At 42.6% G+C, this 72,089-nt stretch overlaps 1 protein-coding gene across 2 annotated transcripts; it reads left to right on the forward strand.

Annotated features, from left to right (window-relative positions):
* Positions 1–12,801: 12,801 nt before the first annotated feature.
* Ankrd50 (ankyrin repeat domain containing 50) lies at positions 12,802–57,036 on the forward strand. 2 transcript variants are annotated; one of them, XM_076864366.2, is made up of 6 exons: positions 12,802–13,010; positions 13,797–13,906; positions 14,037–15,278; positions 43,136–43,365; positions 49,198–52,748; positions 54,093–57,036. In XM_076864366.2, the coding sequence occupies exons 3-5, from the start codon at positions 14,767–14,769 to the stop codon at positions 52,743–52,745; spliced, it is 4,290 nt and encodes a 1,429-aa protein (XP_076720481.2). In that variant the 5' UTR covers positions 12,802–13,010; positions 13,797–13,906; positions 14,037–14,766; the 3' UTR covers positions 52,746–52,748; positions 54,093–57,036. The 2 variants fall into 2 exon arrangements, with proteins under 2 accessions (XP_076720481.2, XP_076720482.2); XM_076864367.2 differs by lacking the exon at positions 12,802–13,010 and adding an exon at positions 13,463–13,522.
* The last annotated feature ends 15,053 nt before the right edge of the window (positions 57,037–72,089 follow it).

The following is a 72,089-nucleotide window of genomic DNA, read 5'->3' on the forward strand; positions in this document are numbered from 1 at the left end:
AGCTTCCGGCCACTGTGGAACAAGGGTCTCCCTTCCTGCAGTTCCAATAACATGAGGTTTCTTTCTTCTGAGCACTCCCTTGCAGTCCTTTTAGGGTCCATAGTTATAGCAGTCTTTCAAAGCAATCTAGGCTTTTAAAATTATTATTATTCTCCTCAAAATTCCAGCAACCTTAGTTTACCACCAGATTCCAAAACACTTTGTACATATTTGAGGTTTTGTTATGGTAGCATAGCTGGTACCAAAATTTATTTCAGTGTTCTGTTGGTACCATACCTATGATCAGCAAACTTAGAAACCTAAAAGGGACCCACTCATTATCTCCCAGTTTCTGTGCACAGACGTCTAGCAGGACTCAACTGGGTTCCCAGCTCAAGGAGTCACAGCAGGACCAACTGAGGTCCCGCGGGCCTGTTTCCTTCAGGAACATCAGGTCCTCTTCCAGGCCCACGCTTGTGACTGGCGGAACACAGTTCCTTGCAGTTGCAGACTAAGGTTCCCGTGTCCTCCTGGGTATTTGGGCAGCGGTCACTCTTGGCTCCTTGCAGCCACTCTCCAATCCCAGCTTATGGTCCTCTCCATCTTCAAAGGCCAGCAACAGCATGGCAAAATACAGTTGAACAAAGATTCTCCTGGACAGTCACCCCCAAGGTGGGGTTTAATTCTATAACCTTGCTTGAACTGGGACTTTTCTTCATTTACTTTAGTGTATGATAAGTGAGCTCCTGATATAACCCCCTACCATGAACTTTACCATGACTGTCTGAGCATACTTTGATTATGCTTCTTCTCTCTCTACAGGTTCCCTTGTGGCATCCAATGGCAGCACCTTGGTTCTCCTGAAGTTCAGGAACTGTGCCAGGGTTTCTTTTATGTAACTTGTGTAAATATCCGAAAGTCCTGCTTTTATCTTATCCATCACAAATTATACACTGAAGTGCTAGACACTTATGTAATTGGCATTTCTAAATTCTTCCGGAAGCAAATAATGAATGCACATAAAAAATAAAAGTAATAAGATATTCTTCATTGATTTCACTTTAAATTTAGCCCAATTAAATTACCATGGATTATAAAATCAGTTCACTACAAAAATTTAATCAAATAAGAAATATATCTTGAGAAGATTTAACTGATGCCAATTATTAAGTTACAGTAATTATTAAATTATTTTTGAAAAATGCTCATATGCTTCAACATATTTTTATAGCACATTAATCAAGCAAAAATAATATCTGCTTTCTTCTTTGAGGGAAGCTCCTTCTACCCATGATTGCAGAAGATTAAAAACTATTTGTTTTTTACCTCCTCCAATTAAAAGAATGTAATCAGAGACAGAATGACAAATTGATTAATATAAAAAGCTTTTTATAAAACTTGAAAAGTACTATCATCTTGTTGTGTATTCATTCATATGAGTAATGTTCCATTTGAGGTCAAACAAAATATTTTCCAAAAGTTATAAGTTTCTGTTGAACTACTATATTTCAAGTTTCTCAGCCTTAACTTCTGTAAGAATCATGTTATATTGAATAAAAATGCAATTTTTAATAAATACAGAATCCAACGCTGAAAAAAGTACAGATGGACAAATGTTTTTATCTTGTGGTTTTCCTGTTTATTCGTGTTAAACAGTACGTAGAATTAAACCCATAAAAATGGAAGCTGTTTGAATCAGACCATCCTGATTCTAAGGTAACACAGAAGATTAGCTTTCTTTAAAATGGACAGAGAACTGGTATGTGTGCTTTTGGTTTTTCTCTGGTGGGGAATTAATATGAAATAGCAAGTTTTCAAAGGTTTCTTTCCATTTGTGGTCTTTAAAAAAACATAGCTGTAATTTTGTGAACCTTATGCCAACAGCAGTAGGATGAGCCCCCACCTCTGATGCTGAGCTGTCCTGGTCAACTGCCTTGACTTTTATAAGATGTGACAGGAAGCTATGTGGGGGGTTTCAGAATCTAGACCTCACCAGCTTTCACAGCTTTTCACAACCTCCTCCCCCACTGCCCCCAGCCCTTGAGGAACTCTGGACCCCCAGGAAGAGAAGAAGACCCAGTACCGGATTTTAGGGTCTCTCAGCTGCTAAACTATACATGCAGTGACCTCCCCCCGCCCAGGGCAGCTGCCTGAGGGGGACACAGCATGGTGAGAAGTATAGGTAAGGGTTGTTTTCAGCCACTAAGCTTCAGGTTAAGGGATTCAGTGCAGCCACAGAGTCCAAAAATCTAATCCTCCACCAAAAGCTAGTACAAAAAATGAGTCCTCTTTCAAAAGCTCCACTTTACCACAGCCTTCTTTAGCAAACTGCTATATACAAACAGATTCTGTACCAACATTTTAATGATCTTTTTCTATTCAATGAGTCAAAAGGAGGTAATATCACATTCATCATTTTCAGAAAAATGCATTAGAGAATAGTATTAATAGAAAAGATTATTTTTATACTTTGAAAATTTGTAATTAATTTCTCCTATTCAAAAATTACACTTAGTGTATTTTTATCTTTAAATAAATTAAAATTTACAGTATCGTTTTATCAGTGTAAGAGCTTGCAGGCTTCAACCCATCTTCAATTTCTCAGGGACAGGCAGCCAATTCTGCTGGTAATATTTCCTCCATTGTATTGTTATCTGATTTTTCCTTTTTCTTGAGATTTTTTTTTCTCCTTGGCTTAGAGGAGTGAGAAAATCTATTGGGGTAAAATTCACCTAGACCAATGTGAGAAATGGAGCCCACAAGTGGAAATCTAGGCTCTAGCTTGAGACACAAAAGCCTCCTGCCTCAGCGGAGCGCAAACCAGAGCGGGGCTGCTGCAGGGGCCCCACAGCTCTTCTGCTGTCCACTCTGTGGGCCTGGTTCTTCTTTATTCCAGAGGGTTCCATTGTCAGTGGAATGTCTTGGCCTTCCTTAGTCAAGTATACAGAATCTTCAGGTTGGAGTTTTAAAAGCTCTCATGAGGAAGGATTCCCCCTCTGAGAAATGCGTCATTTTACGTTCACCAGGTCTGGACTCAAACAATTATAAATCTGTATCCTCTACTCCAAACGATGAACACCCACAGTGAGGATGAAAGAAACAATTACTATTTAATTTAATAGTTAGTATTAAATGAAATGAGGTCCACACATGGAAAATCAAATTTCTGTTACTGGCTCCTAGAGCATTGTCTTATGTTCCACCACTGCAGCTGGGATGCTGGTCTGTAAGTCTGTTATGTCATTTTTATTTTCTTATTTGTAATATCTGAATAACAAATGACTTGTTTTACCAATTCCTCAAAGTGTATTTACATAAATAGCAGTAGCTCTGGATTTCATTTATTTAATCCCTTCAATTATTAGTAGGGGAAATTGAGATATGCAATAAATACTACTTCCCCTAGAGGGATTGTTATGGCTCTTGCTATCCCCAGTCTGATAAGGGCAAATATTCCTAAATGTGCCCCAACTTAAGTAGGAGGTGGTGCTTCCAACTCAGCTGTCACTTCCGACAAACTGTCAGTATTCATTTCAGACAAATTGGTTTCCGTTTTCAATCAGTGAGCTATCCTAATTGTCATATGCACTAAAATATTTAGCTTGAATTTACACACACATTTTCATTAAAATACATTTTTAAAAAAATTCTTCAGTCATCAAATCACCATCTGTTTTTCTACTAGATTTTGCTTTTATCGTTAAGATGTCTTTATTGATTTATTGTTATCTGATTTCTCCTTTTTCTTGAGAATTTTTTTTTTCTCCTTGGCTTAGAGGAGTGAGAAGATCTATTGGGGTAAAATTAACCTAGACCAATGTGAAAAATGGAGCCCACATGTGGAAATCTAGGCTCTAGCTTGAGACGCAACATTATTGTAACAGAAATAGTTTCATTTTAGCACAAAAATTTCATCCTTAAAGTTTAGATTTTTTTTTCACTTTATTTTATTTGTGTATATATATATATGCATATATATGTGTGTGTGTACATACACACACACACACACATACACATATATATATTTTAATGAGGTGCAGAGGATCAAACCCAATACTTCACATGTGCTAGGCAAATGCTCTACCACTGAGCTGCCACTGCAACCCCTAAAGTTTAGAATTTTTCAATGAGCAAAGCAGAATTACTTGACAAATCTCAAATTAAAGGCAAACATTCTTGTCATGGGCCCAAAAGAAGTAACATTCATTTACCTCTTTGAGATCATTGATTTTCTCAGTTAGAATTCTCCCCCAGTATCTGAAAGTCCAAAAGAAACCTTGCTACCTGTCCTACCACCTGTCTCACTAGCAGAGCCCCGCCTGGCTGTCTGGCACTCCTTCCCCAGGATGCACTTCAGGATGGACAATTTGGGTGCCGCAGCCCGGCTGGCTGGGCAAAATAGCCGGGGGGTGACGAGCAACTTGTGTACATTGATACAGCAGGAGTGGGAGCCCTTTATTGTAGGACAGGAGGGGTATATATACATTCCACACAGCTTATCTTAATTAACATAAACTAGATACAGCAGTCAACCAATAAGGAATCTCCACACTTAATGGCTCGCTGGCGTTACTTCACAAACCACTCCCTCTGGCAAAATGCCAGGCGCCATCCTGACTTGTTTACAGACCCTAACATTTGGGGAATCATATGCATGCACCACAATCCTGTTCCTCGGCCTCCTGCTGTCCTTCCTTGGGCTGTCCCCAGCCTGGCTTCCTCTGGCTCTCCCTTCCCTATTTCTGCTCCACCATGCTGAGCAGTTTGGGGAGAGTCACACTTCCTAATTGCCTTCCTAAGAAGCTTCTTTTGCTTCTTACCATCAGGACCCTGATTTTTTTCAAAGCGACGTGTCCAGAATATGCAATCTACTTCCCTGCCTACATCGCATAGTTCTGGTGAATTTGACGCAAGTGGAAATGTGCTGAGAGTCCAGGGACAGGTTTCTCTTTGCTGAATTCAGTGTCTCTGCCAGTCACCTTCTACTGTTCCCTGTCTCCATCCTGCTTCTAGTGGGTAAGAAATGCTTTGAGACCAACTCTCCTGTTGAACCGAGGACATTCCCCAGATTTAGGACTTCTACGTGAAACGGGCAGCAGCCACAGACAACCTGGCAGAAGAGAGACATCGAGGGTGGTTTCTGATGGCTTTGTACACCATATAAACTAGTCCTCCCTAACTTCTTGTTGCCCAAGAGAAACACCCCCTCAGGATCAAACCATTGTTTGGGGGCTTTGTTACCCATACTCAACATAACCTCTACTATGTTCCCAACCTGATGCCCTCTAGTCCCTGAGAAGTGCATCACAGTCATTTGAATAATGTCACCTGAAGTTGTGCAGTACCCAGCCTGTACAGTTATCTGTGGTGACCCTACACTGTCCTCAAACCATGAAGCTCCTAACATTCAAATATGACTTCACCTTAAAGTAAATTCAAAGACATACTCCCTCCTGAAGTATGTACAACATAGCTCCTTTTTTATTACTATTATTTCATGTGTTCTCTTAGACAAAAGGATTTCTTTCTTTCCTTCCTTCCTTCCTTCCTTCCTTCCTTCCTTTCTTTCTTTCTTTCTTGGTACTGGGGATCTCACTGAGTTTCTTAGGGATTCACTAAGTTGTTGAGGCTGGCTTTGAACTCATAATCCTCCTGCCTCAGCCTCCTGAGCCACTGGGATTACAGGCCTGTGCCCTGTACCTGGCTTCCTTCTTTATTTTAGATTGTAGGTTTCTAAGCGTAAACTTGATTCCCTCCCTTTCGTTTACTCTAGGCTTTTAATGTACCTGATTTGATTGAAAAAAAAATGTTTTATTATCTTTTTGAGATTGCACCAATAAATGTGGTGGAAGTCTTGTGTGACCATTCCGTAAGGCTGGGCATGGAAGTTTACAGTTGTAGTGTCATGGGAACACTAAAAAATTTCAGATGTGGAACATTTTGGATTTCAGATTTCTGGATTCAGGATGCTCAGCCTATGTGTGGACCGTGAAGCTGTTTATTGTTTCCATCTGACAGTGTTTAACTTACTTACTACTATTTCACAAGCCCTGCCCCCAGAGCCTCAAAACACCACTGGCCTTGTCAGCCCCTATGTTTCTGGGGTTCCCAGGGGCTCAGCTGGACAGTTTTTCCCTGGTCTCTCTTGGGGTTCTTCATAAAGTTGCTGCTCATGGTGGTGGAGGCTGGAATCATCCCAGGACCCCCTGCCCCCTGGGATGTGGGCTGGCTGGGCCTCTCCCTGTCCCTGGGATGGCCTTTTGGGGCCACTCTGCACTGCTTCTGGAGGGGGCGGGGCAGACCTTTGGTTGATGGTTCTAAGAGGGAGCAGCCCAAGGCAGGGCCTGAAGCTGCTGTCCTCCTCTCCTGGAAGCCTGAGTTGATGCCCTGGCACAGGCCCACAAGATACAGCAGGAGGGGACCACTTGGGGACATAAACTGCAGGAGGCACAGTTCACTGGAAGCACTTTGGAATCTAGCTACCACATGTAGCTGGGGGAGGGGGGTGTGGAAATACTGCTTCCTTTTTCAAGAGTGTAGGAATCTACACGTGTGCTACTCAGAGAATAATTGCAGGGTGGCATTTCCAGTGTTCCTGGCACAGCGATCAATTCTGCCAAGGCACTGTGCTGTTCAGTTAAGGCACCGGGCGTAGAGTACAGTGAGCTCTTCAACCAACTTGGTCCAGACTTGTGATTTTGCTTACACCCTTCTGTCAGAATAACCTTCTCCCTCCCTCCCTCCCTCCCTCCCTCCCTTCCTTCCTTCCTTCCTTCCTCTCTCTCCCCCTCTCTCTCTCTTTCTTTCTCTCTTTCTTTCTTTCCAGAAAGGGCTTAGTCAAAATTAAATAAAAAGAAAAAGACATTTTAACTACCCAAAGGAAGGAGTATGAATTAGGCCAACTGACAGTGCTAAGAAATATGGGAACCTAGAATAAATTGACCAGTAAAAAATGTACACGTTACACCAGGGGGCCATGTAACGTCCAGCCTAACTCAGACAAGGTGAAAGGAAACATTCAGAGAAACCAAGGACCCTGCATGCGAGTCTTGGTGCTGCTGGGTCCTAGGCCCCATCGGAGCCATCGCCACAGGGAAATGTGACAGTACCCTGCCACCTCTGTGGGATGGAAAACATGGTCTCCCAGGAGCCTCTGTGACTTTAGGAAAATGTCTCACCCCACAGACGCTGCCTTCCAATTTATTTTTGTGTTTTCCAGAACATTTTAATAATTTCCAAATGAATCTGATGTACCTTCCCGAGGTCACCAGTGCTCAGGCATGCCTGTTGAGCAAGTGACGGAGACTTGGGAAAAGGAAAGAAGGAGGTATGGTTTTAGAAGAGCAGAGACTGAGGACAAGAAATAATCCCTTTTATTTTCTTGGGAACTTGTCAAGTTAATGATAAATTATGCACAACAAGTGAGTAATTTATCTGATTCACAGAAACCTCATGAGAGAATGTATAGTGGACATAATAAATTATGAATGTCACCTTAACAAATGACATTTACCATTAGGTTCAAAGTAGTATAATTATATGCAATTATTGCTATTATTATATATGACCACATGACACGGGAGTCAGGAAAACAACTTGTTACTAAGTCCGTTTCTGCTAGTCTCAGATACTTCAAATATACTTCAGAGAATACTCATGAGTGACATTTATCAGTATGAGGCACCTGATGACAGGCTGAGGGAGACGGCTGGCATTAAGAGGTCATTTAAGCTACACAGAAACCTGTAGTAGAAGAGGTGGGAAAATCAGTTCTGAGAATCCAGTGAATAGACATACATTAGTGCCGCAGCCTGGCTGGGCACAAATCACCGAGCCGCCACAAAGCACTTGGATGTTCAAACAGGAAACTTTATTGCCCGAACTCCACCAGCACTCCACGCACCCTTCCCGGGAACCCTCTCAGCTCTCCACCTGGCTCCGCCCCAACTCTCTCCGAGGCAGCAAGAGCTGCCCTGTTGCTGGACAGCAAAGGTCTAATAGACAACTGAATACACAGCTTAACCAACCAACATCATCTCAATGGCTCCCTGGCCTCACCTTTCAACCATTTCCTCTGGCAAAATGCCAGGCGTCATTCCGATTGGAATGTGGCCCTCAACACATTAGAGTATTCTAATTTCCTTTTTAAAATTCCTTGCTGTATAAAGGAATGGACAAGAATGTGAATTCATGTTATCATGTGTACTATAGGTGTAATTTGGGGGTTTGACTGAGTTTTTGCTCTAGCTTAAGGGTCTAAGGAACACAGGTAAAGCGTTGTAATCAGCTACCTGATAATCATCGCTAGCCAAGTCTTCATCTTGCTTAGCTGTAATTCTGCAAAATGAATCATATTTGGGGGTTCTTTTAATTTTTGAAGGAGATGCTTTTTTCTTTCACATTTTATAAGTAAAGACTATTTTAAGACAGGCTTTCAAGAACAGCACTGAATAAAGCTGGCACCTAATTTTTTTAAAAATGTGAAATTTAAGTAAGGATTCTTTTAAAAGAGTATTTAAGAGAGCAACACAGCTGGCTGTCCCTATCAATACACTTGTCATGCCAATCAAATCTTTTGCATGGTCTAGGTCTCCCTCAAGACCAATCAACATAACTAACATAAGACTCTTATTAATATTGGCATTAAAATCATCTGGTTTGAGTTTGATAGACCTTCCTTGTCTTAGTTCCAGCGTCTGCCATGTTTAATAGTGTGTGAGAGGACAGAATTTAAATTTGTGGGGAAATATGAAAGAGGGCCAGTGATAACTTTTTTCCGGAACCTTTCTAGATTCAAAGTAACTAGAATACTGTGCAGGGTGCTATCTGAAAATAAGTAAGTAAATATGGCTTGATATGGGAGGTAGTACATTTGCACCTCCAAGCAGTCCTGGGCCTGGTCATAATCAGGGAAGCTTGGGAGGCTGCTGACGCTGCTGGGACTCTGTGTGTCAGCCTAGTGCCTAGCATGCTGTGGCCTGCTGCTGCCACTTTCCACACACATGAGCCCCACTGGGCTGCTACTTCTGAGACCCACTGGTACATGTGGAAAATCACGTGAGGTTTATCTGGAACATGTGAAATAGAGATGGTTTTGCCTACAGTGGAGCAGGAAGCAAGTATGCTGAATGCTTTTGTACCATGAACAGAGTTCTTCACACTGTAGCCCAGTCAGAAAGCCTGCTGGGAAGGCTCCTTAAAGCACTCTGTTGTGAGTAAACCTACTAGTTAAACTGGAGGAGTGACACAAAGCCTCTACATTTTCATGCATTTCATTCAAAATCATTGGCACTCTAAAATCAGAATATTCACCTTCAGAAGATTTAAAGTATTATAATGATCGAAAAATGAGCTTACAAATAAATTGAAATTTATCTCTGCCAAAAAAAAAAAAAAAAAGAAAGAAAATCAATGTACTCTATGAAAAGAGCATAAACTTTATAAAAGACCTAATTTTGAAATGTATAATTGTGCTTTGGGATACTTGAACTTGTGGGAAGAATCTTTTGATAGAGCTGCTGCTTCTAATTGGATAAAACTATATTTGGGGCTGGGGATGTGGCTTAGTGGTAGGATGAGTACTAGCACACAGGAGGCCACAGCTTCCATCCCTAGCACCGCAACAACAACAACAAACTATATTTTGTACACAAATGTGCTAAAATTGAGATGTCAATCTGTGCAGTCTACAAATTTGCTTAAGATCATCAAAGCAAACGAATTTAAAATATATGTTGAGCTTCCTCTTGTAAAAATATATGTTGACGTATAAGAGGATTTTAAAAAGACAATTTCTAGGGAAAGATTTAAGCTGAAAATTTTGTTCTTCTTAGTATAAAGAAACCAGAATTGAGAATATATTAAGCAGAGTTTGCTTTGAACGTAGTAGATACCTTCTTACAAACAGGGACAATTTTTGATTTAATATTCTATAGACAAGCAGTAATTGAAGGTGTCAGTAACTTCAAATTTATGCAGTTGAGAAGATAATTTCAGGAAATCTTATAAAGAAAAATAAGGAAAGCCATATGAAAAAAAAGGCATTTTTCAGAAAATGCCAGTACCTACTATTGGAGAAAATGATGGCTAAGAAACTGATTAAACAATGTGAATAGTAGCAGGAGTAAGAACTCTGCTCATGCTATTTTTAGCATGCAGGTAATTAACAAAAAGAAGTATTATAAAATTGTTATTATTAAAGCTTTTCTATTGAGGAAAGCAAAAAGCAATAAAAAATGAAATAAACTTTATTTATTTATTTAAAAAAATATTTATTTTTTAGGTATAGATGGACACAACACAATGCCTTTATTTTTATGTGGTGCTGAGGATCAAACCCAGGTCCCGCCCATGCGAGGCGAGCACTCTACCGCTGAGCCACAATCCCAGCCCCTATTTTTTGATGTATACATTTTTTTTAGCTGTAGATGGTCAGGATACCTTTATTTATTTATTTATTTTTATGTGGTGCTGAGGATCGAACCCAGGGCTTCACACATGCGAGGTGAGTGCTCTACCACTGAGCCACAACCCCAGCCCTGAAATAAAATTTATTTAAAGTAAAAAATTAAAATTCTAGATGGGCTGAAGATTATTAACTGCTTAGATGTATCTGATGTTACTATAAACTGTATTCCTTGCTGGGGGATAGTTATCATTAGAAAGGTCCACCAAACCAAGTTTCTGGAATTTCCCTGTCAGGTAGAAACTATTTTAATTATCACACTAGCAAGTGGCTTAATGGAAATGAAATGTGATATACGTGTTTCTCATTTAAATTTTTCAGTAAACATATAAAGTGACAACTGTGAAACTGGAGTCAATCAGTGTTGCATGGCAAACTAAGTCATGATTAAAACTGTTCCATTTACGTATGAGGTGCCAAAATGCATACTGCTATCATGTATAACTAATTAGAACAAATAATATATTTTTTAAAACTGCTTAAGCAAGCAAAATTACACTGAAATTCCACTTTACTCCAGTTAGAACATCAGCCATTAAGAATAAAAACAATAATAAATGGTGGACAGGATGTGGAGGAAAAGGAACACTTTTATACTGTTGACGGGATTGTAATTTAGTACAACCAGTTTGGAAAATTAGTATGGAGGTTCCTCAAAAGACTTGGCATGGAACCACCATATGACCCAGCTAAATCACTGCATAGTATTTATCCTTAAGAATTAGTCATACTACAGCTACAGATGCATACCCATATTTATACTGCTAGATTCACAATTGCCAAACCATGGAACCAGCCAAGGTGTCCATCAGTGAATGAATGGATAAAGAAAATGTGGTATGTATACCCAAAGGAGTTTTATTCAGCCAGGAAGAAAAATGAAATTATGGCATTTATAAGAAAATGAATGGAACTTGAGAACTTGGGTTAAGTGAAATAAGCCAAACTCAGAAGGTCAAAGGTGGTATGTTTTCTCAGATATGTGAAAGCTAGAGAGGAAAAAGGAAAATAAAGGTGCGTGTGGGGGGCGGATCTCATGTAAATCTATAAATCGAGATATCAGTTGAGGGGAGGGACCAGGGGGAGGGAGCAAGCGATAAAAAGGACAAATACTGGTTAATGCTACTGGCCAAATTGTTACATTGTGTTCATGTACGAATATGTTACAACAAATCCCCCGTTATGTACAACTATAATGTGCCAGTAAAACTATTAAAACAAATAAGCTGTTTAAATCATAATTTATAGTTTCATAAAATCAACTTTCATCTAATTATGTAAAAATTAAACTTTACTGTCATTTTGGTTGTGTTCTGGAAAAAGAACCACCAAATTAAGGGTACATAAGTTAAAGCTAAAAATTAAGCCTCATGCCATGAATAAGCAATGTGGGAGAGTAAGCACAAGCAGGTCTATTTGGTAGTGTTTCTACTTACGTAGGCTTGTTATACTTTGAAATTCCTAAAACCAGGGAGATTGGCTTGGTATTTTGGGAAACATACCGGAAAATAGGAGAACTTTTCATTTTTGCAAACACAATAAAAATAATAAATGAGCTACGTTTCCCACTCCGTCGGTTGACTCACACCTATTTTCCTAGCAGAAGCCCGGGATCTAGACCTCGGGCGCAGGGCGAGGGAACAGCGGGCGCCTCCTGCACGCAGCGAGGTGGCAGGCGGCGCTGCAGCGGAGCGTCCCGAACGGGCGGGCGGCGGCGGCCCGGCAGCGTCCCCCCTGTCCATCCCTCGTGGAGTTCTGGGCTGGGAAAGCATCCCCGCAACTCAGTGGACGGAAAGGCGACCAGGTCCGCGCGGGGCTGCGAGCCCAGTGGCCTCGGAGGCGCGCAGCGAGGGAGGGACGCGGCCCGCAGGACAAAGGCAGGCTCGCGGCCGAGGGAGGCGGCGACTGCCGAGAGCTCCGGTCGCGAGAACGCACCACCGCTCTGTCCTCCGCCCCCCGTGGAAAGGTGGAGCCCCGACTCCCGCCCCGAAAGGCGCCCCCGCCGAGCAGCAGCGGGTCCCCAGCGGCCGCGCACGCCCGGGCACGGGCCGCCAGGGAAGCGGGGAAAGGCCTCAGGGGCGGGGCCTGCGCATCCGAAGGGGACCTGCCCGGGCGAGCGAAGCTAGCAGGGCCCCGGGGGCGGGGCGCTCGCCGGCGAGTTAAGAAGGGCGGACGCCGGGGGCGTGGCCTGGTCGGGCGGGTGAGGCAGGTCGGACGGCGGAGGCGGGGCCTCGAAAGCGGGCGGGGCCTGGGCGGGCGAAGAAAGGGCGGGGCGGGGCCTAGGGGCGGAGCTTTGGCGGCGGGGCGGAGCCGGCGGGTCCCGGCTGCCCGAGACAGTCACTGCCCTGACGGCGGCGGTGGCGGCCGCTGGCCGGTGGGGGTGGGGAGCGGCACGGCCCGGGCTGCTGGGGCAGCTGGAGCTGGCCGTCGCCGAGAGCCAAGAGGCGGATCTGCAGCTGGGAGCGCACCCCAGGCCGGCAGAGGAGGCGGCTGCAGCCGGATCCGGGAGCGCTGCTGGTGGCGGCGTCTCGCGCAGCCAGTGCCTGAGGCGGCGGCGGGGCCCGAGGTACCGAGGGGCGGCGGCGGCAGGGCCGCGGTGCCCAGGGGCGGCGGCGGCGGGAGCGAGGCCCTCCTTCGGTCGGCAGCGCGCGGCTGCGGCTGGGCTGGCGGAGACCCGCCTCCCCGCCGCGCCACCCCCGCTCCGGCGCGCCCGGCGCCGCGGGCCAGGAGGGTTGGGGGCGCCGCGCTGGACGCCGGCCGCGGCCCTCGCGGGGACTCCGAAGACCCCGCACCCTCCCGCGGACACACCCCAGGGGCGGGGCGGGCGCCGGCGGGCGTGCCGGGCCGGGGGACCGCGGTGTGGGGCGCGGCCTCTGCCAGGCGGCCAGCCGCGGCGGCCCGAGCGCCGGACCCGGACCCTTTTGTCTCCCGGCCGAGCTGGACTCGGGCTGCCCCGCCGGCGCCGCTGCCCCGCGCCCGTGCTCGGGAGGAGTTCGCCGCTGCGCGGAGCGGGAGGTGGCGTCCGACCCCGTCCTGCGCGTCGCCCTTGGTGCAGCGCGGGGAAGGAGTCACGCTGTAGTGTGTTTAATTTATCATTCGTGGAAGGGACCGTCGCCTTCCCTTTTCTGTTAACCAGTTCCCATCCCGCCGCAACCCTGGTGTTCTTTTCCTTGATTTTGCAAACTACCAACAAAGAAGTGAGGGAGTCAGTCGACAGCCCCTGACGGCCTTGCAGGGCCAGCTGAGAGCGCTTCCTTGGAGGCGCTGTTCCACCAAGCTAGCCTCAGAGCCTTCTGGCCAAAATGAAGGGTGTCGCTCCATGTGCATCAAGTCTCTTTCTCTCCCTTTCTAGGATGAAAAGGTTTCAAAAATCGATATTAAATTATTAAAATCGGCTGATTGGGAATTACAACCATAGAAGAAAATAATGCAAAAGGGAAATAGAAGGAGTATCTTTGAGGGGTAAGTGTCCCAACTTCTTGAAAGTGCCAGAGATGAGGTGTTTGGATTTTTGAGATTAATGGGTGAATTGTAAATAAGCTTTTAATATACGGTATTTTGCACTAAGATATTTTTGTTTGTTTCGTTTTAGTTACTTATGGAAATTGTGGATTACCTGGACATCTTAAGACCCAGGAACCTGTTTATTAAGAATCTGCTGTCTTGAAAAATGCATTTTATGAATGCTTTGAATTAAGAAGGTGTAAACAGTGGTTTGTCATTTCTGCCACATAAGAGATAATCTGAATCAGTTCCCTCACAGTTGCCCAGATGCCTAAAACTGGCAAGAACTAGTACTTGGAGTGATCATCCTTCAATAAGAAATACAGAGCTACCTATGTACTATATAAATGTTATCTCTTTGATAACATTTAAGATAATGGACAGCTTTTCTACATCTAATTTTCATACACACAATTAACACTTGGAGTCTGGAGAAGCATTTGTTATATATTGAAAGACTGAGTTTTCTCTATTTGAGTTTTCCAGATTTATTATTTCATCTGTATGCTTGAAATCTCCACAGTCACATAAACTCCAGACATAACGATGGAGCTATATAACCCATCAAGATATACAAAAACTATTGGCAAGCTTTGGAACCAGTTGTTTTTGCGTCTGTTCAACAATTAATATAGTCTCTGCTAATCAAGAATATGGAAGCAAATATAGTCATGCACATTGTATTGATAAATTGTGACTGTTGAATTTTTCTGTAACTGGTTACTTTTGTCATTCAAATGCAAGTTATGTCCAAATGGATATAAAGACTATACTGGTGTACCTAGCTCCTAGCCAGTGTTGAAGATAGAAAACCTATTATGACTAATCCTTGGGAAGAAAAAGTCTGCAAAATGGCCCAAACGAGTTTACTGCAAGGGAAGCAGTTTTACTGTAGGGAGTGGGTTTTCCACAAGCTTCAGCATTGCCTCCAGGAGAAATCCAGCTGCTGCAGTAGTGCTGTCAACACACCATCCCTTGTGATGAATTCTGGGAATAATGCTGGTGCTGTCTCAGGAAAGGCAGCTGCCTGGGGTGTGTTGTTGGTAGGAGGGCCTGGTAGTGGCAAGACAGCCCTGTGTACTGAACTCTTATGGCCAAGTTCACCTACAAGCTTGCAGAGAGGTTTACATCGCCAGGCTTTGGCCTTTCATTTCTGCAAAGCCCAGGACTCTGATACTTTGTGTGTTGGAGGGTTCATTAGAGGTCTGGTTGCCCAGATATGCCGCAGTGGACTACTCCAAGGATATGAGGACAAGCTACGAGATCCAGCCGTTCAAAGTCTCTTACAGCCTGGGGAATGTGAGAGGAACCCAGCAGAAGCATTCAAAAGGTAACAACAAAGAATGTCATAGTATTTAGGTTTCTGTGCAACAATTAGTTATTTTTAGCTAGGTTTTTTTTTTTTTGTTTTGTTTTGTTTTGAGGTACTTTTACTAGTGCTGTGCAGTTGGGCTTAATCGGTGGTTGTGAGTACAACTGTTTATTTTAGTATGGGAAGAAACAGAACTTTGTATTGCACAGTATATAGATTAAAAGTAAGTCTTAACTGTTCTTGTTTAGTAACAGAATGTTCCGTTTCTAACAGTAACTGTCAGTGGTAAGGGGAGTCTGTTCTTACGATAAAGAAGAACAGTTAGCTGCCTGGAAACCAGGCCTCATTTTCAGGGAGGATGAACTATCTATACTACGAGCTGAAGTAGAAGGACTCTCAGTGTAGAAGCCAGTACCTTTTTGTTTATAGCATATTATTTTTTACATGAAAATTTTTCCTTAAAAGGCATCATAGGCATTGAGAGTCTGAAGAAAATTTGCTAATGTGGTTTTGGGATTATTCCCATATTAACTTATTGAAAAGTTGAATTATAAGTTTATGTGATATTTATAAAATAGTGAAAATTTAGGATTATTTTAGTGCTTTTAGTGAGTGGTGCAGAGAACATTTTTCCCCCTAATTTTAGTTAAGCATTTGTTCATGGTGAGTGGACTGATCTAAGCAAGTTGCTTTTTGAAGTGGCTGCAGATTCAAAATTTGCTCAAGAAAACATAATTTCTTGAAAATATGATTTTTGCCTGACACTTCCTTGGTCATTGTGAAAGTGGCAATTGGTTATTGTGTGCTGGCTGTTGCCTCCCTTCTACTTGAGTGACTCATTTTGCCACACACCTTTTTCTCCCCATATTAACTATGCTTTAGCAGGTAAAAGTTTGTGCCCCAAGGATTATGGAACACTGTGCACTGGAGGTTTGTATGAGTGTGTCTCCAGGAGGACTTGGAACAGTTTTGAGTAGCTCTGAAAAGGGGGATGCTTGTTTTTATGGTCTCCTCAAATCTAGTGTCATGAAATCTATAAAGTTTGAAGGCATATTGATAATATTTAGTAATTATAGCAAACAGTATGTTAGTCATTGTTCTAAGAGTTTTATAAATATTAAACCATTTCATCTTCATAATATTCTGTGAGATCATCCCCATTTACATATGAGGAAACTGAGGGATAGAAAGGGAAGTAAACTGTCCAAGCTAGTTATGTGGCATTTGAAGTTTATCTCTCCATATTTGTAATAATAGGTTTCTTTTAAGGACTTGATGAAAAGGGGAGTGATGTAGAAATTGGTGTGCAGTGAAGTTGGAGAGTGAGGGCTGGTTCACGGTGTGGCTAAGAGTTAGGAATGATAGTGTAGAACTTAAACTTGGGAGGGGTTATTAAACTCACAGAGTCTTGCTTTTGAGAAGTATAGGACTCTTGGCCTTTTAATCTGTCAGTGCAGTCCAGTGGAAGTAGGGTGCGTCTTTTGGTCATCAGAATCAGGCTTAAAACTGTTACATCACTCACCAGTCTATGAGGATGTCTGAGTTAATGCTTGTGGCACGGACGGGAGATGGCAGGTGTGATGGAGCGGGTCCACTGTGCAGTCACTATGATTGAGCCAGTGAGGGGGTCTTGAAAATGAAACTTTCCCTTTTAGGACACTATGGTCTCTACACAAAAACATCTTTTATTACTTTTTCTCAAGATAACCATCAATAGTGAAGACCTGAGTTTTAATCTCTTTGTCATCAGTAAGTTCATAAACTATTTGGATGACACCTAAAATAATTACTTTCAAAGAATTCAAGAAAACCCTAATTAATTAAAATTATATAATTTTGTAATTTATTGGAACGCATATATAAATTTTTAATACCTAAATGTTTAAAATCCTGATAACTATATACTTTTGATGTCCTAATACTTAAGCACACCTCTCACTATAGTATCATTGATTTTTCTAAAAGAAATTTTTCTCTTACTCAGTTGTTCCTCATATTTTCTTTTTCTTGTGTAATTTACAGTTATTAAATTTAGAGCTGTGTGTGAAAACTGCACCAACACTGTTTTTCTGATTGACAGTAGGTGCTATTCTTGATAGTGCGTGCTAATCACTTTGTCTTTCCATCCTATATTTTCTGTGTCTACACTTGCTTGCCTTTTTACCACATTAACCAGTAAGAAATCCCTCACCGGATGCTGGGTTTCTCACCCTCCAGAATGGAGGACTGAATAAACCTCTCTTGTTTATAAATTCCCCATTCTCTGGTATTTTGTTGCAGAAGCAAAAAATTGACTAAGTCAACTGACTTCTTAAATAGGTCCTTCAAGGAATTTTAATAGGAACATATTGTATCAGGGCATGTATAGTTGTAATTTAATAGCCAGACAGTGGGACAGAGGACCATTGTTTTCAAGGAGTTATGGTATTTTGAGGGAGATAGAAGTAGCTATGTGATGAGATGAAATATAAATGTAAGCAAAGATATGCAAAATCTATTTTTCACTTTAAACAAAAACAAAATCCAAAACCAGCTTTTATATTGTTATTTTCTTAACATTTAAAATTTGATAATGTTGATAGTTCCACATAGTCATGTGAAACAATTTATTAGTAGTGAGAAATTGATAAAGAAAAAACCCTTATTCTCAGATCCACTAAGCTGGGGAACTTTCAGAGAAGTGATTTAGTAATAGATGCTTTTTTTACCACTTGATTTTTCTTCAGTTTTTCTTTCTATTTTTCCCTATATTTTACTCTTAATACTAGGTGAAACACATAATATTGTATGCTGATTTCTTACATGCAATGATATTACTGAGTTCCATTTTCCTGAATAACAAAGAGAGGTAGAAGGAATTTCATATTAATCTAGTTCCATACTGTCATGTTCCCTTCAGACTTGGCACAGTATGTCATTTCTTAGATTTAGTTGTCATGAAATTTTTTTAATATCAATTATTATTTTTTAAAATATTTTTTAGATGTAGATGGACACAATACTTTTATTTTATTTATTTACCATTTTGTGGTGCTGTGGATCAAACCCAGTCCCTCCTATGTGCTTGGTGAGTGCTCTACCACTGAGCCCCAGCCCAAATATTCTTTTAGTTGTTGATGGACTTTTATTTATTTATATGCAATGCTGAGAATTGAACCCAGGGCCTCATACATGCTAGGCACATGCTCTACCACTGAGCCACAACTCTAGCCCTAACATCATTAATTCTTAACCGCAAATATCGAGAGCAAACACTGTGTGTTTTTGAGAACAATTCATAAAAAAAAAATTTCATGACAACTAAATCTAAGAAATGACATACTGTGCCAAGTCAGAAGGGAACATGACAGTATGGAACTAGATTAATATGAAATTCCTTCTGCCTCTCTTTGTTATTCAGGAAAATGGAACTCAGTAATATCATTGCATGTAAGAAGTCAGCATACAATATTATGTGTTTCACCTAGTATTAAGAGTGAAATATAGGGAAAAATAGAAAGAAAAACTGAAGAAAAAGTAAGTGGCTAAAAAAGCATCTATTACTAAATCTGGCGAGCTGTGTTAGGTTGATTTCTGTGGGAGATAAAGTAGTGAGCAGAGCAGGCAGAGTCCTGCCTTCATGGAGTTTGAATTCGAGAATAACTGAGGTAAATAAGACACATTAATTTCTGTTGTTGCTTTTTCATTGTATTTTTAACTAATTTTGGAGTTTTATGATTTTTACAGGTCTGTTATTAGTGGAACTAAGTTGAAACCATCACATTCTTAGACTGGTTTCTCCATTCCTGCCCCTTCCACTTCTGTTAGGGCTTTGTGTGTCTTGTTGGACGGCTCCTTGTCTAGAGTTGGCTTAGAGTGGAGTTCCCTGGCAGACCTGGGACTGCAAGATGCCTTCCAGGATCCAGGACCTGGGGAGCGGCTGGAGGGTGGCTGAAGGTTGGGCCTGGTTGGAGCTCCAAGTAAACCTACTCTTGGGCCTTGAACCCTGGGTCTTTGTGGGACGTGGCTGGCACAGAGCTGGAACTCCCGACCCTCGTCCTGGTCTTGTCAGAGCCTGTGTTTATTTCAGGCCAACATCTGCAGGACCAGGAGTGAGTCTTCTGTGTGGCATGGCTTCCTGTGTCGCCCTGTGGAGTAGGAGGAAAGAGTGTCTTCAGGGCACCCCAGATGAAGCATAGACAGAATGAAACGGTGATGAAAATTTAAGATTAGTTGTCTAGATTTTGAGGGTTCAGCAGGAAACTCGAGTCCATGGTGGAAGGCAGCGTGGCTTGGTAGGACAAGATGGCGAACTGGGAGACCACCCTGACACTTGTTGTGTCAAATAAGAGTCCCTCAATGATGGACTATTCTTTCCCAGCTTTTTATCTGTTTCTGTAGCATTGATGGTTCTTCATTTTACTCTCTCTCGACTTCTACCTTGAGTTCTCCTTGTACCTCTTCTGTTAGGCATATGCTTCTTTATGACATCATTTCTGAAGAACTTTTTTATATTGACCCTAGTGCTTTCTGTGGCACTTTACATACCATAATGCTAGCTGTCCTCTGAAGGACAGCAGCACACAAAGCTGCTGCCCATCTAGACTGTCACAGCCTAGCTGAAAGAACGCCCAAGCTCTTCATAAGAGAAAACTGTCAGATCAGGCGAGGCAGGCTGCGACCAAAGGAGGCAGATTTAAAAGGGCCGCTGAACAGGCTTTATTGGGATATCACTTCCGGGCCGAACTCCATCAGGCCCACAGAGGGGACAGGGGAAGGGTCTGAGGAGAAACCGCGTGGAAGCTCAACCAGACTGGACTTTTATGGGGCTTACAGCAGGAAGGGAAGGGCTTGGGACAGGAAAAGGTGTCTCTAGGGTCCCTTGCCGCCTTGGAGTTGGTCAGGGGAGTTGGCTGAACTCCAGGATTGGCCAGAGGGTCCTGCTGATTGACGGTGTTAGTCAGGAGATCTGGCTGATTGACAGGCATTTCCGCCAGCACCTGATTGATGTTCTTTTCCAGCGCGGGCTGCTTTGTTCTAAGTTGCCACTAAGTCACCACAAAGTCACCACCACCAACCTAATATTCCAGCCTTTTTGGTGATATAGGGCAGCAAATTTCGGTCTAGCTACTACCTGCTTGTTTAGGGGTGTCGTGGGGGGGGGGGGGAGTGGCTTGGGTGTAGGTTCGGTGGGGAGGCGACTGTAGAGGTGTAGGAGCATCTGGTTGTAGGTCACTCTGGCAATTTCACTCACGTGCTTTCGAGCGAACCTGAGGAGGCAGGGAGCAATCATTAATAGAAGTCCTGTTACTAATATAGGAGTGAGAATGGGAGTCAGCCACACAATGAGGGTTGAGTTTAGCCAGCCTGGCCAGGGGTCATTTGATGGTTGCTGTTTAAGCCTTTCACCCAAACGATGGAGGGTGTCAACATTCTCTTCGACCAATCCAGTTTGGTTGATATAATAGCAGCATTCTTCTTTCAGGAACAGACAGGTTCCTCCTTTATCTGCGTCAAAAGATCTGGAGCTCCACAGTTCTGCAATGAGACTTGGACAAGAGATGTTATTTGCCTTTGTAGGGAAGCGAGAGAGGTGGCTGATGCCTTTACTGCTTCCTGAAGTTATTGTTCAAGCTTCTGAGTAGCGGTTACTGCATAACCAAGTCCTCCTGCCCCGTGTCCAGTGCGGGAGGAGGCCAGGGAGAGGTCAACTACTACTGGTAGAAAGACGGCCCTTCTTGTCCTGGAAAGGGAGGTGGTGACAAGCCATGTTAATTCAGTCTCACTGTACAGAGTTAATTGGGGGACCAAGGTGGAAGGAACACAAAAAGAAAACGGCATGTTGAGGCTTAGATTTTTTGTCAGGGTACCATTGCACCAGAAAAAGAACCCAGGCGTAGCAAAGGTTAAGGAAGAAATTCGAACAATCTGGTCACAGGGTGCAGAACCTGAGGAAATGTAGCAGCAAGAGAAGTTCCCTGATAAGTTACGAAAAAGAGGTACTTCCTCAAAGGCTGGAGAAGGGGGTCCTTGGGGTCTAGTTGAGGTATTGAGCAGAAAATCAATGGGACTCACAGTTAATGGAGTATGATCCAAACCTGCGCAGAGGAAACACTCTGAAATGTTATTCACTTTGGACAAATTGGGAAGCTGAAGGCCCTGACGTATTAGGGCCACCCATGAGAAAGGTCAGCTTCAGAATGGGCAATTGCATCCAGCTGGTGTTGGAGTTCCCTCTCTTGCTCCTGGATGGTTATGTGAATTTGAGGGAGCACTTGTATATAAGTTCTCCATATTCTGATAGAGGCTGAGGGATGCCTGGCAAAACCCCATGAATAAAATTTACCATCAACCCCAGAAGCCATCTTGGGTTCCATGGGTCCCAAATAGTCAATTTAGTGTATGCTTGAGTCTCATAGCAAGGCTTATCTAGGAAGCGTTTTTTTTCATGAATTATAAGGGCACCCGCCATAGGTGTCAGGCCAGCGCTTACAAGATTCCTCAGTTTGGTCTGATATGAAGTGTAGCATTGCTGAACATAGTGGGATGAGGTGGCCCGGTTGAATCCAGTAACATTAAGGGTGACGGCCTGATTACAGCCAATGAAAGGGCAATCGCCTTGGCCCATAAACTGAGAGCGGGTGGTGCCATCCTGTTGCCATGTCGCTTGGATGTAGAAGCGCCATCTGTGGGTTAGGATAGAAGCTTGAGAGAGATTAATGATTAGTAAAAGAAGGAGAGGGTTGGCGAGAAATCTTGAGTTTGGTGGGCCCCAGCATGGAAGTATGACTGTATGGGGTCGTTGGGGATGGAAGCCTCCAAATGATGTTGAGGCCTTTGGAGACTAGTTGAGCAGCCTGAGAAGTGAAGGCCAGACTGTTGTCTGACTGGATGAAGACAGGAAGTCCAAATCTGGAAATGATCTGCTCAATGAGAATGGAGGTGACGGGGTCAGCAGTTTCCCTGGAGGTAGGGAAGGCTTCTATCCAACTGTAAGAGAGTGCTATCCCCAAATCACAAACAGTTAAATCCTGTGTCAAGGCCTGACCAAAGAGGTAGGGACTGTCCCTGAAGCCTTGGGGTAGGCCTGTCATGTCAGCTCTTGAGACCTAAAGGATGTAGGGTCTTCCCATGTGAAGGCAAAGAAGTCAGGATGGAGGGGCACAGTAAGGAAGGCAGCTTTAAGATCCAGGACAGTAAAGTGAGTGGTCAAAAGGGGGATATGAGAAAGAAAAGCATGAGGGTTGGAAACCACCGAGTGGATGGGAATAATGGCCTCGTTAATTAGGCGAAGGTCCTGGACTAAGTGATAGGCTCCTGAGGGTTTGCGTACCAGAAATATGGGAGTGTTGCAGGGGGAGTCAGTAAGGATTAGGAGTCCCTGGGCCAGTAACCCGTCTATAATGGGTTTAAGTCCCTCCCTGTGGGTTTTGGAGATGGGAAATTGGGGACACGAAGGAAATTTAGTTTGGGGTTTCAGCTGGATACGGACTAGCTTGTGGTGGGAGGCTACGGAGATGTCCCAGATCTGGGGATTGACTAGGTCAGGGGGCAGTGGCACAGTAGGTACTGTCAGGTTATTAGAGAGGGTAAGAATTAGAGGAAGAAGGAAGTGGGGGGTAGTATTTTTGGGGTGTAGTTGGAGAGTGGCTCTTAGTAGTTGGAGAACATCTCTGCCTAGGAGAGGAACTGGACAGGATGGAATGTCCAAAAATGAGTGAGTGAATGGGTATCCCTCCAGGGCACAGGCCAGCTTAGCAGTTCAGTTTGGGGAGGAGGGTTTGTCATCAATCCCCATAACTGAGACCTGGGAAGGAAACAGAGGCCTAGCATGGGCAGGCAAGACAGAATAGGTAGCCCCCATGTCCACAAATAAGGTTATGGACTTACCCTCTGCCAGGAGCGTTACCCTGGGCTCGGCGGGGGTGATGGGGGTCTTCGAGTCTGGGCTTCTTCAGTCTTCTGCAAACCCCAAAAGTTCAGGAGAAGGGACTGCCTGACTGGTCATACCCCTGCGTAGAGGTGCTGAGGAAGGGCATGGGGCAGTCAATCTTCCAATGTCCTGTCTGCTTACAGGTGGGGCATGGCCTGGAAGGAGGCTGTGGGTTTAGGAATTGGCGAGCCCAATGACCTTCGAATCCACATTTGAGGCAAGCCTCTGGTGGAGAGGAATGCTGGTTCCCCTCTGAAACTTTTGCTGGAGATGTGGACCTCAGGGCCGCTGCCAAGGCCTGGGTTTGGGGTGGTACCTTTTTCTGCAATGGAGCCTGCTTCAAAGACCATTTTCACCAGATCTCAGATAGGGGTCCAAGGGTCCTCCTCAGCTCATTTGAGCTTTTTCTAATATCATGAGCCGATTGAGTAATGAAATGGGTTGCTCACACTGTAGCCCTGATGGAAGACTCAAGATCCAGATTAGTGTGTTTGGTTAGGTCCTCTGTAAGGTGGTTGAGAAATAAGGATGGATTTTCATCAGGATTCTGGGTAATTTCCCTCAGTTTATCAAAGTTAACTACCTTATTAGAAACTGCTTGCATGCCTGCTATAAGATATTGGACCATGTGAGCACAGTGACGGCGACCTTGTTGGCTATCTTGATAGTCCCAGTTAGGTTCAGTTAGGGGAACAGCTGCTTCACCTGTGGGGAGAGTCATATCTGTTAAACGAATTTGGTCAGCATGATCTCCAGCAGCCTGCTGAATGCGGGCTCGCTCATCTGGGGTCAGACTAGAGGACAGAACAACATAGAGTCATGCCAGGTAAGATCATAGGTCTGGGAGAGATATCGGAATTCCTTAATATAAGCAGAAGAGTCAGCAGAGAAGGACCCAAGAGGTTTTTCAATCTGGGAAAGATCTTGAAGTGGCTACTTCCCTGAGAGGACAAAGGAACTGTGGGTAATCTGATAAGAAGGATCAGTGGGACTGGGTGTGGGCACTGACGGGAGAAGAGAGGGGTGAGTGGGTGGAGGTGATCATGGCTGTAGGAGAGGGGGAAGAGGAGAGGGGGGGAGGGGGAGGGGGAGGGGTGGTATCAGTGGAAGAGGTGGGCAGAGAAATCAAGGTAGCAGGAGAGGAAGAAGAGAGTGGGGGAGGTGGAGGGGGAGGGTCTTATCAGTAGAAGAGGTGAGCAGAGTGGGGGAGGAGGCTCGGAGGGATCAGGAGATCCCACCCACTGCAGCCAGGTGGGACCCATTCTGCCTGCTTGTCAGAACCCGGGTGGCAAAGGGAGGCATGCGTGGGGAGCCAGAGAGGGAGGGAGGAAGAGCGCACGTGTCTGGTGGCCAGGCAGACTGGAAGCGTGCAGACTGGGCCACGGGCAGTGGCTGCAGCGGGGAGGGAGAGCAGACAGGACAGGAGCAAAGAACAGAGAGAAGGTCGAGAGCAGAGGGCAGAGGGCAGGATGGGAGTGATTCTCAAAAAGCCTGAGCGTTGTTTCCCACTTCCCTGTCCGGCGACAGAAATTGTCCAATTCAGTGAGGGTTTAAAATCAACAGTTCCTTCTGGGGGCCATTGTGACCCATTGTCTAATTGCAGTAAAATACCAGGCAGTTCCTGAATGAGCCCTAACTTGGCAGAATTTGAATATAGACACCCAAAGGACTCTGGGGTCTAAGGAGAGGACTCTGAGTTTCCCATGAGCTTCTGGGTGAGTGGGAGCAGAAAAAGGCGTCCCAAATTCTGTCTGCACTCACCTACGGCAGATACGGGCCAGGGTGGAGGTTGAGGCGTCCCTACAGCCTCCGCGGGCCCCAGCGGTTGGCCATCCTGGTTGGCAGGGGGCTCTCAGGAGGACTGGGACGTCTCCACAGTCTCCAGAGCCCTGAACAGAACCGGCAGGGCCTATGGCACGTGCGTGACTTACGGATGGACCCCGCGGACAGACAGAAAGGGTCTGGAAGGTCAGAGGAAAGGATGAACTTACCCCACTCCTGTTGGCCTGGATCAAGGGGGAAGGGATGGGCTTCAATCTCCTAGGGAGAAGCCCAAAGATCCCTTCCAGGGTTTCGGCCAACATGTCAGATCAGGAGGGGCAGGCTGCGACCAACAGGCTTTATTGCGATATCACTCCCAGGCGGAACTCGATCAGACCCACAGAGGGGACAGGGGAAGGATCTGAGGAGAAACCTCGTGGAAGCTCCACTGGACTGGACTTTTATGGGGCTTACAGCAGGAAGGGAAGGGCTTGGGACAGGAAAAGGTGTTTCTAGGGTCCCTTGCCCCCTTGGAGTTGGTCAGGGGAGTTGGCTGAACTCCAGGATTGGCCAGAGGGTCCTGCTGATTGACAGGAGTTAGTCAGGAGATCTGGCTGATTGACAGGCATTTCCGCCGGCACCTGATTGATGTTCTAAGTTGCCACTAAGTCACCACCAAGTCACCACCACCGACCTAACAAAAACAGAGATAGTTGATTATTTAGGTCAGTTTTAATTGCAGACCAGGCTGGTATGGTGATTAATTTATTAACCTGCTGTCTGCTGTTGAGCGTGTGTGAATATGGCATCAGTCCAGGTAGTTTTAAGTGGTCAGATAACTATCTCCTGTCTCAACTGGCTCCAAATGTTTTTGGCACACTCAACAAAGGGGCTCAGAGCAGGAGAGCTGCTGCCTTCTTGCCCTCGCTTGTGGAGTGTTTTCTCCACAGAATATTCTACTTCCATAATCCATCTGGTACACCTAGTACCATTTCAGATAGCCATCGCTGTCCATGCTCAAATATTGTCAGATGAAAGATCACTGAAAAGTGCTGGGATTGTCCAAATTTAAAATAAAACAAATCTGTCAGTGTATTTTCAAAAACAGTTTTCTCAGTCTGAGGCCATTTTCCATTGTGGTCCTCTTGCTTTTGACTTGGAGCTGTGTTGGGTGGACTTCAGGGTGGCCTTCCATTCATTCCAAGCCTCCCACCCCCTCCTCCAGCCCTGTCTCTCCATGCTGGGTTGGCTTCCTGGGCCTCACAGAGAAGCACCTCCTGCTTTGTTGTGGTGCTCTGGGCCACTTGCTGAGCCTGCTGTCCACCTGTGCTTTGGTGGCTCAACATGTCGGCCCCGTTTGCATGTTGGTCTGCTCAAAGCCAGCCACACTCTCCATTCTGCTCTGCAGTCTTGTAGTTTTATTCACTTTGGATAAATTGGGTTTTTTGCTTGTTTGTGTAGGTCAGAGAGAATACAGTGGTACACTTCAAATTCAATATATTCTCTGCCCAATTCAGGAAATTTCACACATATATTCCGATTTTTGTGTGTTCCTGTGCCAAAAAATAAAAATGTCCATTTTGACAGTATTGGATTCTTACTCCCCTGAAGTGGGTCAGCTGCTGTTTGTGTGGGGGAGGGGGCGCATGCTGCATGCTCTGATCTGAGCCAAGCCCCGTCCCTGCTTTATAAGAGACCATTTCATTTATTTCATTTATTTCTGTAAGTCAGCCTGGCTCTTGGAGGCATTTTCAAACACACCAGGCTGTGTCTTCCTTCAGATGGGCAGCAGATAGCCTTGGGGGTGAACAGGGAGTGCCGTCTGCTCCCTTCCTCCCTGCCTCCTGCTCCTCCTGAACCTCCTAGAATCTCCCATTTCTGCAGGAGGCGTAGCCTGTTGCTCTGCTCAGTGCTCCATCTGCCTTGGCCCAGAGGCTGTGTTTTAAACTTTTTTTTTTTATTATTTGAGTGTTCTTCCTTTGAGAACCTCCTGCTGACTGTATTCCTTGCTGTCCCCTCCTCTAGGTTCTCCCAAGAGTACCCTGAGAGCTTCATTAGATGTTCTTTCTTTGTGTGTACCCCTACATTATTTTCTTTCATGGCTCCAAAGTTCACATTAATACAGCCATCAGATCTGCACCCAGAGCCTCTGTCTGTTCTCAGGAGCATCTCTTTGCACACAGCTGCCCTTTCTAACCCTGGTGTGTTCAGACCTGCTTCTTTAGCAGTGTTTCTGTTCATTCATTTCTTAAATCCTTGGTGCAGGCCATGTGCCAGATGCATGCTAAGTTAAGCCTCAGGGCTAAAGTGGTGCGCCAAGTAAGGCACCGAGTTAAGTGGGAGGAGGTACACTGAACAGAACATCAGAACTGGACACACAAGTCGTGTATGGTGCGCGCCATGAAGGAGGCCATGGCATGGTGGGAGAGCGTGTGATGAGATGCTCCTGCAGTGTCTGGAGTGCTGGGAAAGCTGCTGCCTAGGAAGTTCTCCATAATGGCTCCATTCTCTGGGCCCTTTCTACTCAGAAGTGATCTGAAGATAGCAGTGCTGGCCCCACCTTGGAGGTCGAGGAAGAGGCAGAATCTCTGGTTCCTGACTTAGAATCTGCCTTGTAACTGGACCCTAGTGTCCTTGAGATTGAGAAGCACTGCCCTAGGCTGGATTCTAGCATTTTCTTTGACTCTCTCCTATTATATTACTCCTGTCTAAGAAATGTCATCTGTTTTTTGGATTGGTTCTTGTATTCTTTTACTAATTTAGAATTTGTATTCATCTGTTCCTGGTCAGTCTGTTGGATTCCTTTGTGCACAGTTTCCCAATGCCTTCTGCAGGTCCTTCCTCTTGCCTGTGGTAAGCTGCATAACCAATGAAAATTTCTCTGCCTAGCGTTGAAAACTCTTCATGACTCAGTTCTGCCTCCTCTCAGGTGCACAGCATGTTTCTATGACCTCAGCAGAGCATATTTAGCACATTCATTCTTTTAAGAAATATTTTCTAAGCATAGCAAACAGTGGTAAAGCTTTTAGCGATACGGACAAGTAAGCGTATTCTTATTTTTCTTAATGTTTAGTAAGGGTATTATATACTTGGTGAAACTATGAAACTTTTTTAAAGTTTATTTAGCCTCTTACTTTGTTGAGTGATTTTGCTATTTTTTAATTTTATGAAATAAAATTGCTTAATTTTATGAATTAAAATAAGTGAATACTTATTGTCTTTTCTTACAAATCTCTTTGGACTGTGTCCTGGTTGTTTGTGATCTTTAGTCTCTATTGATCTCATTGGTGTCTTCAGACTTTATCATTTTCTTTTAAATTTCAAACCTATTTCTCTATCCCGTTATCCTAATCTCATAAAGATCTTAAATGTCATTGCCTTTCTAGTGCACCATGTCTTGATTTGACCACACTGACACTGTGTTGGGCTGAGTTACTACCTGTGTTCTTTGTCCCTCTGAGTACCCATGGTCTTCATCATATGGAGAAGTGGGTATCTCCCACCATGTGATTTTGGCTCAGCCCTGAGGTTTACTGTGGTCAGTGGGACATTAGCAAAAGTGACCTGTCAAACAGAGGCTTAAAGTGGGATTTGTCCTCCTGTGTTTCTACCATCATTTCCACAAGAACCTACCCAGGACTTGGAGATGGTCCAGGGTTGAGGACAGAGGTGAGGAGGGACAGACCCGTCTGCATCTTTTGTCCAGGAGAGAGCAGATCAAAACATGCAGGCAGAACAAAAGAGAAATCATCGTTATTTTGAGTTTTGGTATTTTGCTGTACCATTGTAAGAAAATAGCTAAAACACAGACTGAGAACATAATATTCCAAAGGGGAAGTCATTGTTTTTGTTAAAATCTGGGCATCGCTGTTGATTGCTAACCTGTACTCAGCCCTTTCCTGAGCCCAGGGCTCCTTCTGTCCTCCTCCTCCTGCCTCCCCTCATGGTTGCCCCTCGGCCACTGTTTCTTGGCAGAAGGACCACAGTAGAGGCAGGCCTCCTTGCCTGCCTTCCTGATGCTGGGTCCCTCTGTTTTCAGACAGTCCAAGCCTCAGATCATGTGGCTGCCCTGCTGAAACCCCCGAGTTCCTCCTGGTCTGCTCCCTGCCCGCCCTTCAGCTTGCCATCCCTCTCTTGTGCCCCTGCTCCAAGCTCCTCCCTCATGGCCCTGTACCTTCTGAAGGAGGTGAGACCAGCCAGCAGAGGTCTGGCTGGCTGCCAGCCTGTCATGGCTGGAATGCCCTCTTCAGGGCTGCCTCTGCCCTCTCCCTCTCCACTGAGCCCTGTGGAGTCTCCCTGTCCAGTCAAAACCACATCACCCTACTTCGTTTTCTTTCTGAAGTTTAGTATCTGTCATGATCTGGAGTATTTCTGTGTGCATTCTCTTTTCCTTGACGTCCTGCCTGCCTGTTGGAATGAAGAGAGTGAATGCCTGTTTTATCCTCCTGTGTTCTTAGGCCTTAGGGACTCAGTAACTATTGCTTGCATTAATGGATAGCTACTTATTCTAACTTAAAACATTGTCATTTTGGTCAGTTGGTAAGTTGTATTGCTTTAACCATGTCAGCCTTTTTCATCTGTGGTTGTGTGTGTGTGTGTGTGTGTGTGTGTGTCTATGTGTAGAGAAATTTAAATATACATGAAAGATAGTTATAGATGAAAAGGATCTGTTTTAAACCAGTACTTTTGATTATTTTATTTCTATCTTTTCAAATACTGTTGACATTCCCTTTTATTGACTCTTTTTTTTTTTAAGGACATTGCATCAGATTATGTCATGTGATGGAGTCTCTGAGGTCCCTTTTACCTCTCCATAAATCTATAATTTCATCTGTGGGGTTCCTATTTCTGAAAGATTATCAGTAAAAAATTCATATTCATTTGGAAAAGTGGGGAAAACTTTTTAGGTCTACTCTTAGTGTGTGTGTGAAGTTGCTGAGAGAAATAGATGTCACCCAGTGGACCTAGTGGGATTCACAGGGAAAATTAATGGCACCAAAGGAAATATACAGTTGGAGAAAAGGAATTTGTGGGGCAAGTGATAGATTCCCTACCTGCAAGTGTTCAGTTATATAGTGAAATAGGTAGAAAAGCAAATACACGTACCCACCCACTTTTTGCCATATTTGCTTCGAATCTGTATTTGATTTTGTTTTAAAGAACAATCTACACTTTTAAAAACCCTGTGTGTCCCTCCTAAATCCGGCCAGCCATAGGTGAGTACCCTGTGAATCTGCTCTTCAGCCCCGTGGCTTGAGCACAGAGGAGGTGTGCAGATCGGCTTGTAAGGTTTTGTTCTGTAGCCATGCTTTTCAAGCACCTTCATTCTAGATACCCTTTAAACTCAATATTTATTGAGGGTCCAAAGAGCTGGTTTTTTATGTAGGTTATATCTATCAGCATTAGCTGTATTTGAAACTTAAATTGATAATTTTATATAATGTTTTAGTGTAATGATAATGATAATAATAAAACTATACATGCAAACAAATAAAATTTTGATGAAAGAATACCTATATTATCCAAGCCAGAAATAAGCGGGAATGAAAAACCAAAACCAGCACTTAAAACAGTGGCTTTTTCATTCTTTGCAAATGGTTTTAAATATTGAACTTAAAGGCCAGCTGCATCTCCAGCTCTGCTTCTGCATGTGGCCTCTGGAAAACCCCACCTCGACCTTGGGAGAGAGCGACTTTTCTGAAATGATCTGAGACCTAGGGTCTCCCAGGCCTATCCAGCTTACACCTAGCAAACTGCCCTTGTGTGTGGATGGTGCCGCACCCCTGGTGTCATCCTGCAGCACCTTCTGTGTAACACTGCCCTTTAGGTGTGTCCTGTTGCATGGGGCTGATGATTCACCAGTGTATGGGCAGAATTCTATTCCGTGAGCCATCATTCAGTTCTCTGTCGTCTTGTTGTTTCTCATTTGGAAATGTGCGCAGCTGTCTTACTTCATGAAGCAGTGCTGTGCTGCTGAGAACATTCTCAAGCATCCTTTTGAACCTGTACTAGGAGTAAAGGAGGAGAGGTGCTGCAGCCCGCTTGCTGGGGGCCAGGGTGCTGGGCCGAGGGGTGTGCGTTTTCATCTTCCACTCTGCGACATGCCTCCAACTGCCCTTGGAACTTCTGTCCATTTATGGTCTTGTAGAAGTGTGTATTGAATTTTCATTTTCCCACTAGGCCACCAGCTTTTGCTTTGTTGTCAGGTTCTGTATGTTGTGAATTTCTGTTATGTCTGTGTTGTAATCAGATAGTAGTGAATGCATCCAGAATCCCTAATATCTAATAATTATGTGTTTTAGTTCTCTTATGGAATTTTCATTGCTGATTTTTATAGCTTCCATTTGTTGTTGGAATTCTCCATGTTTCACCCATTTATATGCATCTATTTTCTCCAATATTTTAATCACAGTTATTTTTAACCTCTGAGTAATTTCTCAGCCTATATTAATTATCTTTTTTCTATAGATTACTAATCTCCTATTCTTTGCCTTTTCCTATCTAACAGTTTTTTAGTTGTATGTCAGATGGTGATAGGTGATCATGGTGGCAGAGAAGGCTTTCCCCCTCCCTGCTTGGCCAGGCTGGTGAGGAACTGGTGCAGTGAGAGCAAGCTGGGCTGGGTCCTTGCTGACCTTGGGAAGGCCTCTGCCTCCTGTCTGTGCTTGGCGTGGTTGGGCTGGTCAGCTCTCCTCAGCTCTGACCACTTGCTAATTCCCTTCCCTGGGAGATGTTAATGTGTGGTGCTTTTGGCCTTGATTCCTTACACATCCTGGAGTTTTGTGTTTAAAGCAAGCATTCTGGCTTAGCAGAATTCTTCTCTCACATGCTGGTGGCTTTAGACACACCTGGCCTGGTCTCTCAGGCTTCTAAGCACAGCCCACAGTTTAGCAAAGTCCCTTAGGGAAACTGAACCTTGTGTTCAGGACCCATCACACATGCACTCTTCTCTTTAAAAGGGACACACTGACTCCTACAAACCTTGCTGGCTTTGCTCCCTTGGTAAAGTCCCTTAAGGCAGCCCAGTCCCAATTCTTAGTCTGCACCTGTAGAATTAGCCTGTGTCCCCAAATCAACAAATGACCCCTGAGAAGAAATCAGCAATCACTTTGTTCCTCACTTTGAAAGAGCTCCTGTTCTGGAGTTCCAATTCATCTCATTTTCTTGCTTTAGCAGCCCCCTCGTGTCTGTAAAAATACAGTTGTCATTTTTCTCTCTCAGCTGCCAGTTGCTACAGGGGAGGTTGGTGCTGGGGCCTACTGTGCTTCATCCTGCAGAAGGCCCTTGACTTTTCTTGTTTTACTGGATTTATGCCTTTGCTCATTAAGTTATTTCCATTTTAAAAAGTCAATTTTGCCCCTGCCCTTATTTCTCTGAACAATACAAATGCATTTTTTAAGCCCTTAGCAATTTGGTGAGTTACTTTAGCTTAGACGCGAGTACACACTCCTCTTCTAGGTTTGCTGCCTTCTTGCTGAGCGCTGAGTTTTATTCCACCCTCTTTGGAACTCTGTTATTCTTACTCCAGGGGTTATTGATCACCTTACCATTCTGTCCCCAGTGTGACCGACTATGAGGGCTGCAAATGGAAAGTTCCTCCTGCAAGCTGCTGACTTTTTCGATTCAATATTGACTTGAAGTGGTCAGTTGCTGTCTCCACTGCGGCTAGCTCTGTGTGCTCCAGTGAGCATACGCCCCCACGTTTTTAATTTCATCTTTCTTTTATTGTTGTATTGGCCAAGCCCCTGTCCCAGCTCTGGTTTCAGACAGTGAGTCCTGGTGCTGGAGGCAGGGGACTCCTAGTCCCTTCACTCCCACCAGCAAGTACCCAGGCTGCCACCGCACACACTGGGGCAAGGAAGGCTCAAACAGTGTGGCTTTTCTGTTTCTGACTCTTCAAAATGCTTCTTCTCTTTGGTTATATTTTTCTTTTTGTTTTCATGTTCCATATCTCTGGGCTATGTTTTAGCAAGGGCTAGACAGTTCATAAAAATGTGAAAGTATTATAGTCACTAGGCAAAAATTCAGGGACACATATTATCCCACATTTTGGGCAAACTTTTTCCTGATTTTAATTTTCAAGTAATTTACTAGGTTCTTTTGGTTTTTCTTTTAAACTAATAGGTAATATTCCATCCCAAACTGGTTGAAAGTACTAATGATACTTCTTTTTCTTCTTCTTTTTCCACATGCTTTAGATAATGATTGGGCTAATTTTGTTTCTAAGAAAAGAAGATAGAATCTAAGTTTGTTTTCCAAGAGAATACATGATATATTGATTAAAAATGACTAGTACTTTAATTTTTCTGCTTGACTCTCATCTTCTGTAGGAACTTAATTTTTAAAGTCTGGGTTTTTTAGAGAATTTAACAATTTGTTAATGAAGAGATGGTCAGCATGCACTCTCAATGATTTCAGAAAGTGCTCGGTGCTCAGAACTGCTCTTTAGAGCAAGCAAACCTCATGCTCTGGGCAAATACTGTGCCACTGAGCCACCTGCACAGCCCCTAGATTTTATACTGTTTTGATGTTAAATTTCACCAGATGGTAATGACATTTCAGGCTCCAATATTCAAAATAGATAATCTGATAATGCTACTTGGTGTCAGTCAACTGTCACTATAACAAATGTCTGAGCTAATCAACTTTGAAAAGATTTATTTTAGCTCACAGTTAGAGGCTCCAGTCCCTGATGAGGTGAACCCATTGCCTTTAGGCCTCGGGTGGGACTGGTGGCAAAGTAGAAGGACTCTCCTCATGGCCTGGTGGTGAAAGAGGACGAGGAAGGGCAAGGGTCCCACTGTCTCCTTCAAAGGCCCCCTTCGTGACCTGAAGACCTCCAAGTAGGTCCCGCCTTTTAAGGTTCTGTTACTTCCCAGTAACAACAAGTTGGGGACCTGACCTTTATCACATGGGCCTTTATGGGACATTTATCCCAAACATAGCCTAAGTGTCATCTGATTTTTAAAACTTCTTAAAATCAAGGTAATTGATGATGAATGTAGAAAAAAGTATAGATACTTTAAACAGTGTCTTATCTGAGGGTACTTTGGGTGGGTGCACCTTGGTGACTTTGCGGTAGCTAGCATGTATCATGCAGCAACAAGATGGAACCTGCAACAGCAGTCTTTGTGTATTGAAGGCACATTCTGATAAATCACAGAAGATCATTGCTGACACCTTCTTGCTCTGTTCTCGCAAGGTAGCAAAAGGATGAGCCAGCTTCTGAGGTCTCCTTTACAAGGGCACTAATACCCCATTCCTGAGGGCTCTGCCCCTCTACCCACTCACTGCCTAGAGGCACCCCTGACACGTTGGAGGCTAGGATGTTATCTGTGAATCTTGGGGGGAATGCAGACATTTGGACCATAGCTAGATGATTGTTTATGTTCAATTTTTAGGTGTGTTTGAAGGAGAAAATGAATTAGCATGAACACCACATATATTTGATTTATGAGACAAATACCTTACATCCCTGTAACCATCACATCCAAGGAGAAAGCCACTGATTAAAAACAGCTACCAGTTATATCACTCCTTAGACATACTTTTCAGGGTTTACATATGATTCCCTGTGTTTATTACTTGAGAATTTTGGTTCTTTATCCACTTTTGGAAGTAGAGCAGCTTGAATTAATACACTGCTTTCAAGTAGATCAGTAATTTTGGTTTGCTATTATTGTATTCAAAATTTTCTCTTCTGACCCCATTTTATTTCACCAGATACACACAGTTTTTCAGAGAAAAACTATTTTTCCTTCTTACTGCACTATTTAGGAGACTTAGGAAGGGGTAAACAATTGCATGACAAATCAAAATCTTTGTATATTTAGAGCAGAATGAGAAATCGCTCCTAAAAACTGTGTTTCAGGAACATTCCATGATTATTGCAGCAATATTGCATTGCTCATAGGCCAGGGAAATAACTGGAATTTTAGCATTCAGGGAGTTAAAGATTTAAGTATTCTTCTCACTTTTAGAATCACTGGAAAGCACAATGCTTGCGTGAGTGCGTGCGTGCAGGAAACTTGAGGATGTTCTGAGTCCCAAGTGCAGTGCAGTGGGAGAGTTGCCTTCCTGTTCAGAGTGTGAGTCCCAGAACCTTTCTCTGCTCCTTTCCACCTGGCTTGTCCTCCTATCTGAGTCCTGTGTGGTTGCTCCTCCTCGCATTCCTACACCGTGTTCTCCTAAGTCCGTAACAAAGAGATGCCTTGTGTTGAGTCAGTGCATGTTGGTGCTATTTAATAACAAACATGATTGAACAGTTTATCTCAGAAAACATGCTGGAGACATACATTTGCTTAGGGTGTGTGGTCGGTCTGCAGTGAATTCTTTCTATCCTTGTTTCTTTATTGCTTTCACATTCTCTCTCACAGATCAATGAATTTAATGAAATATAACTTTGCCTCCGATTGAAAATGAGTTCTCTGGTACTATTATTTGAACAAAAATAGTGGACCTAACAGCATTCGAGGATTGGGGAAGTGTTGGGAGCCTATGGCGGTTAGTTGGAGTAAACCATGACCTTCAATTGAAAAAGTGTTTAAAGAAGTAATGCTGTTTATTTCAAATAGCTGCAAGTATTTTATTTTAGTTTTTTTTTTTTTTTTGTATTGTCCAACTTTTTAAAAATTTTTAAATTATTTACTTTGTGTTGTTGGGGAACAAACCCAGGGCCTCACATGGTAGACCAGGGCTGTACTGAGCCACATTTTGTTCAAGTTTTAGTTATCAATATATATTATTTTTAACTTTTTAGTTGGAAATACATGGTTTGGGAAAATGCTCTTGCTGGCATGAAATAGAACTATTATGAATATTAAAAAACCAGACTTTTCTCAGAAAGTGCACTTCCCTCGACATTACAGTGGGCCAGAGCCAGTGGCGGTGAGGTGGTGTGTGGAGGGAGCTTTGCCTTTGAGCTTTGTGTGGTGACACGCTGACGTACTCACCAGGAGCATGGCAGCTAAGGAACTGTGTGACCCCTGCACTCGGAATTGGAATACCGGGTGGGTATAGGGTTGTTTCTCTAGAGCACCTCTGAAGTCTAAAGAAAATATTGAGTCCTCACTATTCCTCTGAAGTGACCACACTAGGTTTTGCCATATTTGAAAGTACCCTTTTCCTAATGATGTCAAATTTTTTGTTTTGTTTGTTTTTGTGTAGGTTTAACAGGTCCCTGGAGAGCAGTTTAGTTTGTTTCTTCCTAGAACCCAAACCAAAAAGTCACACAGTGGGCCATATTCAGTACTTGGACACAGTGAAGTGGGGGCAACACTGCAAAGATGGTAGCAAGGCAAATGGATGTGTTGTGGGTACAAGATACAGAGTGTGCCTAAAAAAGTCCAAGTATGTCAGGAATTTAAGAAGTAACTAATGTAAGGGAAAAAATTTATAGGAAGTCCTATATTAGAGTTCTCCTGAGAAACCACTAACAAACAGATTTATTATAAGGAATTAGCTGACAGTATGGAGGGTTAGAAGTTCCAGCTTCTGTAATTAGCAGGCTACAGACCTGAAAACCGACAGATAGTTCCAATCTGGATTCAGAGGCCTGAGAATCAACAGAGCTGGTAGTTGAAGTGTTAGTCTGAAAGTCGGCATTCTCTAAACCCAAGAAGGACTGAGTTTTTTGAGTCTGAAGACAGGAAAGGCTGGTATCCCATCTCAGGCAGTCAGGTGGCCACATCAGCTCTCTCTTCTAGTCAGGCCTTCAACTCCCCCTCCACAGGAGGGGAGCAGTCTGCTCACTGGTCCACTGATTCAGAACCACCCTCACTGACATGCCCAGAGCAATGTTTGACCAGTGCCTGAGCACCTCCTGGCCCAGCCAGTTTAACACATGAAATTAACCAAAACAGCTCCCTTGGAGCTGAGTGTGAGCCAGCAATGAACTGTTGGATTTACTTTTAAAGATGTGACACTAGAATGAATGAACACTGTTCTAAGTATCATCATCACTAAAATAAACCTACTTGTTCATTCATTCAGTAAATAAGTATTTATAGATCATCACTTTTTGCAGGGTCCTTTACTAACTGCTAAAAATCTAATGATGAATGATATGTAGGTGGTTCCTTCTTCCCCAGTTCCTTGGTTCCTCTGTTAATTACAGTTGTGATGGACTCTGATGGCTGTTCTAGCAGTATAGATGTTGAGATCCTTACCTGGTAGCTTTAGAGCAGTGTATCGCAAAGACTTGCCTGCCTAAGTGAAGCCTGGGCTGAGCTCCAGGTAGTGCGAGAGGAGGGGTGAACACTGGAGCAAGAGAGCAGACAGCTGAGCAGGTCCTACATGTGAAGGGCTCTGTGCCCAGAGCCAGGAGCTCTCCAAAGAGGTTAGTGCGCTCACCAAGAGCCGATGGCTGGTCCTGTCCTAGAAGACAGAAACGCATGGTTTTGACTCAGTATGCTACTAGGAGCAGATGGCACCTTCCATGGAAATGAGCTGGTCTAAGAGCATTGGAGCCTCCAGGTACCAGCTGGGAAGAAGATATCCCATTAACAAGTTTCTTTTTTTCGGGTTGGGGATGGGCTCAAGCGGTAGCGCGCTCGCCTGGCATGCGTGCAACCCGGGTTGGATCCTCAGCACCACATACAGAGATGTTGTGTCCGCCAAGAACTAAAAAATAAAAATATTTTAAAAAATTCTCTCTCTCTCTCACTCTCTCTTTAAAAAAAAAAAAAAAAAAACTTTTCTAAATGAATTGCTCAGTGTTATACAAATTAAGGATAGTGTCAGCCCCTGAGTTCTGACTAGGCTGACTTCTTGCTGCTCCGCAGTAAGCTGCAGGTTTTGTTTTTTCAGAGACAGATTAACAGTAGAAATTTATTAGTTTTATTTGCATTCAGTGAAATTGACTCTCTGTGGAATACACTTCTGTAAGTTTGACAGATACACAGTCATGAATCCTCCCCAGTGATGATACAGAGCAGCTGTCACCCCCATATTCCCATTTGCTTCTCTTTTGTAGAACCCTGCCCTCATGCCAACCTTTGTAACCACTGACCTGTCCTTATAATTTTGTTGGTCTAAGTGTCATATACATGCAGTCTTCTGAATCTGGGTCCTTTCATTTACAGAATGCATTTAAGATTCATCCATGTTGTATGAGGCATTGAGTTTTTTCCTTTAATGGCAGAGTGGCCTTCTCTTGTATGGATACTTAGTTTGTTTACCCATTCACCAGCAGAAAAAAAAGTCTGGGTTGTTCCTAGTTTGGAGGATTATAAATAAAGCTACTATTAACATTTATGTACATTTGTATGTGTGTGGCTGCGAGTTTCAGTTAGTAATCCCAGGAAGGGGGATTGCTGAGCACTTATAGGTGCATGTTAGGAAGTTCCAACCTCACAAGTGATTGTGCATGTGGAGGTGGCTGTGTGCATGCTCTGTAGTGGCCCAGACCCTTGTTGTTTTCAGGATTCATTCAGTTCAGAGATTCTACTAAGTGTCTGTTGGTATCTCCTGGTAGTTTTGATTTGAATTTCCCTAATTATAAATTTCCCTAATTAATTAATAATGTTGAGCATTTTTATGTTTAAAGATGTAACACTGGAATGAATGAGCACTGTTCTGGATATCAAGTATAAAGTAAACCTAGTCTGCCTCTGAAAAACAAAACCTTCAGCTTACTGTGTAGCAAGGAGTCAGCCTAGTTAGAACTCAGGGGAGTGACACTGTCCTTAATTTGTGTAACACTGAGCGTTTTATGACACCCCTGTATCTTTTCTGAAGTGTCTGTTTCAGTCTTCTTCCTATTAAAAAAGTAGGTTTTTTTAATTATTGTTTGAGGGTTCTTCATGTATTCTGAATATAAGTCTTCAATCTGAAATATATTCTGTCAGTCTTTTGTTTGATTTTTTATTCTTGTATCAGTGTCTGAAAGTTAATTTTGATACAGATAAAAGTTTTCAGTATATTTTTCTTTTGTGGATCTTACTTTTGGGGTAGGGTCTAAAAACTGTTTACCTAACTCAAAATCACAAAAAGATTTTCCTAGGTGCTTTATAGTTCAACACTGAAGCCTGTGATCCATTTTGAGCTTATTTTTGTATGAAGGGTGAGATATGGATCCAGGTTCATCTTTTTTTTGCATCTGGACATCCAGTTGTTATCATTTGTTCAGCATCATTTGTAGAAAAAAACTTCTCCTTACTCAGTTGACTACCTTTGCAGCTTCGTATAACATTAGCTTCCTGTGTTAATGCTGACCTGTTTTTACATCTCTGTGTGTGTCTATAGCAAATACCAGGCTGTCTTAATTACACTAGCTTTATCGTAAACCTCAAAAATGGGTAGTATACATTCGTCAACTTTGGTCCTCTTTCGCAATAATTTTTATCATTTTAGATTTTTATGATTGCTTGTTGAAAGCAGAATATCTTATGGAAACGTTCTTGTACCTGCAGGTGAGCCCCTAGTGTTTTCCTGTGGGGCCTTCAGTGTGGGAAGGAAGGGGGAGGTAGGCGATTTGAGGGTTGGTATGGTTGCCGGCTGCCCCCTCTGGTGATACCTTATGCTTGGCGTGGGGTGGATTTCCAGGTGGTTTTACTCCTTCTCTGTCTCCTAGCTGCTCTCAAACACTTCTTTCCTCAAACCTCCCCTCAGTGGGGTGGTGGAGAGGGTGGGGGCTTCTTTCCCAGTAAGCCAACATTGTACCATTTGCTCTTGGGGGTGGGTGGTCTTGGCAGTCCTGCCCACTCCCTTGCTGTGGCGGCCCCCTATTTGATGGTTCCCTGGGGCGGTAGTGTTTTCTTCCCCCATCCCCCCAAGGCTTTTCCATGGGGTGTGGGTGGGGAAGAGTCTGAGGAAGAAACTCATTCCCAGAGCTTCCCAGCCAGGACTGCTGCTGTTTAACCAGTGAAGACATCAATGAAGCCCGCGGGGTCAGTGGAGAAGGTCAGATGGAGGATCCGAGGCCCCCTGGGCTCCACTCTGCTCTTCCTCCTCAGTCTGCATCTCCCCAGGATCTCTGTGGTCTCTGCCCCAAGGACAAGTGCTGGCTTCTCTGCAGTTGTGTTTTTCTCCCTGGGTTTTGGGCTTCATGGTGGCCCTGTGACCACAGCTCTCTGATAGATTCGAAGAAGTCTTGAACTTGTGACTTGTCTAGCTTGCTTTGCTGTGAAGCCAGGAGGAATGTCTTTCTAGTTCCCCATACCTGAGGAGGTGACCCAGAGTGTGTGTGGAAACCTGCAGTTCCACAGTGACAGTTTGAACTCCGAGAAGATCATTGTCCTGTCAACCTGAATATGTATCATCTATTAGTACATTCCTTATAATTTATTTCCAGCAGCTTTTAAAAAGCTAATGAGCCTCTTTTTAAAAGGCAGTAAGTAAATTCATCATATCAAGAAAAAAAGAGCAGTGAATGTATTTCCTTTCAGAATCTCCCTCTGTGCTTTTGCTGCCTCGGTCTGGGGTCAGAAGGCACCTATGGGCTGGTCAGCACTCAGACTCAAGGCAGGGACATCTAACTCAAGCACTTGAAATTGAATGAATGAAAATATTAAGAATATAAGGCATTTGGCTGAATATTAATGAAACTAAGAAATGAAAGATACTTAATAAGATATATTCAAAGTAATGAGCTTCTTAATAAGATATTTAATAAGATATATACAAATTCATAAGCTCCATTAAAAGATATTTAAATAAGTCAGACCCATTAACATATTGCTGCTGTTAAATATGTTGATTGATATTTTTGTCTGAGTTTGATAACCTACACTGTTGCATTATTTCAAATGGAATATTATATGTATACACACAAACACATATCAACATGTAAAAATCTGTTCTAGACTGTCTAAATTATTCATTATTAATGAATGTGTACTTTGGAGGAGTTTTCTTTTTATAGATTATAAAATATAATTGAATAAAAATGTGGATCTTGTTTTACTTGGTCTAAGTTTTCCCAAATAGATGACTTTGAAATAATGAGAGGGACCTGAACATGGGAATTCTGAGTTTACTGAAGTTTTTATTGAAGACTTTTTTTTAATTGTTTTGGTACCTGGGATTGAACTCAGGGGCACTGGACCACTGAGCCACACCCCCTGCCCTATGTTGTATTTTTTTTAGAGAGAGGTCTCACCAAGTTGAGAAGCGCTGGGCTGTTGCTGAGGCTGGCTCTGAACTCACGATCCTCCTGCCTCAACCTTCTGAGCCTCTGGGATCATAGGTGTGCGCCACCGTGCCTGGCACTTACCTGATGCTTTAAAACATTAAAGTAGCATTTTCTCTACTCCATGCCTTTCATTCCTGATGCAGATCTACGGTGTTAGTGATTTGTGAAGATGGTCTTGAGCACTGGGAACCTGCCAGTGTACAACATTGGCTCTCTGGAACCCTCAGGGTCATGTCCACACTTCATTTGAAAGCTTACAAAGCCCAGCATTTACTCTTTTCCACAATTCTTTCTTCCACACTTTGCTCAAGGGTCTTTCTCCAAGCCCATGCTGGTGCTGTTGCCTTAACTAGGTTTTCTTCTCCCTCTCTGTGTGCCCCGACCCTTGACCCTTGCCCTTCCTCCTCACCCCCTCCTGGCTTTTGCCTCACCAGCCTCAACCTCCACACCCAGCTCCCCTGACCTCTTCCCACACCTATCAGATTTGTAATTTGAAACTTACTTAACGTCATTTTTTTTTCTTTAAACTATAAGCATCAAAAGAGCACATCTGTAACTCCGGCTACCTGGGGAGCGCGGTCATGAGATCAAGGTTAGAGCTCAGTGGAGAGCACTTTCCTAGCATGCGCAAAGCCCTGGGTTCCATCCCCAGCACCACAAAAAATTTATAAGAGCGGGTCAGGACTGAGGCAGTTTTACTCTTCAGCACACCCCCAGAGCTTGGCACGGTGCTCACAGTAGGTCCTAAGTGATAATGTTTTGGCAGTTTGGGATGGGAGACACATAACTTCAATACCCTGTGCTCATTGATATGATAAACAGTGATAAAATTGCTAACATAGAAAATTAGAGTTGATCATTTCTTATTTACACATTAGTAAATGCAATGGAAGAAAACTCATTGATGCCATGACAGCATTTAATAAAGATTTGACCATAGAAAGTGACTCAACATTGAAGACCAAGGAGAAGCCAGGTACATGAGAGAAGGGGTGTCCAGACCAGGCCCAGGAAGCTGGGGCAGCTGTCTGGTAAGGGTTACCGAGGAAAGCCACGCATGGCTGGAGTGCCTGGGGAAGGGTGAGTGGCAGCAGTAGAAACTCCCTGGAGGGGCCATAGAGGCAGGTGGGCCACCCTGGTAGCTCGGGGGAGAGAGAGTAGGAGTTTGGACTTGAGTGATGCTATTACAATGGATTAGGGGTTTTAGAAACATTAACTTTTGCCTGGTGAAAAGTTGGATCTTGGTGTCTAGGGCATTGAAGGATTCAGAAGAGAATTGTAGAAAATTCAATTTGTAAATTTCTGTTGTTCGTAACTGGATGGATTATGTCTCCTTCACTGTGTTACCTGCTTAGCACCCCATAGGGCATTTAGACACATCGGGTAAATATTATTGAAAGCAAATGAGCATTGTTTTATTTAGGAAAAAACTTTCATTCAACAGCAATATAAATTGCAAAAGCAGGAAATACATTACTTGGTGGAATCAAACTTAATCATTTTTCTTTACTTTTCAATGTGAAACTATCAGATTGGACCTAGAATATAGTCATCTTCTTCCAGGCCTTTAAAATAACTGTGATGACTTGTTATACACATGCAGTCATCTCTTGAGAGAAATGAAACACATGTAAATTCTGTGGAAGCCTTGATGCTGATCTTATTACAGTGGTCTGAATATTCGCTTTGCTTTGTTTTGTTTTCCCTCTGCAACACGTTTTATGCCCTTGTCATAGATAATTCAAACTTTAACACCAATTCAAAATCCAGAAGGGAATATTGAACTCTAGGCTCCCCGTCCCTCCAGGCCTTCCTGGTTTTGCTGGGTCTCACTCTCACACGCAAGCACACTGTGCTGTGGAAGGTGACATCACTGGAAATGCCAGCTATTTAGGACCTGTATTCTACTTAAAGTAAGGAATTGACGTTTATAACATTTTTGTCCTAAACATGTTTAAACATTTTATCCTACAGTCTTTGGTAAACATTTATAATTGGTCTACTACTGTTTGAGTACTCAGTGTGACATTGTCACCAGTAATGTTCCGGATGTGCTGTGGTGTCTTGCAGGTGTGTGCTGCTCCCGCTCCTGGGCATGGAGCCCCCTCAGCAGAGCCTGTTCCTGCTGGTGGATTCTGTGGATGAAGGGTGCAATGTCACTGAAGGAGAACAGACCGCCACCAGCTTATCTGGGACTGTTGCGGAACTGCTTGCTGGTCACCATGAGTTCTTCCCACCGTGGCTCTTGCTTCTCTGTTCTGCCCGAAAACAGAGTAAGGCTGTTACTAAAATGTTTACTGGTAAGCATACTTACTTACTGCCATCCGATGCTTCCACTGACGAGCAACCGGTCGTTTTCTTCCGAGAGTGAAGTGTGCAGTTGGGAATCTGGGTGTTGCCCCTACTCCTTCTGTCACTGTTCTTAACTCTACCCTTCTACAGGCGTGTTAAAGACAGTCCGTAGCATGTTTTAAAGCCGCTTAAGCATTACTCTTTGCAGAACTCTCTTCCTGACTGCCTTGGTAAAGGACGGTGGCACATCCTGCATGCTGACTGCTCCGGCCCTGTGGGGCTGCCTCCCTGCTGCTCTCTCTGGTCACCATCAGCTGATGTCCTTTGAACTAGACTAGCGTCTGAAGAGTAGTGAAGGCTCAGCGCCAGTCACTCTAGTGTTTTTCTTGGTGTCTAAACAGAGCCAGTTAAAAACCCTTTAGGATGTCACTTGAAATATTTCCTTTCTCTTAACCTTTTTTTGATAAGTGAGAAAACAGAGTATATAATGCGTAATGAAGATGGTTTTCTTCATTTCCATTCTTTTTTCTTGATCTTTGTACTTTTTAAACCAACCCTAATAAAGTCACGATCATGCCAATAAATCATATGACATGCTTCCTTTGCCCTCTGGGAGGTGAAGGAGTATAAACAAAGGACCTCTCCCAGGACTTGGGGGTAGCTGGGCAGACACTGACTGGGGTCGTGACGAATGGGCCCTGTCATTTTTGAGCAGTTCTGAGCATTTGGCAGCATGGCAGACTCTCCTTCATCTGTTCAGTGGCTTTATCACCAGCTTCGCTCCAGCTCAGCTCCTGCCTCAGGTCCCTGCTGCCAGTGCAGCACTGCAGGCTTCCAGGGGAGTCATTATTTTGGGGTGTTGATAAGAGTTGAGGGTTAAAATGAGAATGGCTAACCCTGATGTCACACGACCTGCCGAGCATGTACACAGGAGTTGAAGGCCCCTGGCCTGCATTCCCATGCCTTTCTCTCCTCTTGTTCTTTTGCCCATACGTCTATACTATGTGTTTTCATAGTTCACACCTACAAGACACTCCATGTACCATCTCAGCTCTACCAGGCGCTAGCTCTGTGACCTTGCACAACTTGCTTAATGCCCCATGTGCCTGTTTCCTCATCTACAAAGTGAAAATTACATAAAGTTAAATCACAAATTACGCGTGAAGCACTTAGGATATTGCCTACATACTAAGTGCTTTATGAATGTTGCTGTTATTTTCATTTTATTCACATATTTAGCCAGTGACTTTTGAACTCTAATTATTACTGTTCATAAATCTAGGTCATTGGTTTCAACTGGTACATAGTATCTCTTCCTGGGAATAAATCTCCTATTGTTTTTCCATTATCCTATTCATGGACATTTAGATTGTTTCCAGTGTCACTGAGTGAGCATCCCTAATCAGAAATACTCCAGAATCCAAAAGCTGTTGAAATGTGGACATGACGCCACAAGTGGAAACTTTTACACCGTGAAACCATTTTATCAACAAAATTATTAAGCATATTATATTAAATTACTTTCAGACAGTATGAAACATAAGTGGATTTTGTGTTTAGATGTGGGTCCTATTCCCCACAATATCTGATTATGTACATTCAAATAGTCCAAAACCTGAAAATATTCAAAATTCAAAAACTCTGGTCCCAGGCATTCCAGAGAAGGTATGTTCAACCTGTATTGCAAAAACTACTTTAGGAATGTGCTTGTATATGGCTTCATCTAAACATGTGCTAAAGATTTAAATCTATTCAAAGTTATAATTGGAATTGCTGGGTCATAGAACATATACATTGTGAACGCTACTTAATTTTATCAAATAATAGCTAGCGTGCTTGAAATAATTGACGCACCTACCAATATCATGAGATTTGCCGTTTCTCTACATGCTCATCAGCCAACATCTGTTATTTGCAGATCCGCTCTTATCTGCTTTAGGGCATCTGCACTGATATTCTTCTGACTAGAATGTTCTTCCCTTGACTTCTTACTGCCTTCTTACTTGGACCCCTGCTCAAATATCAGTTGCACACAAGCTTCTGATTGTATTTCTATTCTAGTTTTCTTCTCTCCCCGGCTACATGGTCATAAACTCACTATCTGGTTTTATTTCTTCATGTATCGATTACTGTTTAAAATCTGTCTATATTTTATATCTGTTTACTTAGCAATCTGTCTTCTCCACTAAGATATAGTCAATAGGAGAACAGGAATTTTTCCTTGATCCCCAACCTCTAGAACAGAGCTTAGGACTAAACTGCAGTGCCTTGATTTGCAAATAAGTATCTTCTTTCAACTGTGTTTAGTAGAACAAGCAATGAACTAGGAATCAGGTGGAGCTAGATTATAGTCAGATTCTACCCATCCTCCCTTCTCCTCCCCAGTATACTAATTGTTAAAAATGGTGGGCTTTGTATGGACATTTACCACCTCTGCTGTTGGTAAATTTTTAATTTGGGAGTAAAAGTTAAGAACATTACTGAGGTTATTAATAAATACCATAAAATTGCATTCTGAAAAGACCATATTATATTCCTTCCTGAAAGTATGTGTGTTGCTTTCTTTGTATTTCCACCAGTATTGAGTTACATCCTTTTTTTAGTATTTGTTAATTTGCCACGTGAAAAATGTTATTTTATTTGGACTTCTTGTTTACTGTTTAACTGTTCACTTATTTATCAGTTTGTCTTTTTTTTATTTATCATTTTTGTTAATCTTTCTATCAAGAAGTTAAGTGATTTTGTTACTGATTATTTTTAAGGTTTTTATTTCATATGCTTTTATTCTTTGTAACTATTTTCCTCAGCTTTTAAAAAACTGTGATAATTATTTTGAAATCTGTTATATGTAAGCTAATTATTAGCCTTTATATTACATATTCTTTTATGTTTGATTATGTTATTCATATGGATATTTTGTCCTAAGTGGTGCAAAATAGGAATCTAGGATTTAAACGATTGGTTGGACCATACATTTTCTCAGCATCTTCTTGATTCCCTTTACTGTTGCTTGGCAAATTGAAAGAATTAGCCCATTCAAAACACCAAAAATTTACTTACAAAAATTTTTGCAGATTTTTGTACGTATTGATTCTATCTGATTACAAAAGTGACCCATGCTTACATAGAAACATTTTAAATGACAACATACAACAGCATTGATTCCATCACTTGGAGATAAAACACTGATTGAGCACTCTAACACCTTGTGTTCTTAGTGTTCCTACCTAGTTGAGCCCATGCTTTGTACCAGTTTGATTTCATGCTTTTTAAATTTAACGTTCACGAGCCTGTTAGCTACTTTTTGCTGTCTTTTTAATGGCTATTTTCATAGCTGCCTGATTTATCTGTTACATACTGAAATTCTCTTAGCTTCCTTTGGTCCCACTGTCAGGTTTGACTTTCATGTTCCCCAGCTGCAGGTGCTCTTCGGGACATGTGGCAGTTGCAGTGGGCACCAGTTTCTAAGCAGGGGTGCAGATCCACTCAGCACCTCCAAATAAAATCATCCCCTGAGCAGGAGCAGGAATGACTCAGTAGCAAAGTGGCCCACGTTCTATTCCTCCAGAAATTGCGATCATTTTTAGCCTCATCTTATAATTATTGAAAGTGCTTTAATATCAGTATACTAAATTGTATATGTTCATAATCAGGGATTACATGTGTATTCGTCAAAAGTCACAATTAAAAATGTTATTATTTTTAGTACCTTTAACTAAAATTTTTTAAATGGTGGATTAATAATCTTATTTCTGTTTTAATTAATAAATAATTATTAATGACAAGCCTAATTTCTTCTGAATTCATATTCCCAATGTCTAGATCTGAGGGAGATTTATTTTTCATATTGAAACATTTTGCATCTATTCTACATAATTAATTCCATCCCTGCTTCCTTCCTGTTATCTCCATGTCAAACATTCGCTTCCTCTCAAAACTTTCTATTTCTGTTTTCACCAAAACAGCAAACTTCAAAGTCAAACAGAGCTATTAGAATCCTGGTTCTCTACCTACTCTCTGCTTTGCTTCCTCATTTTAAACTAAGCACTCTGGTGGCCCAGGGCTGTCAGGGAGGGCGTGTGGTGAGTGCTCCAAGTGCTTCCTTGAAGAGTGGACTCTCACAGAGCACTCTTTCCTTCCACGCCTTCTGCCAAACCTGTTCCTGTGGAGGTTGAGCCTGGGTTGTTTTAATTATGTCACATTTTAATCCTGGGATCTTAATTAGCTTGAACTATAGATACTTATTCATAATGGGTGAAATGATCGTTCTTGTGACTCAGACCATAGGTTCAGCACGTTGTATTTAAAACACTGTATAACATATAGGATACTATTTTAGTATATTTTTTATTAGTGATGTGTCAGGTGTTTTCCTTTTTTATTTTAAATTGTTCTTAATGAATTTCTGAAGTCAAAAGCACCCAGACAATAGGACAGGGTTTGGAGGCTGTCACCTCATTTCACTGTGAATGCCTGTTGTTATAAATTTCTAGGCCTGTTTTAACTCCTCCTCAGTTTAAGTAGTGTTGTTTTTTTTTTCCATAAGTAAAATTTGTGTTTTGAGATTATTTTTGTTGAGGATTTAATGATCACTTGTGTGTATATAAAATCATAGATTCTATTTTTTTACATAGATTTAGGGCTGTGCAAATTTGTTATTTCCTCATGTTTCATTTTGGTAGGTTATGTTTTCCAATAAATATGTCCATTTCATCTAAATACTTAAAGCTTAATCTTTCCATGATCTCTCTGTCTGTCCTGTTGGCAAAGCCAGACAGTAATACCTGCTTGGGCTCTTCCTTCCCCACAGTCCCCCAAACCCCATAATCGGTGCTTATTAGTAGTCCCAAGGTCATCCTTCTTCTTTATGTTTGTTGCTGCTGCCACCACAATTGTCAAGCCCTCTGGGCCTCTCAGCTGGAATATCCTAGCTTCTCTGAAGGCTGTGGCCTCTACTCTTGACTGGATGCAGCTCCTCCCTGGAGATGTTAGGATGGTCCTTCACCATGCAGACCTGGTCACACTGCTGCTTCACCAAGTTCATGTGCTCCGCAGCTGCTTCTTCTGGAAGGCAAATATACAGTTGTCTAAAGGAATTCATGTCTGTAGATCATGAATGAAAATCATGATCAAAATGAAATTATGGTGCCCTTTAAAGAACTTAAAGTTTTAAATAGCTGAACCTAGTGTAATTTTAGGTTGATTTGAATTTTATTACGTGGCTTTGTTACTACAAAGCTAAAGTTTTGTAAGCATAATTTGACCAAGTTGCATCTTAATTAGTTCAAGCTGTTTATTGGCAGTCCAAGTTTTAATTATTTTAATTTGATAATGTGTAAAATAATGTAATTCAGAGGCAGTGGCAGGTGATATTCTAATTGGGTGTAAATATTCAACCCCTTAGTTGAGGCTAATGTATTTTCAGGTATATGGTGGAGCTATATCCGTGATTTGTAAGAAAAAGATCATGTAAAAACAAACTGTACTTGTGTGTCTGCTCCTCCTCATTTGGAAGTAAGTTTAGAACATCTTCAAAAGGCTCTATTCGAGCATGTCAGGCTGTGACGCTTGGTGAGGCTCCTGTGGTGGGGTCGAGAGGCCTCAAGCCACTAAAAGCCACTTGCCGATGAGAAAATGAGGTTATTTTTCTGTCATCCATGTGTTTTTGCAGAAAGAAAAGAAAACTGATTTACATACTGCCATGTATTAATAGATTTATTAGAATTAATTAGTTGATTTTTTATTAGTTTGTTGTAAATTGAAAACATTCTCTTTAAAGATAAGGCTGCTTCCATAATACTTCTCAACTGAAGACATCTGCTTTTTTGTTCTTCTTCCAGGTTTTCGAAAAATCAGTTTGGATGACCTTCGGAAGGCGTACATTGTCAAGGATGTGCAGCAGTACATTCTTCATCGTTTAGACCAGGAGGAAGCTCTGCGGCAGCACCTCACGAAAGAAACTGCCGAGATGTTAAATCAACTGCACATTAAAAGCAGTGGATGTTTTCTTTATCTAGAACGAGTTTTAGATGGAGTTGTGGAAAATTTTATTATGTTAAGAGAGATTCGTGACATCCCAGGAACTCTGAATGGTCTGTATCTCTGGCTTTGCCAGAGACTTTTTGTAAGAAAACAGTTTGCAAAGGTTCAGCCAATTTTGAATGTCATTCTTGCAGCCTGTCGACCTTTGACTGTCACAGAGTTATATCATGCAGTATGGACCAAAAATATGTCCTTGACCTTGGAGGACTTTCAGCGCAAGCTAGATGTCCTCTCCAAACTTCTTGTCGATGGACTGGGAAATACTAAGATCCTGTTTCACTATAGCTTTGCTGAGTGGCTTCTGGATGTGAAGCACTGCACTCAGAAGTATTTATGTAATGCGGCAGAAGGACACCGAATGCTGGCCATGAGCTACACCTGTCAAGCCAAGAATTTGACACCGTTGGAAGCACAAGAATTCGCACTGCATTTAATTAATTCAAATTTGCAGTTGGAGACAGCTGAATTAGCCCTGTGGATGATATGGAATGGCACGCCTGTCCGAGACTCTCTGTCCACTTCAATACCCAAGGAACAAGAAGTGCTGCAGCTGTTGGTTAAAGCTGGTGCTCACGTCAACAGTGAGGATGATCGCACGTCATGCATAGTCCGGCAAGCTTTGGAAAGAGAGGATTCTATCAGGACACTATTAGATAATGGAGCTTCGGTGAATCAGTGTGATTCAAATGGGAGAACGTTATTGGCTAATGCCGCCTACAGTGGCAACCTTGATGTGGTGAATTTGCTTGTCTCTAGGGGAGCAGACTTAGAGATAGAAGATGCTCATGGACATACATCTCTCACCCTAGCTGCTAGACAAGGTCATACCAAGGTGGTTAATTGTCTGATTGGGTGTGGAGCAAATATCAATCACACTGATCAAGATGGTTGGACAGCATTAAGATCTGCGGCTTGGGGCGGCCATACTGAGGTCGTGTCTGCACTGCTTTATGCTGGCGTAAAAGTGGATTGTGCCGATGCTGACAGCCGAACAGCGCTGAGAGCAGCAGCGTGGGGAGGCCATGAGGATATTGTTCTCAACTTGCTACAACACGGTGCTGAGGTTAACAAAGCTGATAATGAAGGTAGGACTGCTTTGATCGCAGCAGCATACATGGGACACAGAGAGATTGTGGAACACCTGCTGGACCACGGAGCAGAAGTCAATCACGAGGACGTGGATGGCAGAACCGCACTCTCTGTTGCTGCACTTTGCGTGCCTGCAAGTAAAGGGCATGCGTCTGTCGTTAGCCTTTTGATCGACCGAGGTGCTGAAGTGGATCACTGTGACAAGGATGGCATGACTCCACTGCTGGTAGCTGCCTATGAAGGACATGTGGATGTGGTGGACTTGCTTCTGGAGGGAGGGGCTGATGTGGATCACACAGACAACAATGGCCGGACACCCCTGCTGGCAGCAGCTTCCATGGGTCATGCTTCAGTAGTAAACACACTTCTGTTTTGGGGTGCAGCTGTGGACAGCATTGATAGTGAAGGCAGGACAGTCCTCAGCATAGCTTCAGCACAAGGAAATGTTGAGGTGGTACGCACTCTGCTGGACAGGGGGCTGGACGAGAATCACAGAGATGATGCTGGCTGGACCCCTTTGCACATGGCAGCCTTTGAGGGTCACAGGTTAATATGTGAGGCGCTCATTGAACAAGGTGCTAGAACAAACGAGATGGACAACGACGGCCGGATCCCCTTCATCCTGGCCTCACAAGAGGGTCATTATGACTGTGTTCAGATATTATTGGAAAACAAATCCAACATTGATCAGAGAGGCTACGATGGAAGAAATGCACTGCGAGTCGCTGCGTTAGAGGGACACAGGGACATTGTGGAGTTGCTGTTCAGCCACGGCGCTGATGTGAACTACAAAGACGCAGATGGCAGGCCCACGCTTTATATCCTGGCCTTAGAAAACCAACTGACGATGGCCGAGTATTTTTTAGAAAATGGTGCAAACGTGGAGGCGAGCGATGCTGAGGGAAGGACAGCGCTCCACGTTTCCTGCTGGCAGGGCCACATGGAAATGGTGCAGGTGCTCATTGCTTCCCACGCCGACGTCAATGCTGCGGACAACGAGAAGCGCTCAGCTCTGCAGTCGGCAGCCTGGCAGGGCCACGTCAAAGTCGTGCAGCTGCTGATCGAGCACGGGGCCGTGGTGGACCACACCTGCAACCAGGGTGCCACTGCTCTCTGCATCGCGGCGCAGGAGGGGCATGTCCACGTGGTCCAGGTCTTACTAGAGCACGGTGCTGATCCTAACCACGCCGACCAGTTTGGACGCACAGCTATGCGTGTTGCCGCCAAAAACGGACATTCTCAAATCATTAAATTATTAGAAAAATATGGTGCCTCTAGTCTAAACGGCTGTTCCCCATCTCCTGTTCACACAATGGAGCAGAAACCTCTCCAGTCGGTGTCTTCGAAAATGCAGTCGCTCACAATCAAATCCAACAGCTCCAGCAGCACTGGCGGCGGGGATGCGCAGCCATCCCTGCGCGGCCTGCCCAACGGGCCCGCGCACGCCTTCAGCTCGCCGTCGGAGTCTCCCGATTCCACAGTGGACCGGCAGAAGTCCTCCCTGTCCAACAATTCCCTGAAGAGCTCAAAAAACTCATCTTTGAGAACTACTTCCTCTACTGCAACAGCGCAGACGGTGCCGATGGACAGCTTTCACAGCCTGTCCTTCACGGAGCAGATCCAGCAGCACTCGCTGCCGCGCAGCCGCAGCCGCCAGTCCATCGTGTCCCCGTCCTCCACCACGCAGTCCCTGGGACAGAGTCACAATTCCCCGAGCAGTGAGTTTGAGTGGAGTCAAGTGAAGCCCAGCCTGAAGTCCACCAAGGCAAATAAAGGGGGGAAATCGGAAAATTCCAGCAAATCCGGGTCAGCTGGGAAAAAGGCGAAGCAGAGCAATTCTTCACAGCCAAAGGTCCTAGAGTACGAAATGACCCAGTTTGACAAAAGAGGACCCGCAGCCAAGTCTGGATCAAGTGTGCCCCCTAAACAGACGCCAGCAGACACCCAGTGCAAAAGCCTGGTGCCCTCGGCCCAGCAAGAGGTGGGCCGCGCCCAGCAGCAGCTCCTGCTCCACCAGCAGGGTGGGGAGCATAAGAGGAGAAACGGGATCCTGACGAACCCCAACTACCACCTCCAGAGCAACCAGGTGTTTCTTGGTAGGGTGCCAGTCCCACGGACAATGCAGGACCGGGGGCACCCCGAGGTGTTGGAGGGCTATCCCTCCTCCGAGACGGAACTCAGCCTTAAGCAAGCCCTGAAGCTTCAGATCGAGGGTGCCGACCCCAGCTTCAACTACAAGAAGGAAACGCCCTTGTGAAAGGTGGGACCTGGTCAGCCTAAAGTATCTGCACCCGGAAGTTAGCCCCCTTGGCTGGGTGCTCCCCTGCCTCCCCAGGGCCACTCCACCTTCCAGTCTCCCAGCCAGACCTGTCCAGCCCCCTGGGCACTTGTCACCCCCCCACACTTGTCACCCACTTGTCACCCCCCCTCCCTGCAGGTGACCCACAGCGCATAGGCCTGGCACAGCCACATTCATTCTTCCACTGTGTTCTCGGTTGGTGTCCCCACCTGAATTGTAGGCTCTGGGAGGGTTAGTGCTCTGCCCACTGCCATCTTATGTCCCTGGAGTAGTGTCTGAACAGTCTAGTTTCCAGGAGGAAGTGGACATGCCCTGTAAGGATCCCAGGGGAGCATTCTTCCCTGCTGTTCAGTCACCCCTCTTGGGAGATGCTGATAGGTGAGACTGTTCTGTATATTCATCCTGCTGCTTGGAAGAAGAGTGTTTGTAATGCGTAGTAGATAGTTGGCCAATACTAACTCTGTTCCTCACTCAGAAAGAAGTTTACTCAGTAGAAGGTAGTTTTTTATTATGACAGATCTCTTGAGAATCTCCCAAAGTCATATTTTCACATACTGAGCAAAGAATTGAGAGGTGGGAAGTGGATGGTTGGCAAGGTGGGTGTGTGGAGCCCGTTGTATTCAGGTAGAACAGTACTTTTTAATTGTAAAAACCTTTCCCCTTCCCACAAAAGGTACTTTGCTGATTATATATTGGAAGTTGGTGGGAAAATAGGTCTACAGTTTTTATGTTACAGATATTTTTTCAGAATCCTATTTCCCATGTTGGAGATAAATCTGAAGATTTCATTAGGAATCTTTTCTGGTTCATGTTAAGCTACATTGATCCTACTTTGCTTAACTGATTTTCTTCCTTTAGCAAAATTATGCTCTAGCAAATTGCAGTCTCTTTCTTGCTTCTTTTGTCTTTGGTACTATCTTCCAATAATAAACATCCTTCAGTTTGAATTTATGGACGACCAGGCAAATGTCACTCGGAAATAATCTATATAAAATAGATAATTCATTCTCCACTGTAGCTTATTTTAAAAATAGGTACAGCCCTCCAGCTGTCATTCACATCTTTTGTAAAGGCACAAGTATAAACATATATTAAATACAGTAAACCACATGAACTAAGGTAGATGTATTATGGAGCCTTTTAAAATAAATAATGAATCTTTAGATTATTAAACTTGTACTTTATGTGATAAATATTTATAGTTAGATTGATATGCATATTCTTATGTAGAGTCTTAAAACTATATGTAGTTTCATGGTAAGTGTAATGTGGACATTCACTCTTTCTTATTTAATGTTTGCCTAGTTCCTGCTCTGAGAAACAGAGGCTTTGTGGTTGGAGTGGCTCTTCACCTTCCGGGATAAGAACATAAACCGCCAATGGTGTGCTGAGAGAGAACGAAGAATGTGCTATCTGCAGTACAGTTACCTTAATTACTGTAATGTGCCTAAATAGTAAGGCTGCCTTCTCAGTGTAACCCTCTGTGCTTAAGAACTTTCATTTTGTGTGCTTTGTATTTACTACACAGAATAAGCACTTTTTTAAAAGATGCAGATGTATAACTACAGTTCCCTGATAAAGCTGAAAACAATTTTGGATAAAGTATTTTAAGTTAAGATTTGATAAATGTGCATGTGCCATGGTCAAAATATATATAAAAGGCAGTGTTCTTTGTATTTATTTTCTTTTTTGTGGCAAAAGAACCTTATGCGCAGTGTTCCAGTCACATTCACATTGTAGTGCGTGGCCTGTTTCCTGTATTTTTTAAAATGTCACTCAATAAAATGAATCTTACAACTGTTTTATGTTCACTGCCCCTTCAGCATTGGCTAAAATGAGTTTCTGTATGAATGCCACGTCTAGGTGAAAAAAAAATTTTTTGACAAAAAGTATATAATTTCTAGTAGTTTAGGGAGCTGCTCCATGTAGTTTAAATCTGGATTGTCCCAGTAGGATGCTCCCCATGTCTGGCCCAAAGTGTCCAAACGAGCAAACAAGTCGGCAGAACAGAGTTCCATTTCCTTCCGGGATGTTGTTTGCCTCCCGCTCGATGTCCTTCCACCTCCAAGACCACAGACTCATTCCTGAGGCATGAAAATTCTCAGGGACAAAGCCATGCCTCAGTCGCATGTGTGCGCAGAGGGAGGTGCACTAGTCTCTCGTCTGAGGGTAGAATTTTTGATCCCTGAACAATTCATTGACTACCCTCATCTCTTCTTTGAAGCAAAACAAAATGTAATTTATCAGTGTGAAGGTTTATGTGGCTTCTCTCTCAGCTTCTCTACTTTTAAATCACTGCATGACCACAATAGCCCCTCTCAAAATCAACTGGGTCCATGCCCTGGCTCAGTTAGATGGATACTCTTGATGATTGTGGTGTGTTCTCTCAGTCCTTCATGGATGATGCCTCTAACCTTGTCATAGCACATGCGTATTTCTTATTATTTAACAGAAGTGTTGGATCTGCACTTTCCTATCCATGTGCTCTTTCCTATGTTCTTTGGGCAGTTGCATTCAGGATGGCCAGGTGGCAAGATGAAGGGAAAAGTCTGTGACTAAGGAAAATAAATTTGGTGCCTATGAGCATGTGACCCACAGCCCTAGCCTCCGTGAGGCCCTCGACACCAGTGGGGCCAGAGTGGAGGGATCGTGCATCTGTCTGGGAAGGTCAGCATAATGATTTGGCAACCACAGGTGTGGATTTGATCTCTGAGTGAGTCCTGTTAGTCCTACAGACCCCAGAAATTTTGTTCTCTTGATAAAGAGAATACGTGCCCTTGATAAAGAGGAATGAGGAAAGAGAATTTGGAGACAGCACAAAACCATTGCTACTACTGAAGAAAAAAGTCTTTCAAACATTTTAATCACAGAGATCAGTGGTGTCATCATAGATGAAGGACACATGTAAAGCTTTGTTCATGGGAACAGAAATGTACAACAGATGATGAATGTTTCCCACTTGAATCTGTGTGTAAGGCTTTCTTGCTTTTGCTTTTTAAAGTCAGTACGACCCATTGGCCTGTGTCATTCATAAATCATAATCAGAGCAAGGAGAAGAGAAGTTCAATCGAAATTAAGGTGACATGGCAATATTGATAACTCGAATGTGAATGTTTCAAGTATCAGACTCTTGTCCCTATGGGACATATATTAAATACACTTAATAGGACTCTTGCAAAGTAGCCTTAAAAGTGTCAATGATGCTATTAATGCCAACATGCTGTTATTGGAACCGACTTTCCTCGTGTCTCATATAGTACATTTGCATCACTTTTAAAGTACAAAGCTCTCATTTCTTATTAGGTGTATTTTTCTTCAGAAAGAGAACCTTGAAAGCTGCCAGTTTTTCTATTAACCTTGAATTATTGAAATTGTATTTATTTAATATTATTGTTTTTACAAAATTGCACCTTGTGGCCAAAGGGCAAAGAGATGGCTCATTATGTTAAGGATTTTTCAAAGAGCTAAATGTCTTCACATCCATCCTTTATACATTTGAAACAGTTGGCAGGAAGAGAGCCAGTTGGAAAAATGTGATTTTCCTAAGAATTCCTCTGGATGTTTTTTTATATAAATGATGTTTTGGAATAGAGTGAAAGGAACTCAGTGGTATAAGAATGATAAGGGTGCCGGAGGTGCCCTGCTTCGCTTATTTGTTTCTGTGGGGGAGTTCAGACCATAAGTGAAAAATGGCCTCTGCTCCATTAAAAAGTAGGAACAGTCCTGCAAATATGAAGGTCCTAAATAGCTATTTTTGAAGTTAAAAAGTTTAAATTTTGTAAATCAGCTGTTGCTACTCCATGACTTAGGATGCCATGTGCTTAAAACATTTTTATTGCATTCCATCACACCATCCCTGAAGCCAGAGTGATGGTACAGGAAGTGAGAAAGTACAGGAACGAAAAATGAAAAGCTAATGTTTCTAGGAAAGGTTTGGGGAGGAAAATTGACCAGAAATCGGTGTCTACTGCAATGCACAGCCAGTGTCTCGTCCGCACCCCACCAGAATCCTCACCAAAAACCACTCCTTTGACAGCAGAAGTCAGAGCCTCTCCGTGTTTTGGCTGTGCAGGTGTTCATTCTGCTTGATGACCTCCATTTACACTTTCTGCAGATGTAGTTGCAGACAAATGCTTTCTTTTTATTTTTCCCTTGGTTTGGGGTATGTAAATAGCCTAAAATGTACATTGAATTTCACATTGTAAAAGTTTTATTTTATTCCTTGTATTATATTATGCAAAAATCCCTATGTATATGAAAGTGCATAATAAATATATTTGCATTACAGAAGAGATCTTGTTTTAATTTTGTTATTGAACCAGTAGAATATCCACAATGTAATTGTAATAAAAAGAACCCTTAGTTGTTTAAAGTTAATATTTTAAAATATTGAATTAATTTGGGAATATTTTCAAAGAAAAAAATGAAATGGACACTGTCCAAAGAGAGAAAAACAAAAAAGATTTAACCTTTATATAATCCCAGAGCTTCTATAACGATTTACTCTTCTTTCCCCTCCCTGCACTGAGACATTGTATCTCACCGTCAAATGTGATACCTTCGAGAACTTCAATAGTCAAATAAATTGTGTATGCATGCACTCCTTGGTTGTTAGAATATCACAACAACCTTACACTGAAGAGTTTTTAAGTTTTTTTGCAAAAATGACGATTTTCCAAATAGGATTTATGTGCTCGTCACTCAGAAAATTTGAGTTCCAGCCTATTGCCCCTACCAGGACAGAAACGTACCCATCTGCACTATCTGTAAGTATACATTTCCACCTGTGTATGTGAGTGTACCTTTTCCTCACATCCTCACCAACACTTAATATTATGTGTGTGCTTGATAATTGCCTTTCTGACTGGAATGAGAGGAAATCTCAATGTAGTTTTTCAGATTGTACAGATCTTCTAGCCCTCAAAAGAAAGGCTTCAAAAAAGGCTAATGACATTTTCTATTTAGTAATTTTATAATTCTAGTGTTCTGCAATGATTACCGTAATTGCATTCTATATAAACTTGTTTGGTTAATAAAAATCGTAATTCAAATGTGTTTAAAAACAACATCTACACACAAATGAGTAGTGTACATAGAAGAGTTTATTAGTACGTTTATAGCCATACATAATATTGGGGTTCATTTTGATATAATCATACATGGAATAAAATTTGTTCCATTTCAGCCCCTAGTTCTTATACCCTTTCCCTCTCCATCTTTCCACCAGTCTGTTTCCTTTCCTTTACTCTACTGGTGTTACTTTTATTTATTTGTAGGTTTTAAAAGAAAATAGTGCTTTATAGATACACATAAAGGGTGAAATTCACTCTGGTATATTCATATGTGTACATTGCATAATTTGGTCCATTCCACTGTTCCTCCATTTTCCCATTCCTTGTCCCTCCCCGTCAAGCCCCTTCGTCTACAGTTATGTTTTCATGGAGTCTCCCGTTATTTTGGTCTAACTTCTGATATGAGAGAAAACATTTGACCTTTGGCTTTCTGAGTCTGGCTTCTTTCATTTAGCATGATGTTCTGCAGTTCATCCATTTACCAGCTAATGCCATAATTTTATTCATCTTAATGGCTGAGTAAAACTCCATTGTGTATATATATACCACATTTTCTTAATCTATTCATCTGTTGACAAGCACCCAGGAATTGTGCTACTGTAAACATTGATGTGGCTGGATCACTGCAGTATGCTAATTTTAATTCTTTTGGATAAATACTGAGGAGTGGCACAGCTGGGTCATATGGTGGTTCCATTCCTAGTCTTTTGAAGACTCTCCATACTGCTTTCCAGAGTGCTTGTATTAATTTGCAGTCCAACCAACAATGTGTGCCTTTCCCCCACATCCTCACCAGCAGTTACTGTTATTTGTATTCTTGATAATTGCCTTTCTGACTGGAGTGAAAAGAAATCTCAATGTAGTTATGATTTGCATTTCCCTGAATGCTGGTCATTTGTATTTCTTCTTTTGAGAAGTCTCTGTTTAGTTCTTTTGCCCGTTTATTATTGGGGTTATTTGAGGATTTCTCGTTCATTTGATTGTTCAGTTTTTGAGTTCTTTATATATATTCTGGCTATTAGTCCCCTGTCTAAGGAGTAAGTGGCAAAATCTCCCCTTCTGTTGGCTCTCTCCTCTAAGCAGAAGCTTATTGAGTCTTGTTAAGGCAGACAGTGCCAATGCTAATATGTTGGAGTGTTGGCCCTATGTTTTCTTCCAGTGGTTGTGGAGTTTCTGATCTAATCCATAGGTCTTTGATCCATTTTGAGTTAACTTTTGTGCAGAGAGAGGGAGAAAGAGAGAGAAGGATATCTAGTTTCATTGTTCTACACATGGATATACAGTTTTTCTAGCACCATTTGTTTAAAAAGCTACCTTTTCTCCAAAATACATTTTTGACACTTTTGTTGAGTAGCAGATGACTGTATCTATGTGGACTTATTTCTGTGTCTTATATTTCATTGGCATTCATTTCATTTTGATGCTAATACCATGCTGTTTTTGTTACTATGGCTCTGTAGTGTCATATGAGGTTCTATATTGTGATACCACCAGCATTGTTCTTCTTACTCAGGACTACTTTGGCCATTCTGGGCCTCCTATTCTTCCAAATGGATTTTAAAACTTTTTTTAGTTCTATGAAAAATATCATTGTTAATTTTATGGGAATTGCATTGAATGTGTATCCTGCTTTTGGTAGTATGGACATTTTGATAATATTAATCTTGCCTATTTGAACAATGGGAGGTATTTCCATCTTTTAAGGTCTTCTTTGAATTTTTTCTTCGGTGTCCTATAGTTTTCATTGTAAAGAATTTTCACCTCCTTGGTCAGATTAATTCCTAAATATATTGTTTTATTATTTTACTTTATTTTATTTTTTTATGTTATTGTGATTGGGATAGTTTTTCTGATTTATTTTTCTGCAGAATCACTCTTGTAGTATAGGAAAGCAATTGATTTATGAATGTTGATTTTGTACCCTGCTACTTGACTGAATTAATTCAGCAGCTCTAGAAGTCTTCTAGTGGAAATTTTTTTGGGAGAGGGGTCTTCTAAATATAAAATCATGTCATCAGCAGACTGACATAAATTGACTTCTTTTTCTATTTTCATCCCTTTAATTTCCTTCTCTTGCCTGATTGCTCTGGCCAAAGTTTCAAGAACTATATTGACTAAAAGTGGTGAGAGTGGACACTCTTGTCTTGTTCCTAATTTTTAAGGCAATCCTTTCATTTTTTTTTTTCATTCAGTATGATTTTGGTCTTGGTTTGTCATATATAACCTTTACAATGTCGAGATAAATTAATTCTATCCCTAGTTGCTCTGATGTTTTTAACATGAGTGGGTGCTGGACTGTGTCCAGTCCTTTTTCTGCATCTATTGAGATAACCATGTGATTCTTGTCCTGAACTCTATGTGGTGAATTGCATTTACTGATTTGCATATATAGAACCAATCTTGCATCTTTGGTAAAACCTACCTGATCATAGGGTACTATCTTCTTAATGTGTTTTTGAATGGGATTTGCTAACGTTTTTGTGTCTATGTTCATGATAGATATTAGTCTGAAGTTTTCTTTCCTTGATGTGTCTGTCTAGTTTTGGTATGAAGATGACGATACTAGATTTATAGAATGAATTTGGAAGTGTTTCCTCCTATTCTGTTTCATGGAATAAATTGAGGAGGATTGACATTATTTCTTCTTTAAAGTTCTGGTAGAACCCTAATGAGAATCCATCTGGACCTGGGTTTTTCTTTGTTAGTAGGCTTTTAACTGCTGCTTCAATCTCTTTGCTTGTTGTTGATTTTCTAGATATCATCTCTAATTTGTTAATTTGGGTCTTCTCTTTCTTTTCATTGTTTGGCCTACAACTTTATCTGTTTATCATTTCAAAGAACCAGCTCTGTTTCATTGATCCTTTGTATTTTTTTATTCTCAATTTTATTAATTTCAGCTCTGATTTTAATTATTTCCTATCTTCTACTGATTTTAGAATTAGTTTGTTCTTTTTCTAGGGCCATGAGATGTAATGTTAGATTATTTATGGGTAACTTCTTTTTTTTTTTTTAAAGGAGGTTTGTCTCCTCTCCTCCATTTATTTATTCATCTATTTTATTGACTTCATTCATTTAATCATTTATTTATATTTCTAAGGACCCAGGGATATATATATATATATATATATATATATATATATATATATATATATATATATATTTATTTTTTAGTTTTTTTCGAACACAACATCTTTATTTGTATGTGGTGCTGAGGATCGAACCCAGGCCGCACGCATGCCAGGCAAGCGTGCTACCGCTTGCTGCTTGAGCCACATCCCCAGCCCCAACTTCTTTTTTTTTTTTAATGTAGCAACTCAGTGCTGTAAACTTCTCTTGTAGTACTGCTTTCATACTGTCCTAAAGATTTTGATATGTTATATCATTGTTCTCATTTGCTTGTAAGAATTTTCATTGCTCCCTTGATTGCTCCTGTGATCCATTCCTCATTGAAAAGTATTATTTAATCTCCAAGTATTAAAATGTTTTCTGTTTTTTATCTTGTTATTTATTCCTAATTTCATTTAATTGTAATCTTGCAGGATGCAAAGAATTATCTTTTTTTCTGGTATTTGCTAAGATTTCCTTTATGCAAAAAAAAAAAAAAAATACACACACACACACACACACACACACACACATATTTCAGAGAAAGCTCCATGTACTGCTAGCCAGAAGAATTTAGATGTCATTGAAGGAAATATTCTATAGATACGTGTTAGGTTCATTTGATTAATAAAGCTTTTTAGATCTGAAGAGTTTTTACTTAGTTTATTCCCAGGGGCCCTATCTAATGCTGAGCGAGGCATGTTGAAATCTTCTCGTATCACTATATTATGGTCTTTAACCAGGGACACTTAATCACTGAGCCTCATCCACAGCTCATTTTTTTTTTTTAATTTTTAGTTTACTAACAGGGCTTCACTAAGTTGTTGAGGCTAGCTTTGAACTTGTGGTCCTCCTGCTTCAGCCTCTCTAGCCATTGGGATTTCTGGCATGCACCACCACACCTGGCTCTATTTTATTCTTTATATTGACAAGGGTTTTGCTTTATGTGCATAGGTGCACCATTGTTCGGGGCATAAATATTTACATTGTATTTGTTGTTGGATGGTTGCATTAACCAGTATGGAATGACCTTCTTTGTCTCTTCTGATTTGGCTTGAAGTCTACTTTCTGACATGAGAGTGGCTACTTCTGCTTGCTTGTGGCTACCATTTGCATGGTGTATTGTTTCCCATCCTTACACCTTCAGTCTGTGGAGAACTTTGCACATCTCATGAGTCTCTTGTGAACAACATATAATTGGGTTTCCTTCTTTTTTAACCAAATCATCGAATCTGTCTATTGATTGGAGAATTTAGGTCATTTATATTTGATGTTATTATAGAGAAAATTTTTATTTCATGACATATTGATTATTTTCAATGCTTAATTCAGATTTTTAATGCTTAATTCAATATGATTTTGGTCTTGGTTGACAATTAGTTGACAATTCTTTTAATGCAAAATACCCATTTGCTGGTTTTTATTTTTGCTTTTTATTTCTTCTACTGGAAACATTTTATTTATTATGTTTTGTGGTGCAAGCTTAGTGGTCATGAATTCTTTTAGTTTTTGCTTATCACAGAAGGCCTTTATTTCATACACAATTCTGAAGGTTAGTTTTTCTGGACATAAACATCTTGGTTGGCACCCATTTTCTTTCAGGCACCCATTTTCTTTCAGGGCTGGATATATATTATTCTAAGTCCTTGTAGCTTTTAAAGTCTGAGTTGGGAAATCAGTTGAAATCCTTAGAGCTTCTAAAAATTCTAACTTTATTCTAGATGTTAGGTATTTTCACTTTAATGTGCTTTAGAGTAGATATTTTTTGATCTTGGCTCATGTGGGGTTCTTACATGCATCTTATATTTGGATTTCATCTCATTCCTAAGGTTTGGAAATTTTTCTGAAATTGTTTCATTGAAAATGTTGTGCATCTCTTTAGTTCATATTTCAGAGTCTTTGTCTAGACCAGTGATTCTTACATTTTATTTCTTATTGTTATCCCAGATTTCTTGAGTATTTTGATCATTGTCTCTTAACATCTTTTCTTTAATGTTGACACCATGTTCAAGTTTATATACTTTGTCTTCAGGGCCTGAAAATCTGTCTTCAATGTAGTCTAATTTATTGGTAATGTTATACTGAATTTTTAATTTGATTTATTGTGTTTTTTGTTTCCAGGATTTCTATTTGATCCTTTTTAAGAATCTCTTTTTTTTTCTATACAATACCTTTATTTTATTTATTCATTTTTATATGGTGCTGAGGATCGAACCCAGAGCCTTGCACGTGCTAGGCGAGCGCTCTACTGCTAAACCACAACCCCAGCCCTAGAATCTTTTACTTCCTGTATTTTCTAAGTTCATTCCTTATATATTTTAGCCATTGAACATTTTAACTGTGAACTTTCTAAACTCTTTCTCTGATATTTCCTCCAGATCAGTTGTTGAAGTGTTGTGGGCTATTTGTGGATTCATTCCCTTGACTTTTCACATTGCATGTATATCTACCCAGTTGCTGGGCTGATTATCATTTCTACTTTTATGCATGAGCTGCCTTCTCTTTAGTGCCCCAGGCTGGGTGAATATCCAGGTGTTGATACTTTTACTCACCATGTGTCCTCTGTAGTTCCCAGTATCAGCACCACTTTGAGGGGAGATATTAAACCCTATTAACTCAGTCACTTCAGAGCAAAACATCAGCCTTAAGAAAAACAAAAACTTGTTAATAATACTCTTCACATGTTCTGTAACCCATGTATAAATTTGTGGTAATGTTCTGAAATAGGTTGTGAAATTAGTTATTAAAGATAGTAAAATTACTGTTACATTTTATGGGGGTTAAAAGGAGAGGTGAGAAAAACTGGGCAAAAGAAAAGATTAAAAAAATATAAATCAAAAAGAAGAAAAAGATAGATGGGGAGGGATTTGAGGCCGTAGCAGGTAATGTAAGAGAAAAAAAGAAGGGCTAGAGAATAAGTTTAAACCTGAGCTAGGAAAAAAAAGATTTTAATTAATGCTTTAAAACATTAGAATAAATACAATCTGATGGGATGAGAACACAATATTGAATACTCAGTGCACAATCACTGAATCAAAATGCAGAGTAACATGTGTGATCAGAATTGACACTAGAGCTATTCATAACAACGCATGCTCAGGTGGAGAGAATCCTCACTGGGGCTTTCTGGTTTGGATCTCAGCAGTATTGGGGACCTTTAGAAGACACCCATCACTCTTTAGCTTTGGATCCTCTAAGAGGGGACGGCTCACAGGAGCTGCTGGACTTCCCACCAGCAGTTCTTGGTCACCCCAGACACTGGCGGCTGCGTGCTCTGAGAGTGTTGTGCTGAGTCTCCAGTGTTTCTGTTGGGTGCAGGAGCACAGGGTGCAGGGCTCGGGGCTGTGGGTTCTGCCTGGGAGACCCTGCACTCGCTCCTGTCCACAAGTGCTTCTTTCAAGTATCCTGGAGCTTGGAGTCTGTCTGCAGCCGCTCTTAGGCCAGTAGTTGTGAATCAGGTGCCAATCCCCTCTGCTGATGGGGATAGAGAAGGTTCGCCCAGCTGGGTCTGAGCTCTCTCTCAAATCACCTTGTCCATGCCTGTCCTTGCCTGAGTTCCCAAGGAGCCTGATGGTGCTGGATCAGGGCCAGTGCTGCCTGAGTGGCCAGCTCCCAGGTCTGCTGTGCCCACTCTCCTTGTCCATGGAGGTGGGGCGGGGGCAGCCAGCAGCGACCCCTCCATGAGTTCCTTCTACACTGGGTATTGAAATGTGGGTTTCAGAGGTATTCGCCCTGAGCTGGGGAGCAGCTGTGTTGATCTGATTTCTTCTTGGGCAGCTGGCCGGCTATGGACTCCACAAAGTGGCTGCTATGCCTGGCGCAGCTTTTAGTCCACAATTTGGTTAAACTCCTTAACCTCCTTGTCTGATTTTGCTGTTCCTTTGCTGTCATTTTCAACTTGGTTTGCCTCTCTTCCCAGCTTTGGTTAAGAAAGTGAGCTTACTGCCTTTTCTCCCCGTCCTTCTCTCTGTTTCCCCTCCCTCTTGCCCCCACCCTAATCTGGGTCCATGGTTAAAATTTTCAGTCCTTATTTTCTACTCAGTAACCAAACGTCAAAGCCCCAAACTGTCCACTGTTAAGTTTCACAGTATTTACTCTGTCTCCCACCTCTCTGGACCACTGCTCTTCCACTGCTTCCTTTATGGGCTGGGGAGAGGGCAGGGGATGCTGCCCACAGCCATTCAACCGTCTTCTTTTAAACAGCCTGGTGACAACAATGCGTAGTGTAGCTCGTTATCCACAGAAGCACCCTGAGAACTGGGCAGTGTTTGAGGTTTCTGCCTTTGCCCTAGCAGATGGGAGGGTCCCCACTGTAGTGTGATATGCCTTGAACTCTGAGGGATGTTCAGGAAAAGACACAACCCTGTGTTATGAATTTTTACAAATTGAACCTACCTGTTTATCACCTGGCCTAAACATGAGCTTAGAAACTTTACCTAACTACCACTTCCAGACCTTTCCCCAAACAGAAAGCCACTCTTCTGACTCTCATTACCGTAGAGTAGTGCTGACCGGGATCAGACAACATATCCTCTTGTGCTGGCTTATGAACTGCCAATGTCATGTCCCTGGTGTGTATCCACACTCTAGCCCTGGGGTGCTCCTTTTTGTTGCTTTATAGTATTATTTCATTTGTACATTATCCCATGTATAAGGCTGTTAGAGTCTGTAAACAAGTCAGGATGGCGCCTGGCATTTTGCCAGAGAAATATTAGGGTCTGTAAACAAGTCAAGATGGCACCTGGCAAAATGCCAGAGGGAGTGGTTTGTAAAGTAACGCCAGCGAGCCATTAAGTGTGGAGATTCCTTATTGGTTGACTGCTGTATCGAGTTTATGTTAATTAAGATAAGCTGTGTGGAATGTATAAATAGCTCTGTTGTCCTACAATAAATGGCTCTCACTCCTGCTGTATCAATGTATACAAGTTGTTCGTCCCCCCCCCCCCCCCCCCCGTTATTTTGCTGCAGCCAGACTGTGGCAGATGGTGGCCCGTATGGGGAGCCCCGGGACACTCGGGGGTAAGTAACGAAAAAAAGCTGCCCATCCCTAGATAGGACGGGAGCAAATCTGCTTGTCCCTAGGCAGATATGGCGAGAGGAAAAATGGCCATTGTGAGAAAATGGAGAAGATTGATACAGTATGTTTGTGTCTTGTTTTGTCTCAGTGTATTGTATTGTCTTTGTGATGAAAATATGGAAGGGGTGAGAAGTAAATTAATAAGGAAAAGAGGCACCCCAGTGGAACCAAGAATAGTTAGGGCCTTTGTTAATGGAAGCCCTGGAACTCTAGTCAGAAAGAAGAAAGTTCAGAGGAGGAAAGATTATCAGGAAAAAAGTTGCAGCAAAAGGCTATTACTAAATACTTTTCGTTACCGGAGGATGCGTGAATGGATGCGGTGGCCGCCAAGTGTGCGAGCCCAACACGGCGCAGCAAGGACCTTCCAAGCGGCGGCTGCCTGCTCTTCCCCGCCCCCCTCCTGGGGAGCAAAACGCCACTGCAGACCCCAAATCTAGACCTGACCTGGAGGCACAGTCTCGCAGGCTCTTGCTCCCTGTGCCCAGAAGCAGTTTGAGCCCCGGACTCTCCCTGGGGCCATCTGGGGCTGCCTGGGACGCTGCAGGGGGAAGACGGCCTGTCCCTGAAGTTTGATCATTTCCAAGTGCCTGCTGGAATACTACAGGATTTTCTTTAGCCAGCATTGCCAGAGTTCCTGCCTTCGTCCCAGTGCCGGTGAAGACGAGGGTGGAAGAATTTCCAGTGTTGCTGAGAACCGGATGAGACTTCGGATCAAGCTAGCTGCCTGCAGAACTTACCTGGACTGTGATTTAAGCTACTGCCTGCAGAACTTACCTGGACTATGATTTACCTGAACTGTGAGTTAATCTATTGAGACACTGCTTTACCTGGACTGAGACAACAAACTGTAATCTACAACAAATTGAAACTCGGTGTCTTTGCAAATGGTGTCATTGCTGGTATAATTTTTCCAAGGGCTTCTTGCATGGAGCCATCAATTGGCTTGGTATTGTGGCATTTTGTATCCTCCCCTTCTGCTTGTAGCAGATTATTTATGGTGTTTGTGTAAAAACCACTATGGCCGTTATTTAAATTAAACATAAGGGGGAAATGTTAGAGTCTGTAAACAAGTCAGGATGGTGCCTGGCAAAATGCCAGAGGGAGTGGTTTGTAAAATAAGGCCAGCCAGACATTAAGTGTGGACATTCCTTATTGGTTGACTGCTGAATCCAGTTTATGTTAATTAAGATAAGCTGTGTGGAATGTATAAATAGCTCTGTTGTCCTACAATAAACAGCTCCCACTCCTGCTGTATCAATCAACACAAGTTTTTCCTCCCCCCCCCCCTTATTTTGCTGCAGCTGGACTGCCGCATAAGGCACTTTTAAAAATCGACTTTGCTACTATTGGATGTTTGGATTGTTTCCAATTTGGCTCAAGAGACTGCAAGCAATACAGTTTCATACACCTTTGGTATCTGTACATTAGTATTTCTTTTTAATAAAATGGAAATTACTGGATCTTAGGATATATGCACGATCATTACTTTTTATTATTCTATCTAAATGACCTTTTTGTTCATTGAATTTTTAATGATATAATATAGATTCATATCCAACTATCAGAAATAATACCAGGATTCCTTATACATTTTGCTCAGTTTCCCAAAATAATCACATTTTGCAAAACCACAGTACAACCTCACAAACATGTTAGCATTGACACTTGTCTTATTTGAACTGCCCCAAGTTTCCCCATGTTCACTTGTGTGTGTGTGAAGTTCTCTACAATTTTATCACCTGTGTAGGTGCATGTTTTTGGTGTCAAGTGGAAGAACTCTTTATCAAGCCTTAGATTAGTCTAAAGATTTTCTTTTCAATCACTGCGACGCCGTGTGGAAGAGGCTCTCCTTCCTTCCTGGGTCTCATTTCATCTACAGGGGGCAGAGTCGGGAAGGTTTCCTCCTGGGGGTCGGGTCTGCTCCGTGACCCTGGGCCAGCTACTGCGGAGCGCCTGTCTGTGGGATGAAAGGGTCCTCCACTGTAGGTCGTCGGTCACAGTGTTCAGCTCTTCTGGTGCCTGCAACCAAGGAGCAGGCTTGCTGCCGTCTGTAGGTGGTGGGAAGGGTCCAGAAGCAGAGGCGCCCACGACTGGAGGACCCTGAGGACCAGCGCTCATTGAGCCCAGCACTTACCCAGGAGTCTGTGGATTTTGTGGATTGTAAATGTTTTCAACAAAACACTGAATGTTCACAAATTTAAAAGGTACTAGGGTCAGCTAGACTCTCTCGTCGACCTACCAGAGGTTGAAGGAGAATCGCAGAGACATTTCCTCGCTGCATGAGTCAACAAGTGCCATCCACAATGATTTTGTGCCCAAGGAAAGTTGTGCGCCCTTCACTTTAACCACAGCCGCGGGCTCCGGCGGGAAAGGGTGCGGCGGGAACCTGGGCTGCGGCAGGTGGCGCTGAGGTCACCCCCATGGCAGTAGCCTGGGTGGGGAAGGACAGGGGAGTGAGAGGGTGGCTCAGGTCGGCCAGAGATCCTCGGGTCCCAGAGATCACTGTTCCCGGTGGCCACGGTGTTTTCTGGGCCACGTTCTTTGGGTTCTTGGGTCCATTTCTTCAACATAGGCAAGGACTCCCGCTTGGGGGTGCGGGACCCTGGGTACGGGTGCGGGTGCGCCGCAGTGCAGGGCATCCCGGATGCAAGCGCTGCTGACTGCGCAGTCCCAGAACAGCCCCTGGGGGGGCCAGTGCGGAGCGTGGTCACCAGAGACGCCCCAGGGATCCAGAGTGGTGCCCACGGTGCTCCGGACTCCGTGTGCAAAGACACTCTGAGCTCCGCAGCGCCGCCAGGTACGTCGCCCGCCCGTCCCTTGATTTTTGACAAGGCTGGTTTGTGTTTCAGGCCTACCAGCCACGCCTAAGAGTCCTCATTACTCTGTGTCTTTGCTAGCATTTGTTATTTAATTTTCTTTTTCTTTTCCCTTCCCAGTTCTAGGTACTAGTACTGCATTGATGTTTGAATTTCTCTCTCAGATTAACTGATGAAGTTGGGCATTCCACATATTCTGTATTTGGATATTCCGCCTTGGAGAAAAACGTGCACATTTTTCCCCTGAGGTTTCTTATTTGCAGAAATGCCTTTGTATTTTGGACACAAGTCCGGTGTGTAATATATGCAACGCAAATATCTTAACAACACTCATGCTGTGCCCTTTCATGCACACTTGTTTATTTTAGTAAACAGTCTTATTTAATAAAATTTAATATTTTTAGTAGTTAGGTTTTTGTGTCCTGTTGTGTGTGTGTGTGTGTGTGTGTGTGTACATATATAGAGAGATAGATAGATAGATATAGATATAGATACATATAGATAGACATAGATAGATAGATAGATAGAGATAGAGATATCCAGTATGAAGGTCTTGATGACCTTATCCTATTTTCTCCTAATAGCTGTGTTGTTTTACCTTAATGATCAAATTAATCCAGCATAGTCATTGAAAAGGTTACCTACTTCTCACTATTTTAATGTCACTTTGTCATAAATCAGCTACCCTCCGTGCCTTGGAAATTTTTGTCCATCCTTGAAGCAATATCATATCCAGTTTATTTCTGTAGTTTTCTGAAGTTTTAATATGGTAATGTGAGTCCTCCCATTTATTTTCTTCAAAATTTACTTAGCTTCTGTTGTTCTGCATTTACTTAGAACTTTAAAATAGGGTTTTCAATTATTATATTTTAAAAATCTACTGAGATTTTCATTGAATCTACACATCAGTTTGTAGTTGGGTGAATTGATTTATTTATAGCTTTTAGTTTTCCAGCCAACAAACATGTTCTATTGTTTGTTTATTTAAATCTTCTTTCCTAGTTTCCAATATGAAAGTCTGAGCTTTTATTAGCTGTATTCCTGGGTAATTTTTTGCTCAATGATATTATTATAAATGTCTAAATATTTGTTTTTTAATTATTTTTTATTTAATATTTGTTATTTCGTTCCTAGTACCAACAAAACAAAACAACAATTCATTAATTACACATGAAAGTTGAGATAAATTCAAACATCAATGTAATACTAATACCTAGCCAAATAGAACTTCAGAAGGGAAAATAAAAAAGAATATTAAATATTAAATTAAATATTGTCTAAATTTTATTTCCCTTTGTTGCTGAAATAAAGAAATATAGTTTATTTCAGCACATTAATCATGTATTTGAAAAGCCTTGGTAGACTTAATTTAAGTAAGATATGACTTCTATGCCCTAAAATTCATTCTTTATATATAATTTGATGAATTGTTGTTTTTGTTGTTGTTTTGTTTTGTTGGTACCAGGAATTGAACCCTGGGATGATTAACCACTGAGAAGCATACCCAACCCCTATTTTTAGAATTTATTTTGAGACAGGGTCTCACTAAGTTACCTAGGCTTCCCTAAGTTGCTGAGGCTGGCTTTGAACTTGAGATCCTTCTGCTTCAGCCACCCAGGTCACTGGGATTATAGCACACACCACCACGCCAGGCTAGTTTGATGATTTTTGACAAGTGTATACAATATATTTACTACCCCAATTGAAATGGAGACTATTTTCATCATCCAAAAAAAAGAAGTTCATTAGTGCCCCTTTAAAATTGCTTTCCTCTCCTCACACCCAGCCTCTGGCAAGCACTGAATTGATTTCTTAATAATTTTGCCCTTAAATCATGCAGTAATGAATAGGCTCTTGCACCTGGCTGTGTGTGAGTGTGATGCCGGGACACCCGTCCCTGTGTAGCGCATGTGGGTCTTCAGTGCTGCATACTTCAGTACCCCACTGCAGGGCTGGACCACAATCTGTTTATACCATTTGCAAACTGATGGTATTTGAGTGGTTTCTACTTTTCAGCTACTATAATTAACACTATTATGCTATTGAGGGCATTCGTATCTAGACATTTGTGTTAAAACATGATTTTATTTGTTTTGGGCAAATACTAAGGGTCGGATTAATGGATTTCAAGGTAAGCATGTTTTAAATTCACTAAAATTGATAGAACATGTTGTAAAGGAAACATAGACCATTTTGCATTCTCACTAGAATGGTGATCTCCAGCTCCTCCACAGTTTCATTCACTGTTAGTCTTTTTAGTTGAAATTTTAACTGAAGTGATTATAGATATTCATGCAATTGTATGAAATAATACAGAGAGATTCCATGTAGTCTATTCCAGTTTTATCCCATAATGAGACAGAAGAGAGAGGCTGTCCTTCCCCAAAAGAGTGCTTTTCTGCTTTTTCTGTGGCTCTGCCTTTTACATATAGATTATCACCTTTGCGGAGGGCCAACATCCCCTAAGGCCTGCAGGAGTGGGCCTGATCAGCCAGGCTGCTCTTTTGCAGCCACAGTGCCCCTCCCCTGTGCCAGGCTGCTGCTCTGGAGCACTGGTAGGTAGCCAGGATGCCATCCTGACATCTGTGGCTCCACCAGACATACATGACCACTCTGGGGGCTTGGCTTCAGCTGTAGTGGCTTCAGACACCCCGCACTGACACAGGTGCTGCTGCTCACAGCCTCTCTCCTCTCTGGATGGCGCTGACTTTCTGCAGCTGCTCCATATGCCCACTTCTGTCTGTGAGGAGCCCCACCAGGTCTCCAGTTGGTTGGCAGGACACTGAGTGTGCTTGAGCTCACACTTTCTGTCTGTGTAAGCAGCCTTCCTCTCACCCTTATCAGATGGGTTCCCCTTCACTGCAGCATAAGTCCTAATAAAGCTTCTTTTGGATGGTTTTATTTTGCCTGTTGTGATTTCTACCTTGAGTAGAGCAGTCTGTGCTGGTGGCACTAAGAGCTGGCGACACTGATGGTTGCTGTCAGCAGCTGGAGTTGGCAACACAGGGCAGCAATCAGCCATGGAGCAACAGAGAGCGCCAGGAAAGTGCTGGGAGCTCCTGGCTACATCCACCAGGAAAGCACAGGGAAAGCTGCTACCATGAAGAGCTGAGAGCCACTGGCCCCCCAAACTCAGAGCTGTTAACAGGAAGGGAGCTGCACTTTGCCTCTTCATGATCTCTATGCTAATGGAACAAGGGAACCCCCAGCCATTTGGTAACAATGATAACAT

Source organism: Callospermophilus lateralis, chromosome 8 (genome assembly GCF_048772815.1).
Source record: "Callospermophilus lateralis isolate mCalLat2 chromosome 8, mCalLat2.hap1, whole genome shotgun sequence".
In the NCBI taxonomy this organism is placed as follows: Eukaryota; Metazoa; Chordata; class Mammalia; order Rodentia; family Sciuridae; genus Callospermophilus; species Callospermophilus lateralis.

Excerpts from the sequence above, each read along its gene's own strand:
- Ankrd50 (XM_076864366.2), top strand. The coding sequence starts at position 14,767 with ATGACTAATCCTTGGGAAGAAAAAGTCTGCAAAATGGCCCAAACGAGT. Across the intron at positions 15,279-43,135 it reads CCAGCAGAAGCATTCAAAAG|GTGTGTGCTGCTCCCGCTCC; the intron begins GTAACAACAAAG and ends GGTGTCTTGCAG. Across the intron at positions 43,366-49,197 it reads TGTTACTAAAATGTTTACTG|GTTTTCGAAAAATCAGTTTG; the intron begins GTAAGCATACTT and ends TTCTTCTTCCAG.